The sequence below is a fragment of the Chrysoperla carnea genome, chromosome X, assembly GCF_905475395.1.
Source record: "Chrysoperla carnea chromosome X, inChrCarn1.1, whole genome shotgun sequence".
Classification (NCBI taxonomy): Eukaryota; Metazoa; Arthropoda; class Insecta; order Neuroptera; family Chrysopidae; genus Chrysoperla; species Chrysoperla carnea.
In genome coordinates, this window is record NC_058342.1 from 6,425,831 (window position 1) to 6,497,919 (window position 72,089).

Below are 72,089 nucleotides of genomic sequence, written 5' to 3' on the forward strand. Positions count from 1 at the left end.
TTCGGTTACTGGATCTGTTAAACAACCAGAAAATCCTTTGTATGCCGCAATCACATTCTTGATTGCAAAACTCCAGGTATGATAATTTTCACTCTCATTTAATTTTTGGATACCAAAATCTGTCGACATTTTTCCTTTTTAATATTTATACACAATATATTAAAAAATCCAAAAATAAATTCCAATTTCCAGGGAGAATCCAAAAATTATTTCCAACAAATAATTTAAATACTAAATTATATTTCCAAAAATTGATTCTTCAAATTATTTTTCCACAAATAATAAAAATAATTTTACCGCAAAGAAGAATTCAAATAATTTTTCATAAATTAAGTTTCCACAAATTAATTTTCACAGGAACCCAATAATTGGAGAATCCAAAAAAAAATTATTTCCAACAAATAATTTTACCATAAAAATTATTTTCCAAAAATGATTCTTCAAATTATTTTTTCCACAAAAAAATAAATAAAATTATTTTACCACAAAGAAGAATCAAACAATTTTCTCAAATTAATTTTCCATAATTATTTCCATAGGAATCGAATAATTAATTTTCCAACAATTAATTCTCTTCAAATAATTACCAAAATTATTTCCACTGGAATCGAATAATTAATTATCCACAAATTAATTATCTTCAAATAATTATAAAAATTATTTCCACTGAATTCCAATAATTAATTTTCCACAAATTAATTGTATTCAAATAATTACAAAAATTATTTCTACAGGAAACCAATAATTAATTTTTCACAAATTAATTACATGTAAATAATTCCAAAATTATTTCTGCAGGAATCCACTAATTAATTCTCCATAAATTAATACAAGTAAATAATTATCAAAATTATTTCTGCAGGAATCCACTGATTAATTTTCCATAAATTAACCAAATAAATAATTATCAAAAATTATTCTGCAAGATTCCATAAACTTATTTTGAACACAAAATAATTTATTCAAATTGAAAGTTTTATATCATTTCAAGAAAGACCTCTTATTTTAAATTAACTACAACAATTAGGCTTAAACTACGCTCTGCTACCATGTTGAGGAAATCGAAATAAAGCCCTTGTGGTTAAATATTTAAAAGTAGTTTATTGTCCAAATTGTGAGTCTATATATATTAAATAAAAGCATTATATAAATAATAATTTGACATACATACTTAGCGCGTGTAAGTTCATTGAATTAAGCAATATTATAATTACATATTTTCAACAGTAAAGCTTAATAAAAGATAACAGCTAAGAGAGTCTAATCAAGTTTTTCCAATTTATGTCGAAAAGTGAGCGAGATAAAATATCTTAATACTGGACCTTATTTGTAGCTAATAAAATTGTCTACAAAACATAAAGAATGTAAAATTATTGGATCTCGCTTACTTTTGGGTATATTTTCAAAAATGGAGTAAAAGGTGGGTTTTGATATTTATTTTTTATATCTTGGAAATTAAGGGAGATAAAATGTCTCAGTGCTGCATCTTTTTTGTAGCAAATGAAGTTGCCTACAAAGCAAAATTAATGAAAAACTGTTCGATCTTCCATACTTTTTGAGATTCAAAAAACTATTATCCTGTCATAGATGTGTGCGAGACTCTCAAAAACAAACCGAAAAAGTGTTCTACCGCGTTACACGGTTTTCATTGAGACGGACGGAGCAAGAAATAAATAGTCTACCTCTCGCACCTATGTAAGCTACGACTTTACGCATGCGAGCCATGGTGATCGCAGCCACAACGAGTAAGAGAGAAACACCTCAATTTTCTCTTTTGAATCTCTTTTTCAGCGGCGTAGTACAAATGTATAAATTACCTAAATGTGTAAAGGTGTTTTAATTCGTATTAATTCCAGATTTATATTGATTGTAAGTATCAATCAATATAAATCTAAAGTATCTATATAAATATAAATCTGAATAGTCGGTATCTGAGCTCATCTATCATCCACTGCTGCCGATCATAGGCCATGTGAAAAAGATCAGCAGTATTTTGCGGAGAAAGGGAAGATAAAAAAGTTACTGCCTTTCTGCCTCTTGATTTGTTACCTTATACTTTACCGCTTAGTACTAAATATTCTAAGGGCTGCTGTCTTATCACATGACCCACGAACTGCAGTTGCCTTGTTTTTTAGAGTCTTTATTAGTTCTCTTTTAGTACCAACTCTATCCAGCACCTCTTCGTTTGATCTTTTTTCTTTCCACGAAACATTCAGTATACGTCTCCAAATCCACATTTCAAAGGCAAGTAAGGATGATTCCATTCTTTTAGAGATCGTCCATGCTTCACTGCCATACAACAAAACCGGCCAAATATAGCACTTGAAAAACCGCAATTTTGCTTTTACACTTATATTTTTATTTTGAAATATGCTTTTATATTTAAGGTAACTTTGCTTAGCTAGTACAATATGATTTTTAATTGCACTATCACTTTTTCCGTCACTTGTTACTACTTGCCCTAGATATTTATATTTGGTAACTTATTGTATTGGTAAGCCTCCCAACAATTAATTTAATTTTTAATATTTTTTTGTTTTGTAGCTGCCATACAGACTGTTTTTTTATATTAATTCCCCATTCTTCTAATTGTTGATGTAGCGTATTAAGTTGGATCTGAAGATTTTGTTCGCTATTTGCTAATAGTAATGATTCGTCAGCATATCGTAAATTACTGATGTATTGACCATTAATATTAACTTCCAATTTTGTTTTTCCGAAATATCATCTCTGTATATATGTTAAATAGCATTGCTCACATTACACATCCTTGACGCACTCCTCGCTCTATATCGATGTAATTAATTGATACATTTTCGTTAATTTTTACTGCCGATTGTTGATTCCAATACAGAGCTTGAATGATTCGAATATCTTTACTATCTATATTCATTGCTTGAAGAATTTCAATAATTTTAGTGTGGTAAACTTTATAAAAAGCTTTTTTAAGGTCTAAGAAGCATAATTTTTTGGTACAAATCCAAATTGTTCCGGTCCTATTTCGGTATTCGTTTTGAAATAATTTTTGTGAACATTTTAATTACATGATTGGTCAAGCTTATTGGTCTAAATTGATCACATTTGTTTGCTTTAGCATTCTTTGGGATCATAATGCAAATTGATTGGTTCATAGTGGTTGCTGGTAGATGACAAGTTTCTTATTCCTGTTTCTTCCATTGCTTTGATGAAGTCAATCGATACTTCGTCTGGACCTGTAGCTTCATTACCAATTAAAACTTTGTCATCTGATTTTTGTGGTCTCGTTCGGTCCGAAAACTGACTTCTAATATAGGTTTCCCATTTATTTTTATTATTGCTGTATTTTTTCTTCATCTTCCCATAGTACTTGGTTATAGCCACCTGTCAACAATGAGATACCAAAATTATTTTTCTTACTAGCCGTTTCTTTTATTAATTGATAAACATCAATATTTTTTATTCCCTCTATTCGTTGACATTTAACATTAATTCATTCTTCTTTTGCATGTTACATTTTCTTCGTATTTGTTTGTGCAATTTTTTATATTTATCTTTATCTAAACCTTTTACAGCACGCCTTTGATTTATTAGAATTATGATTTCATCCGTCATACATTCTTGTTTTTTTAATTGTGGGTCTTTTTTTGGCATTTCTTCTGCTGTAGTATGCATTACGGTTTTTAGATGATCCCATGATTTCTCAATATCATCCTTTGTTACTATTTTACTTTTGCCAATTCTTTTTTTATTTCAAGCTGAGTTTTATCCTTAATTATTTCATCATAAGAGCTTTCTTGGCGTTTTTTGGATTGTTCTTTTTTGAGAAACTAATTTTTTTAAATTTATTTTAATTTTACAAACCACTGGAACATGGTCACTGGAAGCATCTGTACCAGGAAATGTGCTAACATCTTTTATGGAGTATCCTTATCTTCTGTTAACGCCGACTGTGTTTCTTGAACCACGTATTCATTTTTACTTGCTGGTTCTGAGCGCACCAGTTAATAAATTTTTCGCCTTTTTCATTTATTTGACCTAAGCTGTATGTTCGAACTATATTTTTATATTGTTGGTTTCCCACTTTTGCATTCATATCACCCATTATTCATCAGATTTCAGTAGATTCGCATTGTGCGGTGATTTTATTTAGGTCACTATCAAATTTAGTAATGCTTTCTTTGGAATATTGTGACGTCGGCGCATATACTTGTATGAGGTTTAATTTAATTGGGGTGTTCTTAATTTTTATCATTATGTTACGATCGGAAAAAGGCACAACACCCAGTATTCTTTTACTCAGCCGATGATCTATAATGAATCCTACTCCAAAATCATGAGTGTCTCCACCTGAATAAAAAACCTTGTACAAAACCATCCGTTGTTAATTCTCCATTTTGCGTCCATCTTGTATGTTGGCTAATTTTTCTGATTGATACATTGTTCGTATATTCCATGTTCCTTTTTTCATTATTTTAGTTTATTTATTTATTTATTTATTTAATTTAATTTTTTTTATTTTATTTATTTATTTTTTTTTTGTTCTGTGCTTTCCTTGATATTTTTTGGTAATCTAGTTCATCTATATGTCACTCATTACACTCGTTTTTAGCGTACAAAAGTTCGCCTACATCTTATATATCAATAGTGCGCAAAGGTTGATCACTTATTATAGTTCTGCACATGAGTTGATCGTGAACATTATAGCTGCACCTACAGGATTCTCATATCTTGCAAGCGCGCAAATTTAAACCTTGTATATGGGTTGTGCGCACAGGTTGATAACAAATTATAGTTCTGCACATGCATTGATCCAAAACATTATAACAGCTCGTACAGGGATCTTAAACATACAGTTCCTCCCTGAACCTTGAAGCGGTCACACAAAATCTCCCAAACCCCAAAAATTCTCTTAAACATTCATCCCCAAATTTCAACCCAAAAATCACCACCAAAATATCCCGCTAATCGAATAACTCCTTAGTTTGAAGAACTTTCCGACCAAATGCACGACACTTCTATTATAAGAGTGCATCTCTCTTAAAGATCAAATTCAGTTAATTTAACCTTAGTTTGGATCTATTGGTGAACATCCGATCTTTGTAGCATTCATTGTATAGTACTTAAAAACCTAATTTTCGAGAGGTTTTCTGATTTTCCGAGGGTTTGCGATCCGGGTAACAAAATTTGACAAAGTATTCTATTAATGGGAAACTATTTTGGATCAATTAGTGAAAATCCCATTTTTGAAGCATGTAAGTACACAACAAAAAAACGGGTGGTAGCGATGTTGATAGTGAAATTTTTCGAAGAATTCGGTTAAGGACACTTTTTTCGGATCGATTGGTGAAAATCCTATCTTTCTAGTATGAATAAACTAAAAATGGCAATTTTGGGGGATGCTATTTCAATATTTCGGGTGGCTGAGATGTTTTCATTGATATTTTTCGATATATTCAGTTAATATGACTTTATTTCGAGTAGATTGGTGAAAATGCCATCTTACTAGAACGTATTGAATAGAAAATCGTTATTTTGGGGCGATTTTTCCATTTGGGGGGGGGGGGGGGTTGCTATGAAAATGTTAAAGATTTCCGATTATTCCTTTCAAATGATTTCGCGTCGAGTGCAAAAAAGGGTATTTTTTCTATCATGCCGAGAAGTGCCTTATAGTTAGTATACTATAATCAATCAGTCAGTCACCTGCGCTTTTAATACAGGGGATGAAAACCCTTAAATTTTAATTTCTCTACGATTGCTGTTTGTAATTTTTTTAATAAATTAAAAAGAAAAAAAAAGTCCAATTTTAATATTTTTTTAATTGAATTTTAGTTCTCTGAGCGTACTAGCAGTAAAAGGGCGGTTTTTAATGGAAAATTTAAAAGCAAAGAAAATCCACCGTTTTCTTTGCTTTTTTCTAATTATTTCGATATAATTTGAGCCGTATCAGAAAAAACTCGATTTCAGAGTCTTCCTTACTAGACTATACACTGTCTAACAAATTTCAGATATTGTTGTGTGAAAACATATTTGTATCTTTTTTTATTGGTTCTACTATTTATAAATATTATAAAAAAATACTGATGTCATTATCACAAACCACATGGTCAGGTTTTTTAGGTTTATTTAAAAAAAATATTCGATTGCTTCGAATCGGGCTTGACCAGCGGCCTATGGATTACTACTGATTATAGTGTCATCAAGTCCGCCGCTGTACCAACTGGGCTCCCGATGGTTGTTATATATCAAAATATGGTATATATAGAAAAATGATGAGTTTATTTCAAACCCTTTATAAGTTGGTAACATCAATCTTCATGTAGTTGAGCCAACCACTTATAGACTAGACATAACAGATATGTGCTCGTAGCAAGCAAATCCTATATTTGAAGCAAAATTAAAGATATGTTCTTTTAAGTCTATTTGCTTCACTTACACGATTATATATTCCAATTAAGTACAATTTTATTTTCCATCAATAAAATGCATGACTTTAAACTAAAATCAATCTCTTTCAAAGAAGTAATGATTTTGTTTATTTAACTTCAGTGATTTTGTATCAATGAATTCATATTTTAAATTCAATCCCATTCTATTGTAAATACAAATATTTAGCTGTACTTTATCAAATCATTAGGAAATTGTTTGAAAGTATTTTTATTTTATTTCAATATGAAACGGCCAACTTCGGGATGAGGTTCATGGTTATTATTTTATTTTATTTTTCAGTGTACAGCAATGAATTAAAAATTTTAATTGTGCAACTTTATCGTTCTCTCAGGAATCAATGCTCAATAGCTAACATAGATAACAGACGAGTTTAAGAAGCAAAACTTTTTAGATGATTACATGACTGATTAAGAACTTAAGCATTATATTTTAATTAAAAAATAAATAATAAAAGAAATAATGATAATTCATTCAATAGATTGTGGATGTTATGTGTGTACATTGAAACATACCTATGTATGTACGTATTTCATATATACTTTTCGCGGATCCGACAGGAGCAAAAAGCATATGAATTCCTCTTTGATAAAACAGAATTTCAAATATTTATTTAATGAATGTAATAATTAAAGTTTTCAACGCAAACTTTAACGTTAATCATATTTCAATTATTATTTCTTTTTTTGTGTTTTTAATCAATAAACAACTTAACATTGACTATTCACTTTTATTCTTGAAAGATTGATTTATGTTCCATTAAAATGATGTTTTCAGAGACTGATGAGGTTTTAAACATTTTTAGATTTTATTTCCACAATATTTTACATATATGACAGATTTTAGAAAAACTTCATATGATTCATTTTCAAAATGGAGTTTTCCAATAGCAAAGTTATTAGTTGAAGATTTAAATTTCAGGTACACTCATCTTTCTCTTCTAATTGGAAAGTCCATATAAAAATGTTCAAAGTATTAATTTTCTTCAAAATATAGTCAAAAAAGTTTTGTGGAGAATCCCTACAAAAAGTTAGGAACACAAATAATAATTCCGTTTATATACATGAAACTTTTTCCCTGAATGAATTTTGATTTCAATAAATCAACTTTTGGCCATGTTGTCTAGCATGAGGCTTCAATTATTGTGCCAAACGTAAGCCTTTGCATGGAACGTGTTTAATATTCACACACATAATTCAATTGCATGTAGTAGATATATGCACATTTTTACTTGTGCATATGAATCCACTAGTGACTTGAGTATGCCGTAAGATGATTTCTAAAATATCTAAGAGTTTTGGATTCTGTTTCACAGGATTCTCAAATTACTGTAATGCGAAATAACACACAATACGTAATTAAATACTCAGATTTATTTAATAGAAAATTAGAATTAAATTTGTACATGAAATAATTACATAAATTAATACATCACAATAGATCACATCCATTCTCCATTGCAGCTTGCATAAAAGTAACTACTACTCTATCGATCGTCTTTTGACTTTTCTTGATCGTCTCTTTCACACTATAGTCTATGCACACTAGTCTATGCACACTACACTATTCCCCGCTTTGAAAAAAATTAACTCTCCTGAGTTACGTAAATCCTGCTTGAAAAAATTGAGTTTGTTGCCTACCCTCTCTTTCCGGGTATCTGCGTTGCTCCGGTACCATAGGGTTGCTTTCCTCAACCTCAATGTCATTTCCTGGATTTTCTGCCTGATCCACTATTTCCGGTGGCCTTACAACTTTTACAACTATAAATGGCTATGCTACCTACCCTTTCCGTTATTTACGACACGATCGGCCCCAATATCCTTGATTTCTCGTCCCCTTGCGTTCATTTCCTCTCTTTGCTCGGTTGCATCCTCGGTTTCTCCACTACGTACAAACGGTTTTAAGCGATTGAAATGGACTATCAGTCGCTTCCTCGTATTTTGACAGTGTTGTATACGAAACGTTACTTCCGACAAAACTTTCTTTATAACGTTAGGTCCGCTCCAAGGTATATAAAATTTCCTACATTACCCCTTTTTTAAAGTCGGATTATACAATCACATTCTATCCTCCTCCGAGTAGGTTTTTCCTGATCATAATAATTTTTATTATTCCTGTGACTGTCTTCAAGATTTTTAGCTGTTCTATTGTACGAGTCTCTTAGCTGAATTTTCATTTCATCTAAAAAACTCCTCGTATCCGTAAATTGTTCCACCTTTGGAAATACCATGTCCTATACTAATTTCGGTTCACGCTCAATCATTAAGTAAAGTAATAAAGTGAAAACTTCGCAGCCTCCTGTACGCTTGCCCTGTACGCAATCATCACATACGGAATTTTCTCGTCCCAATTATCATGTGACTCGTTCACAAATTGACTTAACATCCCCAACAGCGTTATATTAAATCTCGCGACTAATCTGACCGATTGCGGGTGATAAGACGTCGTCCCAGTTTTCTTAATCTTAATCGCGAGTTACTTGCACACATCTTGGAATACTTTAGCTTCGAACTGACGAGTTTGATCACTGTGCAATTCCTTAGGAAGCCCGTACCGACATATAAATTCCTCCACGAGAAGTTTTGCTACCGTCCCTGTTTCTGATCTGGCATGGAGAACGGTCCCAGAATATCTAACGCGATCCTCTCCAATTTAGCACCCACTATATATGTCCCTAATGGTGCTCTCGGATATTTGCTTGGCATTTTTCTACGTGCACAGTCCTCGCACTTCCTACACCAATCCTCAACATTGGCCTTTAGCCCCTGCCAATAACATATTTGGAGTAATTTTTCTATAGTTTTCTCCGTTCCCGGATGCCCCCCGCCAAATATCGAATTATGAGCTTCTTTCAGCATTTCCTCTTTCACCCTCCCCTCCGGTATGATCAACTAGAGTGTATTCCCATACTATCGATAAATCACCGAATAAACTAACTTAAGTTATGGAATTGATGCCAAAACGCTTGCACATCCCTACTTTCGGTCGTCTCCTTAACAGCCACAAACGAGCCTTATTTTCCTTATAACACCGGATTTTCCTTCTGAATGTTTAGCAAATCCTCCATTGAATAATTTTCGATCCCCGACGTGCCCATTATTTCACCTTCATCTTACCCCTTTTGTACTTGACTTAACACGGCTCACAAGCCGGTACTGCTCGCATCTGTGTCTACACTGAATTGGAAATCCTTGAGAGAGTATGCAAAAACAGGTGCAGTTATTAACTCCCCTTTCAGTTCCCTAAACGCGTTTCACAGTATGTGTCCCAGGTGAACTTCTGCCATTTTTTAGTTAAATTATGCAGTGGAGCTGCTGTCGCCGCAAAATTCTTTATAAACCTACGAGAATAGGAAGCCGTTCTTATAAACGCCCACAGTTCGTCTACATTTGATGATGTCGCCCAATTCTTTACAGCTGCAACTTTCTGCGGATCTTTTCTTACCCCCTCCGCAGAAACAATATGGCCCAGAAAATGTACCGATATCCTTAACAACTGACATTTCTCTGGGTTTATTTTTAACTTTACAGTCCGAATTCTCTCGAAAACTTTTAATTATCCAAATGTTGCCCAAAGTCGTTTTCCAGGATAATTACATCGTCCAAATAAATCAGGCTCGTTTTCCATTCCAGACACAGTAGTGTCAAATCCATTAACCTCTGGTACGTGCTCCGAGCATTGCATAACTCGAAGGACATTACATTAAACTCATAAAGGCCATCCTTCGTAACAAAAGGTGTCTTCGGTTGATCTTCTTTCTGTATCTCACATTGCCAGGCCCACTATCCATGTCATTTGTGGAGAAATACTTGGCCCCACTTAGCGTATCCAAAATATCATCAATACGCAGTAGAGGCTATGCATCCTTCACCGTAATGTCGTTGAGACGACGATAATCCATACAAATCCGCCAATTTCCATTCTTCTTCTGAACTACTACCACTGGCGAAATTTTATGCGTTGCCACCTTTGTGCAACCTAAATCATCCGCGTTCTACGATACGATGTCCGAGTATTCATTAATCAGTGTTTTAGCTCATTTATTTCACTACCATTTAACGCACACCGACTAAAATCGAATAACTGTGATGCTTCTCGATCATGTAGCAGCCCTCCCCCTTCCATCGATACCGGTTTGCGCTACCATTTTACTCGCAAGATTATCCAAATGATTCATCACCGTTTCATTTTTGTCTACAATGATTTCTGTACGTCCCGGAATCGTTACCGCATTCATCAGCATTTCCCAGCTAGATGAACACTTCATTTCATTCGTATCGCCACTCATAACTTCCATGGTCCAATGAGACTTTTTCCCCGTTCACAGCGATAGTTCCTTTCGACAACAATATGTCGCACTTATATTTCTTCAGGAATTTCTCTCCCAATAAACACTTATAGTTCAAATCGCGCACAATATAAAAATTGTGATTTATTGTCTGTGTCCCCAATTTCAACTCGCAACTAGCTTGGCCAAGTACGAACATTGGTTTCATTGGCGAACATTGGTCACGTCCTTCAGTTATTTTCATATTCACTTTCCTATAAACTTGTTCCGACACTAATAACACAGCTGCTCCTGTATTCACTGGAATGTTAATTACCAACCCAATATATATAGACTTAAATTAGAGTATATATATACTCTAATTTTTTATATAAATCGTAAAACGCTGTTCATCTAATTCAAAACATTAGTAGTGTAGTGTGTAATGTGTATAGACTAGTGTGCATAGACTATAAATATAGAGATAATGATAAAGAGTTAGTATTTAGTTATATGCAAGCTGCAATGGAGAATGGATGTGATCTATTGTGATGTATTGATTTATGTAATGATTTAATGTACAAATTTAATTCTAATTTTCTATTTAATAAACCTGAGTATTTAATTACGGACAGGATTAAATAGAAAATTTTAAAGAAAAAGGGATTAAAACATTGAAAATAGTGCATAAACAGTCAAGATGGAATCATTTCTTTCTTTTTTGTAGATTAACCATTTATCGCTATCAAATCCTATTCAATAAAAGAACGCTTTGAAGTTACTAAATTCCAATAAAAATGAAGAAAATTAGGTTTTATGAGCCCTGAAACTCAGTCGTCAAATGTTTAATGTTAAATTAGAGTCGATTTATATCATATGGTTTATATAGTTTATAGCACAAATTAGAGTCTCGTATCCCTCCAATTCTCGGCACAAACCGGTAATAGATTCTAATAATTTCTGATTAATTTACAAAATGTTGAAAGTACATGCTTAAAAACTAAAGGCCATTAACATAATTTTGTAGAAAACCGATATTACTATTGGCAAGCTGATTCGATTCTCTATCCAGCGTTGTAGTTGTAGTACAAGCGGTTTTGACCGAGTTATTAACTATCAAAGCGAAAGTAGCACTTTTTACTTTAAACAACTGTATCTCCTAGAATAAGCGTAAGAGTATGAGCTTTATTGAGATATTAACTATCAAAGCGAAACTAACTTTTTATTTTAAACAACTGCCGCTCTTGAAATAATTTTTATAGCATAGAAGTCTAAGGAGCATCATTTGGAACGTGATAGTATCTTTGTGAAGTAAGTATTTTTTAATGAAAACTTTTTTGTGCAATCTAAACTTGTCCAAATATCGTTTAAAAACATTCAAGGTCATTATCGGTACAGGGTTTGTATGAAACATAAATAATTTGATTGTTTGTCTATTGAGTACTGTATTCGTAGCTTAAAAAATGATGAAATAATCGCTCACAGTATCTCCCAAAATTATAGTTTTTCATTAAAGAAAGTGTTCGAAAATGATGTTTGAAATTGAAATTTTGTTATATACAGTGTGTTTCTTTAAGTTGACGCCATATAGAAAACTATTATTATTTTAAGTTTTTCGAAAAAAAGTTCTTATAAAAATGTCTGCTTTAGATAATATGAACATTCAGCTGTTCAGTTTTGAAATCGAATGTACCGAGTGCCTTTTATGATAGCCAATATGTAAATTATCAAATTATTTAAGTTCGGTCCAATAAAAATGTAATAGTTTTTTTTTATTTTGTCTTTATTACTTTCGCTATGAATCAACCTAATCTTAATATTCGGTTAAATCAATGTAATCCAAATATACGGGCGACTGTTTTATGTAACGGTTAAGAATCATTTTTACAGATTTTCAGGCATCTTAAATTTCGTCAGTTTTGTTGGTCATTCTATTTAGACGAAATTCTGTGCTGCCTGTCAAATGGCGCACCCTCTACTATTTATTATAAATTTTCAAAGTGTGTTTGAAATACATTCATATAGAATGTTTGCATTCTAAATATGAGCTATGACGTTCTTAGAATAAACAGCAAAGTGTCTTTAACTAGCGAAAGTCATACTATTGACTTGAAATTTACCTAGGAAGACGATTTTCCAATTAGTAGAGAAGAAATGAAAATTCCAATGAAAATAACAATCTTCATTATTTATCATTCATTTTAGCTATAATTGTTCACTAGTAAATAGTTTTGGGTGGGATGTGAATGGAACTGGTGATTTTAATGGGCTTGTTGGTCGATTACAAAGGAAAGAGATTGATTTTGGTATGAGTGGTCTTTTAATGCGAACCGATCGTATACCAGCATGCGATTATACTGGTGAAACAATCCAAGTAAGGTAAGTACAAGCTTTTATAAATAATATAGTTGCTGTTAGTAAAAATGATTTTTATTGAAAAAGAATTTTATGAAGTGCATACTTTGAAAGACAGTTAAAAAAATTATAATATTGCTCATAACTGGCAAGAGGAATACTCTACTAAATTAGAAAACTATTACTCATGAAAAACCAAACCAAAATCAAATGCGAACAAAATTATTGATGAAATTTAGCATTTTCCGCTTAATCTATTCAGTTTTCGGAAAATATTTAGAACAAAATTTTGTGTGTTTTGTATAAAGATAAACTTTCTAATCAAAACTTTTCACCTATGTCTTATCAATTAAAGCCAGAGTTCACTTCCTAATTACTTTAAAGTTTAAAATCAATTTTAGGGTACTCCAGCCTGCACTCCATGCAATTCTTTTGGCTCAGCTATTTTTCTAAAACTCAATTAAAATTTTTTTAGGTCTCCATTGATATTTCGTAAACCATCTTTGTCCAGTATCAGTAATATATTTGTATTGCCGTTTGATTTTAATGTGTGGATCAGTAGTTTAGTTTTATGTTTGTTTATAACTGTAATGATTTGTTTCCAATTATGGATACAAAATAGAATTAAATCATTACAACATAATGAGAATCGATATACAGATATTTTAACATTTATATTTGGTGCGATGTGTCAACAAGGTAGGTTCTTACATTTAAATGGACATTATCATTCCTTATTTCACGATCCCTAAACTATTATAACTTACGTTCATTGTTATTAGTTAGTTATTTTTAACTCGGTGTAGTCAGTGACGGATTTAGGCTTGCTGCCGCCCTAGGCTCCGTTCGATACGCCGCCCTTTTTGATAGAATGAATTTCATTCATTTTGATCCAGTTTTTTATTTTAAAGTAACTTAATTTATAAAAATATAATTTTTTAAATGTTACTGATAAACAAGACAGATAAATATATATATAAACTTTAGACAGATAAATAATTCATATTTCTTTTAATATTAATCAATTTGAAAATTTCTTTTTTTGCGATTTTGCAAATATGAGGAATATAGAAATAATTTTTTTTTATTTTAGATAAAACTTTCAATTTTTTGCAAGTTATTTTGATAAGTCAAAACATTGAAAATGGAAAAAGACGGGATTTATTTTTCATAAAAAATAATTTTATAATCAAAAAATGTTCTGCCACTTTAATGAAAATTATAACGATATTCAATACCCCTGAATAAAAAAAATATTGAGACAAAGAAAGAAGTATTAGATTGACTAGAAAACCAATACTTTTCAATTCTTTCTTTGTCTCCATACTTTTTTTTTAATCAGGGACATACAAATCTTCTTCGGTATTTTTATTTCACACTAAAAACAAATTGAGAAGTCATTTGAATTAAATAATTTCAAAATGCTTCATACACGTGAGATTAATCTCACTAAAGGAACAGAAAGTAAAGAACATTACTCGATAAAGAATATCATTGATCGATTAAAAAATTAACATCTTACCCACACAGATTGAGAAGTAGATTAATGAATTGGATTATAATATTTTTAACCAATTTTTATAATTGATTGTCTTTACATTTTTGTGACTCTAAAATTTTGGCATTTCATAAATTTTGCCGCCCTTCAAATTGCGGCCCTAGGCCTGGGCCTCACGGGCCTAGGCAAAATCCATCACTGGGTGTAGTACATAAGTATAAATATAAAAATAGTCTTATTACGCTTGAATATCATCTGTTTACACACAGCGATTACCACCAAATTATGTTTGAAGTTTTTCCTATTTTTATACCATGTGATATATATGTGATATATATCAAGTAATATTATGTGATATATATCAAGGAATACTAAGTTTAGTCCCAAATTTGTGACGCATTAAAATATTGATGCAACGAACAAAATTTTTGGTACAGGTGTTTATAAAATCACTTCATTAGCCCATTTCCGGAAGTCCGCCTGTCTGTCTGCCTGTAGCACGTATTTTTACAGTTGTAAATTGTAAACACATTTAAATTGTAGGTGCTACCAACTATCAATCATTTAATTAATGTTCATGGTTGAACGGCCTAAACATAAATCGTCCCCCTAAATTCGTAAGAATTTAAGTTTACTGGAAAAAAAGGGGGGAACGAAAGTTATGATGTAAGATTCATGAGACAGCTTCACGTAGGGGCAATGGTCTTTGCAATGGTGATTGCCCGAGTTATAGCTTACTGATTTGTAAGCTTTAGAATGTCCACGCAAGGCCATCGGAAGAATAAATCGTGAGAGGCTAAAATTAATTTAGCGATGAAGGCAAATCTCTAATAGAGACCTGCGAGATGGTTAGGTAACAAGGGGCCAGCCCTTGTTAACACGAGAAATTTGCAACAACGCAAACCTGAAAAAGGCACAAGACAATTGTGAGCGCGTTAACAAGGAAACTGATGTCCTTGAGAAAACACATCAGAAATAAGAGGCGCTCCTAAGCAATTAAGAGCGTGCTAACAGACATAGTTAGCTTCGAAAACCTTAAAGAAGACTTCAAGGTCATGATACCCATAATAGAGATTGCACAATTGATACGCATATAATTTGGGAAACGAGGGCCACTTTGGGGCCACAGAAATAGGTGATTGGCACCTGAAGAGAGTAGGGAATAGTCCCACTCTAAACGATAGTTAAGAATCCAGAGACGGATTGAATGATGACGTCGTTGTAAGCGTCCAAAATGAAAATCGCGAAATAAATTTGAAAATTTTATTAGATGATTGAAGTTTCCTATTATAGCCATAGGTTTGACGGGTTGGTCATGAATATCGGGTACAGCCGATATAAAATGAGGCGGCCACTGGGCGACAGAAGTGAGAAAATATGACCAACACATTTGTTGAGTAATTTGTTAAATGACTGTAACACGATTGGCTACATAGCCTTTAAGTAAAGTAGTATGTGGAATAGTATTCAACCAATATAATTGGGGGAATTTTAAAAAGATTCGGCAGAACTTGACGGACGGACGAGACGAGTTTACTAAGCAGAAGTGCTCTACAGAGTTCTAAGCGGGGTATAGTCAAGCTTTTTAACGGAGCCACCTTAGTTTTAGCAGCAAATTGGTGTGATATTATTGAATTTCCAGTGTCACAGCAAAGGTAAAGCACAGCTACGGATCCAAGCTGACTCGTGTCTAACGGGCTAACCATAGAGACCTTCTTTCGGAACGGGAGCTGAAACGGGGAATGCACACTTTACCTAGAAGATGCATGTTTTGTTGATGGACGTCCCAAGTCTGACAAATATGAGGAGGTACAGGGTCATCCCAACCTTAATGATCCAACCATAATTTTTGCAGGATGCATTTTAAACTGAAAGTGATGGTTGCTAAAAAGCCTAAAGGATCATACAAGCCACATGAGAAAATAGGGTACGTTTGGTCAAAACTTTTTCAATCGATTTAAATTGAAACAGAAAACTATCTGTGTTTGGGTCCCAAATTAGCCCAAGTTTTTTGAAGATAGTCTCTGTTTCGAACATGAACGGAGTTTCGATGTGGTCTATCGGAAAATTGGCTAACACAGACGGATCGCTGCTAGTCCATTTTCACAATCGAAACCTCCCATACTCATGAGAGTTTGCAGCTGAATCAATAAAGCTTTGGCTTGTTCAAAAGATGAAACGCCAGTTATGATGTCATCAACATAAGTGTTGTGTAAAAGGGCTTGAGACGCCATAGGAAAGGGATCGCCTTCGTCAATAACTAATTATTTTAAGCACCGTTGTGCAAGAAAATCTGAAGGAACCAGACCGTACGTTACGGTATTAAGTTCAGATTCGACGACGTCGGAATGAGTAGATGGTCGGTAAAAAATGTGCTGATATGACCGATCTTCTGGACGTACTAGAATATGTCGATACATTTGGCATATGGCAGAACACAAGGCTACCGCATTGAAACGAAGGGAATAGAGAGATGTCAGAAATGCCGCTCTGTAATTTGGGACCGGGCAATAATAGTGAATTTAATGAAATTTTATTGTCATCAGGGTCCGATGCGTTAAAAATCACATGTAATTTGGTGGAAGTACTAGTGTCCTTGGTGACATAATGATGCCGAATAATGTAGCTTGATGATCTAGTAGCCTCTGACATATGTTGGAGTGAAATGTATTCGTTCATCAACTGAGAGTACGCCTTATATTTCTCAGGACATTTGGTCAATCTTTTTTCCAAATTGATAAAGGAGGCGAGTGAACGCTCTTTGTTGAAAAGGGCAGGGAGGCTGCCCGGGCGAAAGATCAAAGCGACAATGTATCGACCCGTTAAATCACGCGAGTGTGTCTCTTTAAAGTAGCATTCAGCTAGAGTATCTAATGGATTAGATGGGATAGAAACAGAAACTTCTTCAGTTTCCCAAAAATGTTGAAGCTGATTACTGATTTGAACAGCACTCAGAAGTGAAATAGATTGAGTAGTGGGAGTTTCCCTACTCGATAATTAACCACCCAAAAATACTATTAATAGCGAAAAGAAATCCCTGAATTGGGTTGTGAATCCGTACAGGATAATATTGAGGGGAAAAATCAGCCCCTATTAGAAAATCCACGGAAGATGATCTGTAAAATTGGCTATTAGTCAATTTGAGTGAAGTGAAGCGACTGATGACATGACATATGCTGTAGTAGAAACTTTTATGTCGGAATATTTGGACTTCAAAACGCACGAAACCGTACCGTGACAGGAGGTTTCCGTGGCGCTAATACCAGAAATTTGATTTGAAGGGGGTTTAATAGGTAAACTCAGAGCACGACAACATGATAGTGAAATGATTGACACTTTCGAGCCAGGGTCCACAAGTGTGCGAACGGAAAAATAGTTACCACTGGGCGTATGAATTAAAATTTGAGCTGTGCCCAGTAAGACCCCTTGAAGGCTTTGGGCATATGAAGTACAAGATAGCGCCGGAATGTCATTACCGGTTCTGCGAGGGGGTTGAGGAGCCGAATTGGAGGGAGACGTATTCAAGCCCGAAACAGAGGCTTTAGCTGCCGACATGACCGGTATCATACACCGGATATTGATTTGAATCACAATTACGACATACATTTTTTGAAGCGCATTGGCTTCTTAAATGAGAACTCAAACAATTTAAACACCGATTGAGTAAATATCGATATTTATTGGACAATTCCATTTTTAAAAACGATGGATAATTTGCGAGATTATGTTCCCCTCTGCAATGTATGCATTTTGAAATTTGAGTGTTGTTGAAAACGTTGGGTTATTGGTGCGAGTAGTGGGTGATTATAATTAAAATGAATAATTCTAGCGAAATTTTTTCGGGACCTAATCTCGTCTAAATTTTTTCGAGCATGATAATTTAGCAGCGAGTGAAATTTTTAATTTTTGATGCCGAATCAAAAATCGGGTAACGAAAAAGTGGATGTTTTTGGAATGGATTCTTTGCGGTAAATAGTAAAAGTCGTTGAGCTCTGAAACTTCAAAAAATAATAATAGGATCAATAAATACAAACACATGGTTTTGCTATATATTTTTGTAAAATGGGGCGTCCATTTAAGTCAATGCCAAAAAAATAAAACTAGTTTGTTTATTTTGAAGAATGTTTGATTATTTTTACACCTATGTAAATTCATAACAAATACTGGCAAAATATAATTCATAGTGCTTGCTAAAATTTTAATCAGTACTTACTTCATATAATATAAATAGCTAACGATATGGTTAACCAACAGTACAATATTGTAGCGATTAAACCAATTGTATGTATCTTAAAACTTCTATTTGAATAATGAACGCGACTTATGTTATGTATTCTATTATATACCAGCCCGGTAGCCGTCCTGTGTAAGTCACAATGGACTTCGCTTGTTAGACTACTGACTCAGAGATTGCTAGTTCGAATCCAGGCAGCGGCAGTGTGATCAATTATAGTTGTAATTAATGGGACAGTAAATTTATCACACTGTCGTATCTTGGATAAGAACGAAGCAACCGACTCCACCCACATCATAAAGTTAATTTTATATATAGATGTAGTTTTATAATAGTAAAGATTAAAAATAATGGTGTAGGTGGTCTCTGTTACAGATAGATATCTGAAAAACGGAGATTGAGTCCCATTATTATTATTATTATCATCATTAGTTGCTTTCTATTTAACTTCATTCAAATTTATATCAATATAATACGTTACATTATCGTAAATTCGATTTTATTTTCAACAAATGATCAATAATTTTATTTCAAATTCTCTGAAAACTATTAGCAACATTCTCTATGATTTTGTAAAACCACATATTGCATAGGCATGATATCATACGAATACGCTTGCAATATCTGAATACTTTATTTAAAGCAATCGCACAGAAATTTTACGCTTTATTTACACGATTATATATTCCAATTAAGTACAATTTTATTTTGCATCAATCAAATGCATGATTTTAAACTAAAGTCAATCTCTTTCATAGAAATAATGATTTATTTTATTTTACTTCTGTGATTTTGTATCGAAGAATTCATATTTTAAATTCAATCACATTCTATCAGTGGCGAATCCACCCATATGAGCATGCTGGGCATGCCCATCAACTAAATAAACCTCTATCTGATAATTTTTGAGAAATATTTATGTTATTTAAAATTCGTTTCAAAGCATGTAGTTTTCAAAAATCGAAAAAAAATTTACCGAAATGGCAGAAGACTACTTTCAGAAATCAATTTATATACCACTATTAGATACCGTTTTCAATGATTTGAGGCAAAGGTTATCTACGGAGGAACTCAACCAATTTCAGTTGAGAGTTTTACTTCCTGAATGTCGGTATCAAGGCCTTGAATATCGATCCAGAAAGTGAAAAAGTGGTTCAAATAAAGTGGCGATTCATTAATCAACTATTATAAATGAAAATTGACTCAGGATGGTCAAATGGAAAACTGAATAGCCCATCTCATCGAAGCATGCGACCAAGATTTTAACCCTTATATACAAATGTTTTTAGAAATACTGACAACTCCTCCAGGTAGCTTAGCTAGGGCTAGCTCTCCTAAACGCCAGGATATCAATGACAATATTAACGCTTTCGCAAAAAAAAAAAAAAACCAAATTGAATTTGTTATTTAAGTGAGCACCCAAATAAAATCATTTAATGTAAAATGTATACTAGCGTTTAATTTAATTTGAAGTTAAAAAAATTTCATTAAAATTTTTCAGTAGTTTAGAGTCTAAATGTGACGACACTGTGATGTGCAAACAATAACACATTTACTCTTGTAATTTTTTTGAGCGAACAAACTAACATCTTACAAATTTATTAAAATACTAGTGCTCGCAACACGGCTTTGCCCAAGTGGGCAAATACACTGTACAAAATATTGGTAAAACGCGGCATATCTTTTGTAAACATCTCCTTTGTAGGAATGCACTATATCGATCATGAGCGAGTTCATACACCGGCTTGCATTCGCCCGATTTTCGGGTGGCTGTGCCATGCACATCACCTTTGTTGAGGGCTGAATCTGCAAATACAATTATTTAGCAGTACGCATCCCAATCATGAAGAAATTATTTGAAAGAAATTTTACTTTATTTCAATATGAGATTGGCATCTTTTGGATAGGGTTGGAGATACTAGGGTTGGGCATTATTGAAATTTTCTTTCCAGTGCAGCCACGCGTTGTTGTGATTCCATGTCGTTTGGTAGAGAAGTTCAAGTTATTTGTTTATTGTGCCGAATTTAAAGCTAACTCCATATGATAATATTAAAGAGGTGAAAAGAGGGTTAATTAATGTTTTCTTGAGAATCGCATTTTAATACTTTCACCCCTTTAATAATATCAGATATGATTGCTTTAAATTAGCCACTATTAACCAACAGCTCCAAGCTGCATACAATTTTCTATAATTAGCGTATTTTGAAGCTTAATACTTCGAAATTGGAGGGGGTTTAAGAATTTCTTGATTCGATTACAATAAAATTATAATGTAAAATTTGAATAAAGGTATAAATGTTAAAATGTTTATGTTAGTTTAAAGGGTTTAATGCTTCTGAAGGTAATTTCCAAACCGGTGTAGCTAGTTTTGAACAATAATTTTTTTATAAAATAGCCAAATATTCAGAGCTACTTTCTATAAAGAAGTCAGTGTAATCGATTATTTGGTATTGGCTTAGTGATGTGGAGTAGACTAGATCATTTTTATCATTTTATGTGGTCTATATGAATATTGTATATTGAAGAAAGAGATTTTTGCTAAAATTTTATATATAGCATTTATACATTTTATTTCTGAGATTTTTGCTAAAATTTTATATGTAGTTCAATTTTTTATTCATCTCACTTTTTCCTTTAGTTTATTTCCGTTTTCCACATAAACTATGTCTCCCACTTAGCATTGAAAATTTTTCCTATTTTTATCAAATGATTTTATTTTTTTTGTTTTAGTACCTCCGGTAAAGTAACAAAATTTGTATCACATAACAAATATTCTGGTGCAAATTTTGTAATTGGATACTCAGTTTTGTTGTATGTTTTTACACAAACATGTGCTACTGTAATCCAGGATATTTTTAATTTTTGCGTTTTTTTTTTTTTACAAATAGATATTTTTTTATTTTTTTTTTTTTTTACAAATGGATATTTTTTCATTTTTTCATTTTTTTTTTTACAAATGATATTATTTACTAAAAATCTCGTTTGGTCTTTCGTCATCAGTGATATTTATTTGTATCCTAAGAAGGATTTAAACTCTATTGAGTTTATATCTGGATATTAATTTGTGAGCACCATTCCAATGTCATAATTATATGTTACACTTGAGGCAAGTTTTATAAAATCAGGTGAATTTGGTTTTTAGAAGTTTGTATAAATGCGAATCTCGTGAAATGATCAATTAATATATTTAGGTATTTGTTGACCCGCAACCACCAAAAACCTATTTCAAAAGGTTTCGTGGCTTGACTAAGAAGACCATATTTATTCTGACTTTTGACTTATTTTTATGCTTATTTCAGTTTTTGCAAAATGTTTGTTGCAACGTTGTTTGCTGTATAATATGTGCTAATCATTCATAATCATCGGATACTAAAGTTTTAGTTTTAGTCGTATTATTTGGATACTAAAGTTTTCAGATAAAATTATTTCTTCTTCTTTTTTTAAATGTTTTGAATTCTTCTTTTATTAATTTATTATCGTTATAAATATCTTTGTTATTAGTCTCGTTTCATCTGCTTCTGATACAGTATTTCTACTTAAATCATCCGCTTCTATATTAGTCTTTCCTGAGTTATATTTAATTTCGAAGTCATAAATAGTATTTTCATTCTCCCAGTTCGTCGTCAGATATTGATTTGATATTTATATTGTCTAGCGGTTTGTGACCTCAGTAAAATGTAAATGTTTTTCCTATTAACCAGTATTGCTAATATTTTATGGGTTCTCTAATCGCTAAAAATTCTAAATATATAGCTTTTTTTTCTGTCTTGCTTCATTAAGCTTCTTTGAAAAATAGGCAACCTGGCCTTGTTGTCCTGTATTATATGTCCAGAATACTTCACTGTTTCCTCTAAAAATGTAAAATTTGTAAAGTTCAATCTAAAACCTTCTTCTTTATGGCTTCCAATAATATTATTTAATGTCGAATTTGATCTTCAAAAGTTTTAGAGTATACAAATATATCATCAACATAATTCATCGGAAAATCCGTTAGTTTATTTTTCCTTGATTCATTACTTAATATCCTTTGGAATATTGCTGTTTTTAAGCCAAGTGGAATAAAAGCGACCTGGTTGAGTAACAAACCTGGTCTTCTTTCTACTTTATATTTTGAGATGAATGAGAAAAAAATGCTAGTCTTGTCTATAAGGATTTTTACTACAATATTTGTCTACCATTAAGAATGTACGAGCAACAAGGCAATTTTAAATAAAAAGCTTGATTTTCTTTCAGTGTTGTCTTCTATAAGGGCTTTTACTACAATATTTGTCTACCATTAAGAATGTACGAGCACCAAGGCAATTTTAAATAAAAAGCTTGATTTTTTATATGAAATTTGACTAAGTGTTAATCAATTCTGAAAGTTTTAGAGGGGATGCCCGATTATTTAAATAAATAAATGACTACAAAAGTAGCCATTACGCCAGTAAAATCTTACAATAAAAACAGCTAAAATCACAAAACGTGATGTAAAGCTACATTTTTGATATAATTGAGACCCCTTAGGGAAGTGTGAAACCTCATTTTGCAAGCAAAAAAAAGTTGTGCTTCCTGCAAAATATGCGAAAAACTGAAAAATTTGCGGACTTTTTTCAGCTTTTGCAGTTGCATTCAAAAACTGTGAGGTTTTTAACATGAGTTGCCGATATCTTTTTGAAAGTATACTTGTAGGAGCTCTAAGCTCGAGAAAAATTAGAATAGTTAGAAAATTAGCTAGTGAACTGTATGAAATGAAAAATATGAGTACTTATTTGATGGTGAACTGAAGTTGAAAAATGAAGGCCTAGTAGGGAAAATAAGGGACAATAGAAATTTAAGGATCTGTCTTCTGGGTACATTGTACCGCGTTGAAATTTAAGTCGCCAAAATATTCTTTAACACAATAATTAATTTGTACACCTTTACCTCTACTTTAAAACCCATGAAAAAACTGACACCAAGTGAATCACTCGAACAAAGTGATTGATTGTTCGCGAATCACACCGCGAGGTTATTAAAATTTGAAAATATAGAAATCACCAGAAACAAACACTCTTGACACATTTAATTAACATTTAAGAAGCTTGAAATTATTATGAAAATCAATTGATTACGTTGATTACAAACTCAAACCTTTGAACACTCTTTGAAAAACTTAATGTTGGCACCAATGCGCGAAATTTAGTAAAAAAAATAGTAAACAACTGTAAACACGGGTAGACGCGCGCCCATTCATTTTTAAGTAGTTATAGTTTAGCATCCGCTTCGATCGGATACCGGCCTAGTTAGTTTATAACCGTTTTTTAGTAAAAGTTAAACCGTGTTCGATTTAGTTGTGAACGAAAGTTTTAAGAAATAAATAAATGTCAATTTAATTGTAAATTATTGAGTGTGAGTTAATTTGTAAACTGGTTCATCTGTTATCGTCGCGTCGCTTGGTAAACCCACGTGAAACCTCCACACGTCGAAATTGTTAGAGGTTAAAAATGAGCTCATAAACAACCGTACTAGCAAAGACGACATTACAGCAACACCGGGTTAAAACAGGTGAGTCAGTTTTTATCAATTAATTTTGACCGTGATTTTTGCATTTTGGATCGCCTAAAAGTGTAATTCCGTTAAATTCTTAACACTTAAATTCTAAACATGTCGTTGAAATCGCGCGTTTCAAGGCGAAAAAATAACTATTAAATAAATTGAAATTACATTCGATCAGAAAATTAAACTTTCAGATTCATTTTGAATTTACACTTCGAAAGGTATCGAGACCATGTGTCTCAAACCAGAGAAGAACGAAAAAAGTAAGAGAAAGAGTTACATTCTGTGCTGTTATGCAATGAAAGAATAACAGGAATCAATGACCAACTAGTAGCCCATCCTTTTTTACCGTTGTAAAGAGTAAACAAATTTTGAATTGTCTGTGTTACCAACTGTAAATCATTTAACTTAATAGAATTTAGTGAGCGTTCAATGACATTCTTTGAAATAGCTCAAACAATACTATATTTGAAACAATTTAAGATCTACAGTTCCGTATGTCTAATAGCTTTTAAGATATGATACTCTTCATTCAGGAATGCTAAAAAGGTTTAAAAGTAAAAAATGTTCTTTATACCAAAATAAACAACTTGTTTTTGAAAAAGTTTTCGTAAACATTATTGTTTTCTCGTGCAGGGGCAAATTAGGGCAAAACTTTGGTGTCTTTTTCCTCTTAAAATATAAAAGATTGAGAGATGGAAGTTTGTAGGAAGCTTAAAAATGCGAGTCTTATGAAAAAAATCAAAAAAAGTTTTCTCGAAAATTGTTCGAAAATTTTCGACACTAGTATAAATGGCGGTTGGAAGGTGAAATAAAGATGCTTTTGTGGTATGTTATTTGGACTCCTTAGAGGAGTGTAGTTGTATGCAAGCCAAAAAAAGTTGTGCCACCTGCGTACTTAATACAAAAACTATGGGCTTATGTCTACTAGTGTTGTCTCAAAAACATGGTCAACCAGCACCCTCAAAAAAGAGTCAATTTTAATTTTTTGTGACCTAAAAACTATTTTGTGTAAATGAGTGCCTATAAATGTGAACAGACTCAATAAATTTGTATACTTTTTTTCACTTAATGCCTACAATTTCATGTTAGTAGGAGGTGATAGTTTTTGTATTTATCTGCAAAAACTGAAAAAAGTCCCACAGTTTTTCACGTATTTTGCAGGTAGCACAACATTTTAGTACTTGCAAACGTAGTTTCACACTTCCATAAAGTGACCAAATAACATACCAAAAAAGCAGCTTTATATCGCCTTCCGACCGCTATTTGTACTAGTTGTCGAAAATTTTGAAAGTTTTCGAATTTTTTTCTAGAAAACTTTTTTGATTTTTTTTCTTAAATTTTTCCTAAAGGCTGGAATGTTGAATCTACCTATAAATTTTTCATGTCTCTATCTTTTATATTTTTGGAGTAAATAGACACCAAAATTTGCCCTAATTTGCCCCTGCACAAGAAAACAACGATATTTACGAAAAAATACTTTTAAAAAAAAGTTGTTTATTTTGGTATAGAGAGCATTTTTACCTTTAAATTCTTGTTCCATCTATAACGGTTTAGCATAAGCAAAACTCAAAAGTTTAGCATTTCTGAAATTTTCCAAGCATCATATCACAAAAACTTTTAGACATACGGAACTGTATATCGGCTTAAATTGTTTCAAATATGGTATACTTTCAAAATGTCAACGAATGTCAAAAAGCTCACAGTTTTTGAATTTCACTGCAAAAACTGACAAGAGTTCGAAAATTTTTCGGTTATTCACTTATTACGCAGGAAGCACAACTTTTTTTTCTTGCAAAATGTGGTTTCACACTCTCCTAAGGGATCCAAATAACATACTAAAAAAGTAGCTTTACATCGCACTTTGCGATTTTACTGTAGGATTTACCTGGCGTACCATATTTATTTCCTAGAATTGAATCGTAATATAATGTAAGTAGAAGAGTCACAGGGATTTCAGCGCAGTTGGATGGTACACTTTTCAAAAAAGGGCAAACCTAGGTGAATGTTGGAAACCTCGGAAGTTGGAGGGGATAGATGACGTCATTGACCAATAGTAAATCAAGATGGCGTCGGGAGGTGTGGTGTTGGGGAATAATGGCTGCCTAAGCATTGATGACGTCATTGGCTTTGACCAATAGTAGCGCTGTAAAAATCAAGATGGCGTTGGGAGGTGTGGTGGGGTGAGGAATGGCTAAACGGGGGGGTTGGCTTTAACCAATAGTGGCGGAGAGTGAACAGGGGGCGGGACGTAAGGGCAAACCTAGGTGAATGTTGGAAACCTCGGCATTGGCCAATAGTAAATTAAGATGGCGTCGGGAGGTGTGGTGGAGGAGAATAATGGCTGCCTAAGCATTGATGACGTCATTGGCTTTAACCAATAGTGGCGGAGAGTGAACGGGGGCGGGACGTTGACATTAGTCAGCAATTTTCAAGAATATGTTAATTTGACCTTGAAAAATATTGTAATTTGACACTTTATACATGATAAAATTCAAGACACGTGACCGGATGTTAATATTTTTTTTTTTTATTGAATTAGCAATGTAATATGACACTTGAAATTTACATAATAAAAATACATGTTCAAACTTGTTTGAATGGACTTTGATCTTAAAATAATTTTACACGTGTCAGCAATTTTCAAGAATATGTTAATTTGACCTTGAAAAATATGATATCATCATCTTATAACAAGTTCAAACTTGTTTGAAATAATTTTACACGTGACCGGATGTTAATATTTTTTTTTTATGATTAAGCAATGTAATATGACACTTGAAATTTACATAATAAAAATACATGTTCAAACTTGTTTGAATGGACTTTGATCTTAAAATAATTTTACACGTGTCAGCAATTTTCAAGAATATGTTAATTTGACCTTGAAAAATATGATATCATCATCTTATAACAAGTTCAAACTTGTTTGAAATAATTTTACACGTGACCGGATGTTAATATTTTTTTTTTATGATTAAGCAATGTAATATGACACTTGAAATTTACATAATAAAAATACATGTTCAAACTTGTTTGAATGGACTTTGATCTTATAATAATTTTACACGTGTCAGCTATTCTCAAGAATATGTTGAAATAGATATCATCTAACCTTGAAAAATATTGTAATTTGACACTTTAAGTATACATCATAAAATTCAAGATACGTGACCGGATGTTAATATTTTTTTTATTGAATCAGCAATATAATATGACACTTGAAATTTACATAATAAAAATACATGTTCAAACTTGTTTGAATGGACTTTGATCTTAAAATAATTTTACACGTGTCAGCTATTCTCAAGAATATGTTGAAATAGATTTGACCTTGAAAAATATGATATCATCATCCTGCTACAAGTTCAAACTTGTTTGAATAAAAATACATGTTCAAACTTGTTTGAACATGTTTAAACTTGTTTGAATCGCATTAGATCTTAAAATAATTTTACACGTGTTATGAGATTAGATAATAGTAGAAGAGTCACAGGGATTTCAGCGCAGTTGGATGGTACACTTTTCAAAAAAGGGCAAACCTAGGTGAATGTTGGAAACCTCGGAAGTTGGAGGGGATAGATGACGTCATTGACCAATAGTAAATCAAGATGGCGTCGGGAGGTGTGGTGTTGGGGAATAATGGCTGCCTAAGCATTGATGACGTCATTGGCTTTGACCAATAGTAGCGCTGTAAAAATCAAGATGGCGTTGGGAGGTGTGGTGGGGTGAGGAATGGCTAAACGGGGGGGTTGGCTTTAACCAATAGTGGCGGAGAGTGAACAGGGGGCGGGATGTAAGGGCAAACCTAGGTGAATGTTGGAAACCTCGGCATTGGCCAATAGTAAATTAAGATGGCGTCGGGAGGTGTGGTGGAGGAGAATAATGGCTGCCTAAGCATTGATGACGTCATTGGCTTTAACCAATAGTGGCGGAGAGTGAACGGGGGCGGGACGTTGACATTAGTCAGCAATTTTCAAGAATATGTTAATTTGACCTTGAAAAATATTGTAATTTGACACTTTATACATGATAAAATTCAAGACACGTGACCGGATGTTAATATTTTTTTTTTTTATTGAATTAGCAATGTAATATGACACTTGAAATTTACATAATAAAAATACATGTTCAAACTTGTTTGAATGGACTTTGATCTTAAAATAATTTTACACGTGTCAGCAATTTTCAAGAATATGTTAATTTGACCTTGAAAAATATGATATCATCATCTTATAACAAGTTCAAACTTGTTTGAAATAATTTTACACGTGACCGGATGTTAATATTTTTTTTTTATGATTAAGCAATGTAATATGACACTTGAAATTTACATAATAAAAATACATGTTCAAACTTGTTTGAATGGACTTTGATCTTAAAATAATTTTACACGTGTCAGCAATTTTCAAGAATATGTTAATTTGACCTTGAAAAATATGATATCATCATCTTATAACAAGTTCAAACTTGTTTGAAATAATTTTACACGTGACCGGATGTTAATATTTTTTTTTTATGATTAAGCAATGTAATATGACACTTGAAATTTACATAATAAAAATACATGTTCAAACTTGTTTGAATGGACTTTGATCTTATAATAATTTTACACGTGTCAGCTATTCTCAAGAATATGTTGAAATAGATATCATCTAACCTTGAAAAATATTGTAATTTGACACTTTAAGTATACATCATAAAATTCAAGATACGTGACCGGATGTTAATATTTTTTTTATTGAATCAGCAATATAATATGACACTTGAAATTTACATAATAAAAATACATGTTCAAACTTGTTTGAATGGACTTTGATCTTAAAATAATTTTACACGTGTCAGCTATTCTCAAGAATATGTTGAAATAGATTTGACCTTGAAAAATATGATATCATCATCCTGCTACAAGTTCAAACTTGTTTGAATAAAAATACATGTTCAAACTTGTTTGAACATGTTTAAACTTGTTTGAATCGCATTAGATCTTAAAATAATTTTACACGTGTTATGAGATTAGATAATAATTTCTGCTGGTGGGGGGGATTTTTGGAGTGGTGGTAATCATATAAAAAAGGCGCTCGACATTACGGTAATATCAGTTTTCATTAAATATTCATAATATTAATCAAAATGAATAGAGCAGAATTAAAATTATTAGATAGTTGTTTAGTGCGACCATGCATAAAAATGGACTACTTGCCACTAAAAAAAAAATTAAAAATACTAAAAATGGAGCGGATTCTAACGATACATGGACCATCAATAAAAGTTTTACTGGATATAAGCCTAGATGGTACAGAAAACGAGGGGGTTTTTCTACCATCTAGGTTTGCAGTGTTGACGGACAACATGATTAAATTATTTAACACAAAACCGGGGTATTTGATGGTGGAGGAGAAAATTGGAAGAAGTCACCAATTAACGCTGCGCCTATTCGAAGATGATGTTAACGAAGATTGTGTTGACATCGAAGAGGAAAGTCAAGCATTATTTTAAAATCATTCCTATATTGAATTTTGTTACTGCAAGATATATATATTTTATTGTTATACATCAGAAATTTCCGAATAAAAAATCATTTTATAAAATCTATGTATTTTTATTTTTAAATATTTATAATACAACACTGTTTTTTTAAATAAGAAACTTACAATAAAAATAATATTTTTACAATGTGATATTTTTTATTTTTTTTATAAAACACAAATATGTTCACAAAAGGGGTCCACTATGGCATTTTTTTTATTGTTACAAGTATGTTCGCAAAAACACCGTTCATACTGAGTTCTCAATAGGTTATGATGTAATTTTAAAAATAAATATAAAATCTAAACAGGTCTAATAAGAAACAGCTCGGTTTAATACTGGTCTGTATCTAAACAGGTCTGTATCTAAACAGGTCTGTATCTAAACAGGTCTGTATCTTAACAGGTCTGTATCTAAACAGGTCTGTATCTTAACAGGTCTGTATCTAAACAGGTCTGTATCTAAACAGGTTCAACTTAGCTAGCTGTTTCGCTGTCTGAAGCGTGTTATCACATGAATGCTTGCAAATTAAGTGACCCATATAGTTGATAGACAGTGCTTAATAATCTAACAAGCATCATCATTCAACCCATATAATATGCTCTTTATATGGAATAATAATAAATCAACTTTTACTACAGATTAGATAAAAAAATTTACCCTGCTGTATTATCGGAGTAATTTGGAGTAATATTGGAGTAATATCGGAGTAATTTGGAGTAATATCGGAGTAATTTGGGGTAATATCGGAGTAATTTGGGGTAATTTGGAGTAATATCGGAGTAATTTGGAGTAATATCGGAGTAATTTGGGGGTAATTTGGAGTAATATCGGAGTAATTTGGAGTAATATCGGAGTAATTTGGTGCAGTATCGGTTTGATTTGAGTATTTGTATGTTTGCACTTATTCCAGAATCTAATCAAATTATGAACTTGATATTTTTAAGTCATCATTTAAGGTAAATTCATTATTTTGAATTAGAATTCATATTGATTCACAAACATCTTCTACACTTATACCTAGGATTGGGAAATATGATGGATGTATTTTTTAAAATAATAAAAATGTTTTATCTTGATAGACTGTTTTATTTTTAATAGAAAAATTATTCATAGAACGTATTACTAAATGATTTTTAATAAGAAATTACTAATTTTATGTTAAAAGTTAATATCAACTTGTTATTTAATTATATTTTTTTTTCGCAAGTGATGAATTATAGACAGTATTTCTTTTCCAACATCAGTAGAATATAGACTTCTTAATGTATCAATTAATACATTGGGATCAATATTATAATAAGAAATATTTTCATCAACCTCTAGGACACTCTTACTATTCATAGCTGATTCATATTCCAAGCAATGTAATATGATACTTGAACGTGTTAGATAATAATTTGCAAATCTGAATTCCAAGAAAAGAATATTATGAGTCTGCAATTTTCAAGAATATGTTAATTTGACCTTGAAAAATATGATATCATCATCTTGTAACAAGTTCAAACTTGTTTGAAATAATTTTACATGTGTCAAAACACGTGACCGGATATTAATATTTTTTTATGATTAAGCAATGTAATATGACACTTGAAATTTACATAATAAAAATACATGTTCAAACTTGTTTGAATGGACTTTGATCTTAAAATAATTTTACACGTGTCAGCTATTCTCAAGAATATGTTGAAATAGATTTGACCTTGAAAAATATGATATCATCATCCTGTTACAAGTTCAAACTTGTTTGTTGTAAGTTTCTTATTTAAAAAAACAGTGTTGTATTATAAATATTTAAAAATAAAAATACATAGATTTTATAAAATGATTTTTTATTCGGAAATTTCTTTTTTATGATTAAGCAATGTAATATGACACTTGAAATTTACATAATAAAAATACATGTTCAAACTTGTTTGAATGGACTTTGATCTTAAAATAATTTTACACGTGTCAGCAATTTTCAAGAATATGTTGAAATAGATTTGACCTTGAAAAATATGATATCATCATCTTGTTACAAGTTCAAACTTGTTTGAAATAATTTTACATGTGTCAAAACACGTGACCGAATGTTAATATTTTTTTATGATTAAGCAATGTAATATGACACTTGAACGTGTTAGATAATAATTTGCAAATCTGAATTCCAAGAAAAGAATATTATGAGTCTGCAATTTTCAAGAATATGTTGAAATAGATATCATCTAACCTTGAAAAATATTGTAATTTGACACTTTAAGTATACATGATAAAATTCAAGATACGTGACCGGATGTTAATATTTTTTTATTGAATCAGCAATATAATATGACACTTGAAATTTACATAATAAAAATACATGTTTAAACTTGTTTGAACTTGTTTAAACTTGTCTGAATTCCAAGAAAAAATAATTAGTTTGAATTACGATTATAAAAATATCAAATTACAACTTTTTTAGTGGTGGGGATAATGCTATAAAAAGTGATGTACGTAGCTGTTGAAGTATCTCTTTTGAAATTCACCTTTGCTTCAGTTAGTTTTTTCCGCATATATTTTTTACGTTATTTTTATTATTATTATTATTATTATTATTATTATTATTATTATTATTATTATTATTATTATTATTATTATTATCACATGAAAGCTCACAAGTTAAATGACCTATACAGTTGATAAACAGCGCTTAATAACCTAACAAGTATCATCAATCAACCTATATAATATGCTCTTTATAAGGAATAATAAATCAACTTGTACTACAGATAAGATAAAAAAAAATTTTATTTAAAAAAAATTACAATTTTAGAAACAAGATGATGATATCATATTTTTCAAGGTCAAATCTATTTCAACATATTCTTGAGAATAGCTGACACGTGTAAAATTATTTTAAGATCAAAGTCCATTCAAACAAGTTTGAACATGTATTTTTATTATGTAAATTTCAAGTGTCATATTATATTGCTGATTCAATAAAAAAAATATTAACATCCGGTCACGTATCTTGAATTTTATGATGTATACTTAAAGTGTCAAATTACAATATTTTTCAAGGTTAGATGATATCTATTTCAACATATTCTTGAGAATAGCTGACACGTGTAAAATTATTATAAGATCAAAGTCCATTCAAACAAGTTTGAACATGTATTTTTATTATGTAAATTTCAAGTGTCATATTACATTGCTTAATCATAAAAAAAAAATATTAACATCCGGTCACGTGTAAAATTATTTCAAACAAGTTTGAACTTGTTATAAGATGATGATATCATATTTTTCAAGGTCAAATTAACATATTCTTGAAAATTGCTGACACGTGTAAAATTATTTTAAGATCAAAGTCCATTCAAACAAGTTTGAACATGTATTTTTATTATGTAAATTTCAAGTGTCATATTACATTGCTTAATCATAAAAAAAAAATATTAACATCCGGTCACGTGTAAAATTATTTCAAACAAGTTTGAACTTGTTATAAGATGATGATATCATATTTTTCAAGGTCAAATTAACATATTCTTGAAAATTGCTGACACGTGTAAAATTATTTTAAGATCAAAGTCCATTCAAACAAGTTTGAACATGTATTTTTATTATGTAAATTTCAAGTGTCATATTACATTGCTAATTCAATAAAAAAAAAAAATATTAACATCCGGTCACGTGTCTTGAATTTTATCATGTATAAAGTGTCAAATTACAATATTTTTCAAGGTCAAATTAACATATTCTTGAAAATTGCTGACTAATGTCAACGTCCCGCCCCCGTTCACTCTCCGCCACTATTGGTTAAAGCCAATGACGTCATCAATGCTTAGGCAGCCATTATTCTCCTCCACCACACCTCCCGACGCCATCTTAATTTACTATTGGCCAATGCCGAGGTTTCCAACATTCACCTAGGTTTGCCCTTACGTCCCGCCCCCTGTTCACTCTCCGCCACTATTGGTTAAAGCCAACCCCCCCGTTTAGCCATTCCTCACCCCACCACACCTCCCAACGCCATCTTGATTTTTACAGCGCTACTATTGGTCAAAGCCAATGACGTCATCAATGCTTAGGCAGCCATTATTCCCCAACACCACACCTCCCGACGCCATCTTGATTTACTATTGGTCAATGACGTCATCTATCCCCTCCAACTTCCGAGGTTTCCAACATTCACCTAGGTTTGCCCTTTTTTGAAAAGTGTACCATCCAACTGCGCTGAAATCCCTGTGACTCTTCTACTAATGTAGCGTTTAGATTTAAAAAAAAATTACAATTTCAGCTTATTTGAGATGACGTACTTGTAGGTAGGGAATCAATTTTATAAGATAAGCTTATTAAAGGTTCAATTGATCACAAACTTTTAAATCAACAGTTTTGGGGTAATGGAGCTTTAAAAGTTATCCAAAACTTCTAAAAACATCTTAATTTACAATGATTCAGTGTTAATCTTAATTTGCAAAGGTTGACCATTGAACAGAAAAACCGCACCTTTCTAGCGTGCAAAGTAGTAATTATAAACTCTCCTTTTATGGGATCTTCCCCTTTTCCGTGCTTTTTTGAATTTCTCTTCAATTTGTGGAAAATCGCAGCCAAATAAAGAAAACCTTATCTTGATAGCATTTATAAGGATAAAAATGACGACAGTTTCGAGAGTGTGGAAAAGAAAAAATAAAGTTTTTTAATGCTCTTCATAATTTCAGACTATTTGGCGCCGAATGCATCCTGCGCATCCTTCTAGCATGTAAAATATCCTTCTAGCATGTAAAAAAGTTTTTGGGTTTTTTTGGCGATTTCTCACACTTTGAAAAAGTTGTGATGGAAAACTTTTTCCAAATAATCTTGTTAATTTGAACCTATTTCGCATCGAATGAACAACTAATCTTGCTAGCATGAATTGAAGTGAAAAGGTTGGTTTTAGGGGTGTTTTTCTACTTTTCGAGAAGTTTCTTTGGATATTCTAAATTGTTTGTCGTATTCTGTTACATTGACTTCACTTGCGTTGAATGGAAAGAGTTCCATCTTTCTAACATGTATAGTACTGAAAAAGCATAATTGAGAGGGAGATTTGATTTTTTGCGATTTTCGGAAGGCGAGTTTACAATGAAAAAATTGAAATGTACCGTAAATTTCAAGGAATTCAACGTCGAATGCAAAAATAAACTGCATCTTTCTATCATATCTAGTATGTTGAATTTAGAGTAACTTACTTTAGCATCAGTATGCGTTACTAATGTTGAATAATATATTAGATAAGTATCTACATAACAGTGACATAAAGAAAATAGAATTGCGTTTTTAAAAATACCTTTTACATGTAACAAATTATAACTATTCTGGTAGTATGAGACACATAGAAAGGTTTTTTAACCCGTAGATAAGTATACCAGCTCAGTAGCCTAGCGAGTAAAGACGCAATCGTCTTAATGCTTTGACTACTGAAACTGGTCACACTATCGTCGCTTGGATAAGAATGAAGCAACCGACTCCACCCACATCATAAAATTTAAGATTTTCGTATGCAGTTTAAAAAAAATTAAGGTTTAAAATAATGATGTGGGTGGCCGCTGTTATAGATGGATGGCTGAAGAACAGAGATAATACCCCATTATTATTATGATATTAGATAAGTATTTACGTTACATTGACATAAAGAAGATAGTATAACTCTTCTAATACTTGTAACAACATAGAACTCTTCTAATACGAGACACCCAAAAAGCTTACTCAACCCGTTTTAACATATTTTAACTAGCGTTGAGTGCATTATTTATGTGTTTTGGGTTATTTTTAAGGATCATCTTTAAATCCAAACACACCATCATTGCGTATCACAGTATTTTTGGTATTTATGGCTGCCATATTTCTATTCACATCATATTCAGCGAATATAGTTGCTTTGTTACAAACTCCTAGTAATTCGATAAAAACATTAAATGATTTAATTGACAGTCCAATTGTGGTTGGGGCTCATAACAGTACATACAATATTGTATTTTTAACAGTAAGTAATTTAAAATTTAAAATTCAAGATCGAACACATGTTGTAGTTTATTTCTAAAACATGTAAATTTTAATTTTAAAAAAATGCACTAAAATATTAAATGATTTATTTTTGATGTTATCTCAATACTTCATTCATAATTTTTTTCTGTGATCCTATCCTATTTTAGTAGTGTTTGCATTAGCTTCATAATTAATTAAAATAAGTGGCTATTTAAATCACTAATTTACACAACTTACTCAAAATAAGTGAGCTGTAGTGGTTTAGTTATTTAAATGAAATTAAATATAAAGAGAAACATATTCATTCAACTTAATTGATACTTTAACAGCCACATTACTTTTTGCAAAGATTTCGTGATTAAAATTTAATTTAATAAATTGTAGCGAGCTTTACTTTGAAGAAATTTGAAGAAATAAAACTTCTAATTTGCTTTACTTAGTCCACTATATTTTTTAATATTTTAATAATTTAAAATATATTGATATGTTTCATCTAACATAGACATTTTCAAAACTGTAAAGTACATTTCATTGTTTTTGGTTTATATACCAAAATTATCGTGACGTATTTTTAAAGAATGGGTCTTTTATGTAAAAAAATTAGAAATTTATGAAAGTTACACCAAAATATCAAAACCTCTCATCCAACACTTTTGGTAATGTTGATTGTTTTAATTGCTATATGTGAACTTTTTTAATTGTTTAACTTCCATTTAAGAATGCTAAATGGAACTTCACAGACTTTTTTTGAGTCTCGAATAATGTTTTACAAATTCCAGTCGAATTATCTCTAATATTCGACAACTTCTTTTTATTAGATTAGAGGATCTTTTTTATGAAATTTTCGCGAATTTATTTAATATTTTAGCATATTCAAAAAAAGTGTATACAATAAACTAAATAACGGACTAATCTTTGAACCAATTACGAAACTTTATCAACCTTTATCAAAAAAAAAATTTTCAAATACTTTTCACTCAAACTTTAATTAATTTTAAAAACATATAAGATTTTCTATAGTAAACAAGAATTGATCAAGATTCAAACAAACAATTGCGTTGCTCTGAAAATAGCATAGAGATAATTCAGTTGAAAAACTAGGAGTCTGGTAGCCTGCAAGTGGATGATATATATATATATATATAATAGACGTTTGGAGAGTGGGAGTTTCTTAGTTGAATAGATGTACTACAACAGATAAGCCACAATACAAGTCACTTTTGCAATTTCATATAAAACCTATAATACCTCTTACTTGCTTAACGCATGTACTCTGTCATACTAGTGATATTTATATGCCTAGATGTAAATCGAACATTCTGTATATAAGTATATGTATTAGACAAGGACACAGGGGAACTTACTGGCAGTCTTCTCTCTCGCTTCCCATATCCCATCCACTTACAGGCTAGCGTTCTTTTCTGTGATATCTTTATGAAAAATAGAGGTTCTATTTCTATAATGTTATTGAGACAATTTACAATATTTACAATTTATCGTATCTCAAATAGTGAAACGACAATTATAGTTGATTTATTCTAATGTCAATTCCCTATTTTACACAAAATATATTATTCACAGTCAACTTTTTTATTTAATCACTATAAACGCGCGACTTTATTACCAGGTTGCGGACTGAGTGCGAAAAAATTCAAGCAAAAGAAAAATATTTTCCTTAAATATTAAACATTATAGACAAAAATAATAACCAAAATAAATAAATAGCCTAAAATACATTGAAATCAGCTTAGCCATACTTATTATAATAACAAAAATATTTTGTTACAATTTGAATTGTTTAGAGAGATCTATTGAAAAGCTTTTTTATAAAAACTTTCATTATGATTGTGCTGTGCTCATTATACATGAACATTTAAAACTAATTTTTCCAACAAAATTGTCAGCATAGCACCAAACGCGTTTTTATTCAAGATAGTGGACAACAGAAAATTTCAACCAGCAAACTCATTCACAGACGTTCAACTAGGTTGTCCATATGGCATGTTGTCAACTATATTGCCAGCTTTATAAATGTGTTTTACAAAGATGATAAAAGCTATGAATGACGTATTTACCGTTTTATCATTAAAAATACCGTTTCAAATTATGTTTTCACATTTAATTTTTAAGTAAAGATATTATGAACAACGAATTATTTTTTAAATATACTGCATGATGAGAGAAATGAAACTTAAATTTTAATTTTTATACCATGCATATATGTAATATGCAAGTTATACTAAGTTTAGTCACAAGTTTGTAACGCTTAAAAATATTGATGCTACGAACAAAATTTTGGTATAGGTGTTCATAAAATCACCTAATTAGTCCAATTCCGGTTGTCCGTCCGTCCGTCCGTCCATCTGTGGGCACAATAACTCAAAAACGAAAGAAGATATCAAGATGAAATTTTTAAAGCGTACCCAGGACGTAAAAAGTGAGGTCGAGTTCGTAAATGGCCAACATAGGTCAATTGGGTCTTGACCTATGGGTTCGTATGACCCATCTTGTAAACCGTTAGAGATAGAACAAAAGTTTAAATATAAAAAATGTTCCTTATCAAAGAATAAACAACTTTTGTATTCAACATTTTTTCGTAAACATCACTGTCTACCCGTGAGGGCGCAAATTAGGCGTAAATTGTATAGTATGTATTATATAAATTGTATATGTATGTGCAATGTGAGAGTAATCAGCACTATTTATGCATGGTATTTCAACAATTAACTCAGTCAATTGTTTGTTTTCACTTGTTTTCTTTTGCGTTTGTTTTACAAAAACAAAATAAACAAAAAATGAATATGCAAACTTAGTTGCATAGATTGACCACGTAGATGAATTTTTATGTACAGTGTTAATTTCGATTTACAGTTTATTTCGACTTAACGAAATTAAATCATAATTCGATGTTGTAGCTGTTACTACAGACAGATTTACAGACAGATTTGGTCGTAATTGGGATCATTTTGTTCAGAAATAAAATATGAAATAATTTAAAAAAAATTATTTAATAAAAAGATAAAGGTGTGAATATAATTTGTTTTTGGGCTCACTGAAAATATCAACTGCCCGATTTTGGTCGAGGACACCGTTTTTCCAGATATGACTTCGAGCAGGGGTATGAGCTCTCCGAGCTTAAAGGTAAAATTCCATTCGTGCTAAATAAATACCGTTAATGTCATTGTTTATCATCCAAAATCTAAAAACATTTCAGATCAGGAAACATCATTTTTGTAATATAATTAGAGTAAATCTGATTCATGAAATTGGGAATTAATTTAAGTTTTACATTTTTAAGTCTTTTTTTAACTTTTATTGTTTATTATCAAAAATCTAAAAACACTTCGGATCAGAAAACATCATTTTAGCAAATTAATGAAAGCAAATTAAATCCATGAAGTTGGGAGTAAATTTTAGTTTTACATTTTTCAGCCTTTTTTGTGTAAATAGATAAAATTCGAAAACGGGCAACTTATCCAGTATAACGTTCTTTGAAAACACTTATTTTAAGGGAACGAGAGGGAAAACAAAAATTTTTTTGGCAAGAAACCTTTTTCTTTTTTGGCGTACAGAAAATATTATTCAATCTTATCAACGAGTTTTCTAAATCGCCAAGTCTAAATTTGATGAAAAAAATGTAAAAATTAAATTGATGCGCCATTTTAAAAAGTGTGCAATAATATTCGTAAATATAAAATTTTTGCACGCTTTTTTTTTTGCACGGTATTGTTAATAAAATTTAAGAAAAATGCAATATCGAAATTGATTTACCTCCGTTATTCGGTATGCACTTGAAATGAATACTATACATACATAAGGAAGATGCCAATTTTCAACCCAAAACGCCAAGTTTGCATATACATTGTTGTTTTCATAAAGCAAACAAAAGAGAAAATCAAAATTTTAGTAGCTAATTTTTGTGTCCCTGTGAGTTTTTATTTTTGATTATTGAACTAAGTTTATGTTTGTTAGAATGTTATTGCTTTTACTGGTTTATACATTATGCACCATATACAAAATTTTCGAACCAATGGATTTTCTAAGAAAGTAATAATAAAATGATCTGTACAAAACTTCTTTAATTTTAAAAGCCAAATATGATAATGACCTAGACTTTGACCTTGGCTATTATTTTAAAATCAACTTGGAAATTTAGAATGGAAAGGCATATTTTTAACCCAGAATTCTTGCGTTCAAAATTCTATGTTCAGTTGTTTAATTCGAGCAGTAGATTTTTCATGTTTGGAAGTGAGAGTCCCAATTTTACCCCGAATTCTTGAAAAGTACTAAAGGTCAAATCACTACGAGTATGTATAAATTATTTCAATTTTTTTTTTAATTTTCTATGATCTCGTTAAAATGAAGTAACAAATATTATCGATGATAATAAATGAAAACTCTACGATATTTCGAAATAAATTTCTATTTTTGCCCCAATTTCCTAGATCACTTCTTTAGTATTATTAAGATTACCAAGTAGTCATCATCAGTATGAATTAGCTAATCGTAATTACTCTTATTATGTATGTTTCTTGTTGCTAATTTGGTGGTGGACTGCACCGTCGAAATACGTATTTGTAAACTACAAAAAACTGATCAAGGAAATTGGGGCAAAAATCGAAATTTATAACAAAATATGTGTTTCATGACTGTTTCATGAAACACACCATTTACTTGTTTTCTAGAGGATGTTAATCTAGGACATTAATATTCATATTTGAAAGTTAAAATTCTCTCTTTAATTTGGGGTAACAAAGAAACTATTAAAGAGTCTTTTAGAATCCAAAACTTTAGACTCCTGGTCTCTGTTCTGAAAAATTCGTCTAGTCCAGAAAGTTTTCAACACTTAAGTTAGTTGCATTTAAAGCACAAATCACACGAACGTTTATTTTTTGTATATTAAACGTCAGTTTTCAACATAGACGTATCAAACTTTTATCTGTCGTCATTCAGGTGTCTGAGAAAAATAAAAATTATATTTAGTGGAATAAAAATTTTTACTTTGAAAAATATTACTTTTAACAGTTTACCAAACAAATACATTCCAAATGAAACCGTTGAATTCAAGGTCCTTAATTTTTAACGCTCTTAGGACATATATCATTATTACTAAATCGATCGTCTCATCATCCGATATGTTGGAATTGATTTTTAGAATGTTTAGGTGACAGCGTCGACCTACTTGAAGGAAATCATTCCGATGAACAATTTATTATCTGATGTGCAGGACCTTTAGTGTAGAAAACTTCAATATAGTGAGGGTCATAATTATTATTATTTATATTGGCCAGTTTCAGCAATAAAATTAAAAATCAAAAGAAAGAAATAAAAATTTATATAATTATTTTTTATTAAGAAATAAAAGAAACAAAGTAAAAATCAAAAGAATTACAGCTGAATAATTATTTTATTTACGGAAATGTATTTACTACATGCTACATACTTCAGCACTTAATTAAAACCGTAATATAAGGAAGAACCGTATAAATAAGGAATGAGTTCCATGGACGTAAAATGAGTATATCAGCTGACCCTACAAATCAATTTGACATATCGGATGGTTAAGACACCATTCTTCTACTTAGCTTAAACTAAGTAACTATTAATCAATTTATTACCAATCAGGAAAGTCAATCCGAAACAGTGAAACGATTATTTGAAAAGAAAATAGCACCACGTGGAGATAAAGGATTCTTAAAGTCAGATGAAGGATTGGATTTAGTACGTGGTGGGATGTATGCATTTCAAATAGATGCAGGCTATGCATATAATTATATAAGTGGAACGTTTACAGAACAAGAAAAGTGTGGTCTAGATGAGATTGAAGCAATTCAATTACCATTACAAACCATTCCTGTACAAAAACATTTTCCATATCGTGATTTATTTACACAAAGGTAACAGAACACCGCAGTAACGGGATAATACATATAATTAATTAACGGGATAATTAATTAAATGGGTTCAGAAAATAAATTAACATAAAAGCTGGTCAAATAACTTTTTACTAGCTGTGATAAGTGAGGTCTCATTAAATTCACCTCGGTGTTAATAATCACTTAGAATAATAGGATAATACATAAATTTTCCAGGGCAACAAAAATTGGCGACGGATTCTTATAAAACTTGACAAGATAAGGCCAAAATCAAAATACATTTTTTCGAGACGTTGCTTAGATTCCGAGCTATCGTCGATTTTAAATTAAAGATAAAATTTACTCGTCATAATATGACGTATATTCCTCCTATTTCATCGAGTCGTATGAAAATCCGTCGCCAAATCATTATTATTCAGTTTTTTAATTCCAAAAACCGAAATCAAAACTTGTATCCATTCTTTCGAATAAAAACTGGTCAATCAATCGAGGAATCATCAGGATGGTTTTTTAGTCTAAACTTGAATTTTGATGAGAAAAAAAAAAGTTTGCAAAAATCGTATTATATAATTACGTATATGGTATTCTGCTATGCCCTATATTATTTTATATGAATAATTTTTTTTTAAGGATAATATAAACTTTTGACCAGCTTTTTTTTGAAAAATACTCTTATGTTATGCGATCAGTGAAAGAAATGTAAAATATGAACGCCTTAGCTACATAGGCATTCGTTTTTATGCTTACCAAAGTAAAGTCCCGTTAATCTGCCAGCGGGACTCGACCTGTAAATTTAAAACAGTTTAAGAATGTGATGTTAATTAAAATTACAAAGTTTCCTTAATTAAATATAGTTACCTGGAAATTTTTGTCCTTTCATTTCATTAAATGGATTCTACCAGTCAACTATACTAGTAGAAAATAAGGATACCTCATAGGACATGCCCACTATTTAAGTTTGGGTAGAGTAATTACGTATGCGTTAATTAAAAAAAAAGCCAATCATGCACTTAATTAAAACAGAGACTAGTTCTGTCAGCTCATTTAAACTTTTGTTAGTTAGTGAACATGCAAATATAGCAGCAGCCTGCAATTTTGATCTTTTGAGAACATAATTAACTAAAAATCAGAAAGTTATTTTGAATTTGTTTTAACATGTTTTAAAAATGTAAATTGTAAAAAAGAGAAAAAAATCTGATTACTAATACGAATATAAACGCTTGAAAGAAACCACTTACAAGGCAAGTGTCATCATCATCAGTGATTTAAATTAAAATTTTTACATTTACATTGAAATTTTTTTCGAGCGCTTTTATTAAATTTCTTGCCTAAACATTATCGTTTCAGAATTCATACAAAAATTGCGATATGAAGTGATAATTTTTACCTTTCAATTTAAAGCGCGACAGGTGGTTTTTGAATTTTTAAGTGTTGATTTGGACTGGAAGGTTCAACTTTTAGACCTACTATCCAAAAACAATCAATTTTCACAGCAATATAGCTTTTTAAAATTTCGGAAATACTTGTAATTTTATAAGAGCGTCACATTTTTGTCGGTCATTGTTTTAAAAAAAATAGCGAAAAGTCATATCCTACATTTCCAATATTCACTGGCCGGCGTAATTTGAGGTGTTTTTGTTTTTTTTTTGAGAATGATAGATCTTTAAATTAAATTAAATCATTTGAATACTAAATTTGACTCTAAACCTTTGTCGAAAACCAAAAGTTTATTGCTTTTATTTAAAAACTGTCTATCTCAAGTAGAAGCAAGTCTAATTTTTAAAATAACACGAATAATTTTGATGCCCAACGTGTGAATTATTGTTGGTTTAACTCGCCTGAGTAACGCCTGAGTAATTGTCAGCCACATCTTAGAATTCATGAGCGATTATATAAGCACCGCCATAAAATTTTTGCAAATATACCATTGATTTTAGAATTTTCCAAAACAGTTGCGGTGTAATTAATTACAAAAGTAACAAAGCAACTGTTATATAACATCTATTATTCTTAAAAAAAAGATGAACAACTACCTAGTAATAATAGAAAAATTCAGTATTTATATATTTATTTCTTTAATACAGATTACGATGGCAACGTGAATGTGGTTTAATTGATCGTATACGTAAAAGTTTAGTACCACAAAAACCAAAATGTGAATCATCGCATGTTGGATTCGTTTCAGTTGGCTTAATTGAATTTAAACCAGCATTACGTATGATGGGTTATGGGACTCTATGTGCTATTGTAATATTTTTATTTGAATTTATTCATGATAGCATTTTTTTAAAATTACATTTTATGAAACATCTGGGTTATAAAACTAAATCTAAATTGCCAGCTTTTTAATTCATGCTATATTAAGTTGAGTTTAAAGTTTGGAAAAAATATATGTAGTAGAAATAAAATACTAGTAATGGATTATAGCATTAGAATATATTCTTCGAATTTAAGACTCTCACAAAATGTAATATTTTAACTACCCATTATTTTAATTATTCTAAAACTAATTAGTCTTTAATAACCCTGGTCAAGTCGATATTATTGTAGTTAAATTGTCATATTGAAAGTGTGAATTTAACCTCAGATGTTATTTTTAGTATGTAATATTTTTTCATAAATATAATTTTTTAAATAATAATAGCTCGCTGCAAAAGTATAATTAGCATATCCGGTAGGATATTTATTGCCTTTGCAATTATTGCTTACAATCAACGTCCATTGAAATTACCGAGACGTGTAAATTCAACTGATCGAGAATTTTTGGGACGAATTCAACGCGACAAATAAATATTGCTAAAACTCGCTGCTACTGGAAAAAAATTTCTTACTAGTAGACGCAATATCTACAAATGCCCCTGTATTATATTTGGATCACCTACAGAAAAGTGACTAGATTTGAAGTAATTGAGGACACTTATGCATTTTTTCGAGGATGCAGTTTTGGTGACGTTGAAGTCACTATGAACTGTTTATAACGTTTTAGTCTGGTTCACATGTCCGATATATTCTCCGAAAATTACGAAATAGGTGTCATTCGATTCGTAATTTTATGTAGAAAGTTTAAGAAAAATCCGAAATGGCGCTGAAAAAAATTGCAAAAGTTATAAACAATTAAGTGAAAAATTTTGAATAACTCAAAAAACATTTAAAATCTGTAAAAAAAGATCTCAAAAAATGAAGAAATTTCCTTAAAAAAAGTTCCGACTGCCGGAATTCTACCTCTTATATGTATAATTTTTACAGAGCCCTGAAAATAGCGCAAAATACGGCAAGTCTGGCTCTAGCGCGCGTTCTATCCCTGAAACCTACCAACAAAAAAAATTATTTAAACATATAAAATATGAATATTAAAAAATAAACAAATTCATGTAGTTACCATTGTTGTTTAAAAAATTGTTATAAACAAATACTTTGTTTATGAGAGTATGAGGGTTTCCTAAACAAATTTATTTGTTGCTTAAAATGCGTTAGTTAATTCACAATTTAGGCCTAAAGACAATGTTTTAACTCTATTATTTATTTAATTATTGACTATTGTTTATAATTAAAAAAAATTTTTTTTCACTTTTATCTATACAATTTCTCTTATCTAAAATATTTTATAAAATCAGGAAAATAGAAAAAAGTAATGAATGTTTACTCAAAATTTATTAAGATCAATTGTTAAAAGTTTACAATCCTGGTCAATTTTTTACTGCTTTAGTAGAATCAGCAGATGATGAGGCACCAACACGAAAACGGTCCAAATGATTACAGAAAAGCAGTAGAAAATAATTGTCTAAAAAATAATTGACAAGGATTGTACACTTTTAACAATAGATTTTAATTAATTTTAGTCAATAATTAAATAAATAATAGAGTTAAAACATTGTCTTTAGGCTTAAACTGTTAATTAACAAACGCATTTCTAAGCAGCATATAAATTTTTTTAAGAAACCGTTTGAGTAATTATATTATAGTAATCATAATTATATTCTAAAAAAAATTTGATTAAGTTATGATTAAGTTATTGAGCTTGCTTGAAGTTATAAAAGAAAATTATAAAAAAATAACTGTGGGTAATATAAAAAAAATTATTTGTGTAAAAATATTCATTTATTCAGCATTTGTAGGGTGACTTCTCAAAAATTTTTCATAAATAAAAAATGTATATGTAACATAATAAAAAGTTTAAATTTAATATAAAAACCTAACCATATCGTGTATCGACGTATGTAGTCTCCATCTCCATAATCCCACGCACCCAAAGTTTTAAATGACGTCTACACCCGTGCCCGTGGTTCATCGCCGACTTTATAGATGCACTCTTCTTTTTTCAATATCTCGGCTATTCTTCTTGTTATTCTATTTATCGTTCCCTCATTTATATAGTCAGAACCAACTCTAACTATATAAATGAGGGAATGATAAATAGAATAACAAGAAGAATGGCCGAGATATTGGCAAAAAGAAGAGTGCATCTATAAAGAATCTTTTATATGATTCAATTCAATTTATTCATTTTTTTCAACAATACAATATTGTACATAACATGTCATTAAAAGGGATAGGGGAAAGGAAAGGAAGGGGAAGGTATGCAGATATGACTGACTTTGTTAGGAACTATCCCGGCATTAACCTCGTGCGAAAGGATAGCCGGCATCTGATATTAAAAGATCAAATGCCTTCCGAGTGTCACTCATAGTGTGATTCGGTTAATGATTTGGAATACAAATGGTACTTAGATGAATTACATAAAAAATTACACTGTAAATTACATAAGTCAAACTAAAATATATTCTCAGTTGAATAGACATGTTATAATATAAAAAAAAATAATAAAAAAAAAAATCATTTCCCTTGAAATGAAACCAATATAATTTAAATTTCAATGTACTCATTATTATCAATTCAACTGAGAAGTCAAATATTTAAGGAACATAAAGCCTTATAATAAAATACTTATAAATAAAAAAATCTATCCATAATACAATTTTCAAAGCAATTTGTAAATCGTCTAATAACAAAGTGTTTAATATATATCAATAGATTACAAACATAAAAAAAAAATATCGTCTAAGGCTCATAACAACACTTCGTCTAGAGAATACGAACAAATAGTAAATAGTCAATAAGTACTTCTTCACTGCAGTTATAAAAGTCGATCTATCTTTCTCCATTATAGAATTAATTGTCTTATAATTGTGGTTAAAAGATGCTTTGGCATTGAAATGCAATTAATAATTGAATTTATAAAAGTTTAATTTATGTATTTCAACCAAGAATATTCGAATTCATAAAAAGTGTGATTTGCTAATTTATTAAAAAATAAAAGTAATTAAAATCTACAGTCAATGGAGTTATTATTTTGGAGTAGCTTATACAAGTCAAGTAGTTATTATTTTGGAGTAATTTTTACAAGTCAAGGAGTTATTATTTTTGAGTAATCGCTATATACAGCTTCCTTCAACAAGTAGGCATGGAAATTTTCTCCAGCCCACTTGCTCACTATTTTAATAATAGTTTTCATTTCGAAGATTTTTTAAAAAATATTAAAAATGATTTAAAAACTAGTAGTGTAGTTACTGATTCGCACTGAATGTTAATTATTGCCAAAATTCAATTTATACCACATTTTCATTTAAAAACAACTGAAAATAAACGTTTGTTTTTTTACGCCATGTAAGTAAAGAAAGGTAAACAAACAAACACGTACGTAATAAATGTAAGGTATAAATTTAAAATATAAACAGTATACACATGCTATATGATGTTTCTAAGCTAATTTGCGCCCTCACGGGTAAACAGTGATGTTAACGATAAACAGTTTCAAACAGAAGTTGTTTATTTTTTTATAAGGAACATTTTTTACCCTTTTGGTTGTATCTCTAACGGTTTATCTTAGCGGACATTCAAACGGACAACCGGAAATGGGTTGAAGCATCAATATTTTTAAGCGTTACAAACTTGGGACTAAACTTCATTTACCTTGATATATTTCATATTTATATGGTATAAATTTAGTCCGAAAATAATTGAAAATTATAATTTTGATTCTTCAATTGAAATATAAGCTAATTGTAAAATTATTTTTAGTTACTAATCCAATATGCTTTCGGAAAAAACCGTGATAGAAAAATTTATAAAAAATATTTCACTTTTTAAAGGTTTTTAAAGGTCACTTAATTCAATTATATCTTAATAGATATGAATAGTGAAAGGAAAATGTGTGAACATATGAAAACAGTGATCATCTCATGTATTTTCATCAGATTTCATCATATTATAAAATAATTTTTGACAGTGTTAAAAATGTTAGGTTCATCGATTGATGTAGATTTATTCAAAGTTCCCTTGATGAATTTCAAATCCTAAAAAAGAAATTTGGAGAATCTCAACCTGATATAGATTTATTCCATATGATTATTTAGCAGGGTTGGATAAATTATTGGGTTTTCTAAAAATACCAAAACCAAATTTGTTTTTATGACGATAAATAAAAAGGTCTAAAATTGGTAAAGTACCATTCGACTCCAATTCGGTTGTGTTTATACTTTAATGTTCGCCGTTGATGTGTTCCATAAATTCCGATATAGTCAATTTGGAACTGTCATAAACGTTGAAAACGTTGTTAACGTATCGATACTGAACTTTTAGAAAATCAAGTTTTTCCTTTAATTTATAAATGACTCTTGAATAAATTAGCCAAAAAAGGTGATAGCGGAATGATTCTCTCGAAAAACGAATCCATGAATTTGTGATACAAAAATAGAACATAATTTGTACAACTTATGTAACTTTAATTAAATTACAAAATTTGCAAAAGCAAGACTCACACGGGGTATCATAGCGATGAATCTTGTTTTTGCAAACTTAGAATTACTGACGTAATTCATTGAGATATCAGTACTGACATTATTTTGACCATCTCAATGATTATGCTACAGAGCGACCCAACATACTCCACCCATTGAAATTTTTATCATTTCAATCAACAGGAAGAGCACAAACCTTCGTTATTGGACGAACATATGAGTTGCTTTAACCAAAGGCCAGTGTGATGGAGGAACATTGTCGTCCTTAATTAATACCAATGTGTCCTCTTTTATATTTGGGGTCTTCTGGAGCCACTTGGACCTCTGTTGTAGAGTATTCAGGTACTCACTTCTCCAGCTCTTCCAGAATGTTTGCTTTATATGGGTAATCTGATTTTAGAACGTTAATTTATCGATTGTGATATCAGTTAAATCATTTTCTGGGAAAGAGATGGAGGAGTCATTAATTAAAAAGTGTCCCGGGATCACTTGACAACGGACAGAGTGATCTGCAATTTATAACACTTTTAATTTGGCACAGAATCGCATTTAATGCTTCGTAAGTAAGATTTGTAACAATTAATCGTTTTAAGTGAAACTAGACCATCCTGATGACCGATCCCCATAAACCGCCCCAATTTGGATAGAAAGGTGGTATAAAGTCCACTCCCTCCTTTACTCCTTTAACACAACTTCGTGAATCGTTCAGCGCTTGTCTTTTCATTAAACAATATATATAATTCATTGAGCTCGTTATTTTCTCTACGAAAATATTTTGATATCTACCTCTTTGCGCAATAAAACTTTTCAAAGCATTTAATAAACTTTTGGTTGATGTTAGAAACTTATTCTAAATGTAAAGCCTTTGTCACCATGAATACAAACAAACATATGTAAACTTTCGTTATTAACGGTTTCCTAATGCGACTCTGCTTGACCGCTAATTCCCCTGAATCAGCCATAATCTGAGTAGATTAAGATTCTGCAAATCGAAAGCATCGAACATATTTATATACAATTTGCCTGACTACATTACGCCCATTTATTAACCACACTCTATTTCTGCTTGTAACAATTTTTCATGCTCCCTGACTATCAACAGGTTACTAATATGATTATTAGGCGGAACAATCAAAGGGAATTTATGCCCTATGTTAATAATGGAGAAGTAGTTTAATCTACCACCTACCAAAAAATACACTCTTGATTACTTGATTTTAAGTTAGGTACATAATATGGATCGTCTTTTACTTTATTTAACAACATTATTTCATTTGAATAATATTGTTGTTGAACGATTCTAAAAATACTGGTAAAAGATATGGATAATTCCGAAACTTTAAGAAAATCAGATCGCCTACAATATTTATTAACGGGTTTTGCATTAAAACAAAAACGCAAAACATACACAAAACTTGTTTGTAGACGATAGAAACAAGAGAATGTTTCAAACCACATAAAAAAATCATTGCCTTTGCATTAACTGATTGGAGATGAACATGTCCTTTGTTTCACCTCTGGCGGGTTCTGAATATCATTTATATTTCCGCCTGTGTGCCAAAATTTTTTATGTAATGCCAACGACATAGGTCCATTCCACCAAAGTTCGTGGGCACCTAACAATTTAGAATCTATCCCCCTAGAAACAATGTCAGCAGCATTTTTGGATAAAATAACGTGATTCCAATAATCCCTTGGACATAACTCTTGGATTTCAGAGACCCTGTTGGCTACGAACACATTCCAACGAGAAGCCTCTGCAACAAATCCATGCCAAAGCAATCATAGAATCAGTCCAAAAGTGTGCCTGCTCTATTTTAACAGTTATTGCTTGACGAACTATTTTCATGAATCGAACTCAAAGTACACACGCGCATAGCACAAGTCGTGGAAATGAAGCAGGTTAAGTCGGAGATATGCGAGACTTCGCACATATTAATCACACGAGAGAGTACCCGTTACTATCTACATATTTCAAGTAAATGGCAAAGCCGTAAGCTTTGGTCGAGCTATCGCTGAAACCATGCAATTCGAACCTAACTGCATGTGATCCGAATTACACGAGGATGTGAGTTTCCATAATTCGAACAAATAACCCTTAAGAGGGATCCGCATTTCAAAAATATCTTTGCTACACTTGATAGGATTTCACGCTTTGTGACTTTTGATTCCATTAAATCATCCAGTACCAATATTTGAAATATTCAATAACACGTCAATTGGTTCCAAATCAATCCATGAGTTTTAATTGACGAACATCCATCAGAAAATTGGAATTAACACTTTTCACAGTTCTCTTCCGCAATTCTGTTAAGTACATTTTTTTCTAATAATGAAATCAGTTCGTCTAGTATACGAAAGGCTTTATCAACATCCTTAGCACCCGTTAAAATGTCATCAACACATGAATTTATCTCAATAGCTCGAGATACTAGGGGGAAAGAACTTCATCTTGCAACTAATTTCAAAAGATATATTGTAGCTAAGAAACTGGCCGAAGCAGTGCTGTAAGTAACTCTAGTCAATTGTAAACATCGGATGTTTTCTACCGGGGAATCTCGCCATAATGTACTTTGAAGGCTTTGGAATCTCGAATCTAAATCATAGCTATGTCTGAAATAATAGCAACGATAAAATAAAGAAATCGTATAAGAACTGTTAGTAAATTAGGCTAAACTACGGGCGAAACTAGCAATATATCATTTAAGCTTACACCTGTTGATGACGGAGCGGACGCGTTGAAAACTACACGTAGTTTCGTGGTAAATAGTATTCATGTTTGTGAGACAAATATTCCGGAAAACGCTTAATTTCCGTTCTCTAGCCAAGAGACAAAAATTCATTTATAACAGTTTTAAATTTTTCGAAAAATTCAGGGTTCTTGGCAAAGTTTCTCTTTAACGATAGGAAGCAACCATAGGCAAAGATGTAAGAGTCACTCAAAATGTTAATTCTATCCATAAAAATAGGTAAATCTACTTCGTATCTGCCATCTGAATCACGAGATGCAGATTCAAGAAATAATTTTTCACAAATTTTCTCCTCAGCCGAACGAATTGGCTTTGAGGAATATTCTTCCAGCTTCCAAAAACTGGTCATTTTTTCATTCAAATCATTTGAAATAGTCACCAATGTAGTGACGTTACTTTCATATAGGGGATTGAATTCTTTCTGTATAGATTTACATTCCCGCCTAGAATCCAACCAAGCGTAGTTGCTAGTATTTTAAAAGTAGCGCTATTTAGGCCCAAATCTATTTCACATGATGCAATACTTTGTAGCAGTTCAGAACGATTGATCGTTCTGCTAGATGATGCATCCGCAGAAGTAACAACTTGACCCTGAGACTCTTTTCGCTCATTAAGTAGATTAGGTATACCATGAAGTGACCAATGATGGTTTTGAAGACAACGTTTACAGACACTTTGGGGATATTTTCCTGTTTGGTGACTGCTGTTCAAACAGCCGAGACATAACTGCTTGCTTTCAACAAATTTTCGCCGACGCTGCAAGTCAAGCTTTAAATATTTGTAACACTTCATCAAAGAATGTGGTCGTAAGTAATATGGGCAACGGTTTGAATTCGAGTTGCTTTGAGATCCTATGGTAGCACAAGAAACTCTTTTCTTGTTATGTTTAGAGGCATTATATAATTTTGGTGAATAATGCTGTGATAATATTTCCTATGCTTGACAACAATGATTCAAAAATCTAATAAATGAATCAATATTAGGAAATTCATCATGTTTTCTTTTCAATTCAAGTACACAATGAAATCAAAATTCAAGTTTTTGGGACAAATAATATACCAAAAATACGTCAAATAATCTAGGCAACTCAAGTGACATTAACGCATTGTAATGCTGTGTAAAATCATGTACAAAAGCACGCAATCCACTGCCTGAAGTTTTATTAAAGCACTTTAATCCACAAGGCTGACAATAAAACTTTCAACTGAGATAATGGTCCTATAACTGTCTCTGAATTTTAGTCCGAGTGCTCATGACATTTGGGCATTTTGGTGAGCTGCCCTCGATATCTTGACGCAACTTTGTAGCGGTTCAGAACGATTAATCGTATTGCAAAAAAAAAAGTAGCACCTTTGAAAAAAATGACGTTCCACGTTTGGAGCTTACTACAGCAGCTCTGCTTACTCGACTAGCAGGATATGTACAGTCAACCATGGACTGATTCGTCCGTTGCACTCACGTGAATCACGTCCCACGAAAACAGAATCCAGCTAACTGTGGTGGAGAGGTCCTGGATGGCTCTCTCTACCATCCGACTAATGGCCAAATGGTATTTGCTCACCATTATCTGCTCAAACTTCAGAGGTTCGATCTCCAAAGTGAATAATTGCTCAGAAGTTGAATTTCAGCCGAAATTATTGCATAGATACTCTGACTTAAATCGACTCTTGCGTATCACATCTTGGTGCATAAAGTTTGCTTTACTGCACGTTGTGGGATCTGTGCTACATTCTCAAGGGATTCTTGAACTAATCTAGTGGGAAGCTGATGCTAAGCTTAAACGGCTCTTCACGAAATCATACATGCAGCTTAAAACTCTTTGTTCGTTACTTGCAAACGACGGAACTGAATGGCATAAATATAGCTGTGGATATTGAAACAGGAATCAAAGCATTAGATGAAGCAACCAAAAACCAAATTGGAAAAAATTGTACAAAAATAATAAAAAATTCCAAACCACACAACAGTCAAGATACCCATAGTAAAATAATTAAATCGTTAAAAGAAAAGGATGTACACTACCTGAAGGCAGGCAACTAAATCGTCATAATGGACAAAAAAGATTATTCAGCAAAAGTAGAAAAAATGCTCAAAGGTCCGTATAGAGTTAAGAGATCGGATCCATTAACCACATTCGTAAACGATGTAAAAGACACTTTAAAAGCATGTCCAAAGTTGATTAACAACCAACTAAAATTTCAATTGCAGTGTTCGAACCCTGTAACACCTCGTCTATATTGTTTACCAAAAATACAGAAACAAGATGGATCCATGCGACCCATAGTTTCAGGTATAAACTCTCCAACATACAAAATTGCAAAATGGCTAGTAAACAAATTTCAAACATTAAATAACGAATCAGATTCGTCTTCCGTCAAAAATAGTATTGATTTAATTAACAAAATAAAGGATACGGAATTGGCACCAAGTGCAATTATAATGTCATTTGATGTCAAAGCTTTGTATCCCAGTGTGTCAATACCAGAAGCAATGAAGGCGTTGGAAAAATGACTTAAAAATCATGGTTTACACATGGATGAAGTAACAGAATTGGTTAAATTAACACGCCTATACATGAGACAAAATGTGTTTACCTTCGAAGGTAAATACTACAAACAAACATTTGAGACCTCTATAGGCAATCCGTTATCTCCGTTCTTGAGCAACATCTTCATGTCAGACCTCGAAGAACAAGGCAAACAAACATTCAGTTATTTCCCCGCTGGCTGGTACAGGTATGTTGATGATATCTTCACAACTTTTGACACAAAAAAAGAAAATCCACAAGATTTTCTTAATAACCTGAACAACATGTACCCTTCAATTGATTTCACAACTGAAATCGAAAAGGACGGTTCGATTCCGTTCCTTGACATAAGAATTTCCAAAAACACTAATTCTAAAAAACTAGAATTTGACATATACAGGAAACCAACACACACTGAAAGGTACATCACAGCAGATTCAAACAGCCCACCACAACATAAACTCACCATTTTTAACTTCCTAGTATATACAACGGATTTGATCCAAAAATAATCAAGAATATGATCCGGAAAACAAAATTCAGAACACAGAGAAATAATTCAACAACATTGAAACCAAAACAGAACAGCATCGATAAAAAGAAATGGTGCTAACTTACATATTTTCAGCCATACGTCAACAAATAAGCAAAAGAACTTGGAGAACATAACCTAAAAATAGCTCCCATTAGGAGAGCAAAATTAAAACAATTACTTGGAAATCCGAAAGATAAAATCAACATGGAACAACATTCGGGAATATATTGCATTGGATGTCAAAATTGTTCGAAGAAATATGAAATATGTTGGCCAAAGTAGAAGACAAATTATCACAAGATTCAAAGAACATATGGGCCATTTAAAATATGGAAGAGTGGAAATATCATGTGTAGCCGCTCACGTTATCAAAAACGATCACAAAATTGGCAAATCAAACCTTAAGCTCCTGAAATCAGTACCCAATCCTTGCGAATTAGACGCTTATGAAAGCATCTTCATTCAAAAGCTGGGTAGTGAAGCAATGAACTTGGACAAAGGACCTATTCCAAATTCGGATTTAATAAAAATCGCAAAATCAAGGTTGAATTTCTAAAATTGTTAATACGTTGTAAAAATAAAGGATTATTTATTTTCATGATTTAATTATAGTTTTTTAATTTAGGTTTGATTTGTAATTTATTACTTTAAACGTCAAAAAATACTCGAATAGGCTTGCCCACAAGTATCACGCTCATTGGTCAAGCACTAGTCAACTGATGGAAGTTGATTGGCTAGCGCCACTAATACTACAATTTGGCAAATACTGTGAACAGTATAATTTGTAGACACACGAATGTATCATTGTGCAATCCGCCACCAAATTAGTAAAGAGTAAAATTCATAATAAGAGTAATCACTAGCTAATTTTTACTGATGATGACTACTTGGTAGTGGAAAATACGTATTTTAAAAATACAAAAAACTGATCTAGGAAATTGGGGCAAAAATCGAAATTTATTTCGATATATCCCAGAGGTCACATTTATTATCTTCGATAATATTTATGTTCACCTAATATACCCATAATTTTCAATCTTGGTTTAGCTTGATTTTCTACAGACACGTTAAATTTTGATCCCGGTTTCTTTTCAAGCATCTTTTTGGTGCTTACATCATCACCATGAGCACACTTGACTAGGATCCCATTTCTTCTAATATTTATGACTTTTTTAACAGGAGTTATTCTTTCTTGATTTATTATTTATGTTTTTTAGTATATCCACATCTTTAAAAGTATCAACTTTAGAGGATATTTTAATACTTGGTACTTCAATATTATGTTCCTCATTCTTACGTTTAGGAATTTCTGCATATGAGGTGGTTCTCATTAACTCAATAATATTCAGGAGTAGACCATTTTTACTTTTAATTTCTTCATTCAATTGTTTTAACAGGATGTTTTCAGTAATAATAGCCTTTAAATATATATTGTCATCAACATATGTTTCTAGATATTTATTTGGTATGAGAAAGTGTTTCATTGACTTCATCACGCACTTTTTCCTGAACTTTAATGTTTTCATTTAACTACATTTCAGCAATGAGTTGTCTAACACCGTCACTAAGCGTGATCTCACTTTTGTTTGAAATTATATTAAGATGATTGTTTCAAATTGAAAAAAAAATGTCACAAAGAAATTTGAATTCTTTTAACTTAAATTAAAATCACTCAATTGCTAAATTTCTTCTCAGATAAGGCAAATAATTATATTAGACTTTGTTTTTGGGTTTTTGGGTGGCTGTTAAAGCTTTAACCGCGAGTCTTATAAAAATTTCAATGCCTTATGGAAAATTCGAACCCATAAACAATCACTTATCAAGTGATATCTGAAGTCCGACGCTCTAACCACTAATTTTAATTTTTTCACCCACAAACAGTTTTCCAGTGCAAAACCCAGAGCCCTATTCCAACAAAACTAAAGTGTTATATATTCTGTAAATTTTCAAATAATATTATTACAATTTTTGTGTACGTAGTCAGACGACTATATTTATTACAATACACAATCACTATCAATTGAGAGACAATTTCACCTGTGACAATTTCATCTTGTCATCAAGGTAAATAGTAAGTTGTGTAAATGTATAGTGATTTCATAAAATTAACTCTTCGATGATTATGTTTTTAGGTAGTCGGTATAAAAATTATTGAAAAAATTTGTATTCATGATAGCTAAGCGCTCTTATAATTAAGAATTCATAAAACTGTTGACTTTCAACATCAAAACTTTAAAAAAATTTCATTGTTCACGAGTAACTCCATATTCAATAAAAGTTCCAACTGTAAAGATATAAATAGTTAGTCTACACCTAAATTAAAAAGATCGAATTTATTCGAGAATTCATTCCAATGTACAAGTGATTTTAATAAATAAAAAGTCAAACAATAATCAAATACAATTGTCTATTTCACTTTTGCTCTCGTTTTGATTAATCGTCATTATCAAACGTAATTAAGTTAATTACTGATACAGTTGTTCAACAATTTGATAATAATCAATTATTATTTAGAAATAATTTACCTTCATATAGATGCCGAGCAAAACAGATTTTAGCGCAGAGCGCACAGGATTATTTTTTTCTTATAACAAATGCTTGCGCAATCTAGTTAATGATGGGTCTGTATATTTTAATGTTTAAAATATACCCAATCCATCCATGCCCATAAAATTGAAAAACAATGCTATTTTCTGTTTGTCCGTTGAATCTTCCTGGTCACTGGCAATCGTGTATGTTTCAAAATTTTGTTTGAATTTTTCCCAGTTCACCGTCGTATCTCCTATCACATTTAATTTTTCTGGCTTATTTACCTTCACTTTTAAGCTGATTATCGTTTTTCAGTAGCTATTCACCTTTTATAATAACCTTAGGACCACGTGATGTTATTTTTTTGTTTTCTTTACAAATTGTTTCACTAAATTTATTAATAATTTAAATTGGTTTATTTTATTTTATTTACGCAGTGTTCAGATTAATAAAGTTATTAACTTAATATAGATAATTTATTAACATATCATTAAGTACTAAATAATTACAGCCAGGGTGCACATTCTTTAGCTACTTGATGTGCGTGCATGTCTTGTAAGTCCGGCATCCAGCAGTTTGTATTACAAGGTGATACCCTCATGCCTAACTTGTAGAACTATACATACAAAACTACATAAATTATTTCCATGTCGTTTTCCAAATCACAATCATAAATAGCCCTCGGGCCCAGACATTTTTTTTAAAGTTACTAGCTTCAAGTTGGAAGTACAAACACGTTAATTTAACTAATTAAACGTTAAATAATATTTTTCTAATATCTACCTGCACTTAAGTTTCATTTTATTACAAGCTAATGATGTTAAAATAAAGAAGTAATGCTTGTCCGACAAAATGGCCGCCACCATTCCAGCGTCCGAGTAGAACTTTCGTGGATATGTTTTTTTTATACCTACTCGCACATACTTGGTGGATCTTTTCGTTTATTTATTGTAAGTCGTAAGGTAAAAGTGTCTAACAAAACTTATGTATCATATGCCGAGCCCGATATGCTGAACATGTAGATTTTCTGGTTGTTACTATAATTATAACCTCTTGTCGATATTTACACCTGATGTAAGAAAACACATAAACTATGTAATAGAAAAAATTTCTAACAAAAACGTAGCAGCGTATCGCTTATAAATAAAATCATGTTTATTTTTGAAAAAAAAAATCATAAACAGCGAACTTGTTCAAAAATTCTTTTACTTTTCTTCAAAAATTGTAAAAACATTTTTAAAAAAAATGAACAACAATTTTATCAAAAAACTTAACTACCCGATGGACATTCTCCCAAAGTTTTAAGGAAAACTATTTCTAAGTAATTGAGGAATAAAATATGTGTCGAATTTCAGAACAATCGTGTCCATATTGATAGATTATATATTATGGATATGAATCTTCAATTTCTCCAATTTACGTAACTCAATATTGATTGATTTTCTCAAAAACGCCATGGCTATAAATTGTCAAAAAAAATTCAGATAATATTGTGAATTTCATGAAGTACTTAACAAACCTAATAATAGTTTGGAAATACCTTGATGTATACTTTATAATATAATGAGAGTTTGCCTATTCTAGTAAAAAGTTTGTAACGCTTAGAAATAATGATTATCGAAATGCAATTAAATCATTTTCACAAATCTGTCCGTTAATTTTCGCGATAAATCGAAAATGGAAATAATCATGATAAAATTTGATTGGTGTGTGCAGTCCGCCACCAAATTAGCAAAGAGTAACATTCACTAGCTAATTCTTACTGATGATGACTACTTGGTAGTCGAAAATACGTATTTTAAAAATACAAAAAACTGATCTAGGAATTGGGGCAAAAATCGAAATTTATTTCGACATATCCTAGAGTTCTCATTTATTATCTTCGATAATATTTAAATTTATTAATAACAAGTTTATTTATGAAATATTAATAATGGCAGTAGTAATAAAAAATATTGAATATTAAGTTGAATTTAAGTATACTAATATCATATAATCAATAATTGTTTCAATTAAAAAAAAAACATAAATGTGATATATTTTACGATGTATATTTAGAAGCACACAACTGGCCAGTTCAGAAGTCACGAACAGAGTGATAAAATGATAAAATATCCCAGTATTCAGATCATTTGGCGGAAATGGTGAAAAATTAACAGTATTTCTTTGATTAATGAAAATAGAAAAAAAATCTCCTTTTTGTTTTCACTAATTTCACAAACTATTTTCGTTAAATTTTATAAAAAAAATTCAAAAAATATATTTATGATGAATTACAAATGTGGATCCCATAATACAAATAAATATTTTAAGTTTGAGAGCGTTAATTTGTTGAAAAAATTAACATTAATTAAATACATCCACTTTATTTTTAGATTTTTTCAAACAAAAATTAATTTAATTAATTTTTCAATCAATTTTCAAAACATTTAAGTACATTTCGACTTGTTAGTCATCTTCAGAACAATGAAGTTATAAATAACATACCCAACTTATACTAAAAATTAAAATTTTAATTTATATTATTATCAGGTTATAGAAACATGCAGACTTGATGAAAATATAAATAAAAACAATTAAATTAAAACAATTACATAAATAAACTAAATAAACAATTACATAAATAAACTAAAAAGACCTTTATAGTTCAGTTATGTGTATGTAAAAAATTTTCAAAGTGCCCTGAGGGGGTGTTTCTTCCATTGAATTGGAAAATACTTTTTTATTCAGTACATTATATGGAATCATTTTCTGATAAAATCGGTGGACGGCGGTGACTTTTTAGGTTCAGTTATGTATATGTAAAAAATTTTCAAAGTCGCCTGGTTAGGAGAGTGTTTCTTCCATTGAATTGGAAAAATGACCTGATACTTTTTTATTCAGTACATTATAAGGAATCATTTTTTGATAAAATCAGTGGACGGCGGAGACTTTTTAGGTTCAGTTATGTATATGTAAAAAATTTTCAAAGTGAACGTTTCTGTGAACGTTGGTTTTCTATAAATATCAAACGCAAATGGCCACCTAATCTGGTTAATTTCAAATCCAAAAAATTTCGGGACTCATTTCCTCCCTTCTCTAAAAGGAATTTCACTTTGGGATCGAGTGAATTAGCACGGCTCGGAAAACTATTCATTTGTTGATTCGATAGAATTTATTGTGAATTTCAAAATAATTCTGGTCCAATGATAATTAAAGACACGCAAGTAATTCATTTTTAATAGGCTTCTGTCCTCAATTTGAAAAATTGGTTTATATATTACCAATTTATAAACCAAGTATCAAAGGAAATTTTAGATAAAAAGTTTTTCTTTTTTATTTAAAGTTGGACTAAACCTAAACCAATTCTGAAAATTTTAGGGTGAATGTTGGAATTCCCGATTTCAATAACTAAATTAATCAAAAGTACTCATATTTAACATAGTCTTATGATATGTTTTCACAGATTTTTTCGATTTCGATACTAGTCAATGGAAATTACTAAAAAGATATTTAAATTAAAGTTAAAGCTATGATAAATTATTGAAAACAAAAAAAAACCATTGTGCCCGACTAATTAAGGATGTACGAGTACGGTAGGGGAGACAAAAAATTTTACAAAATATATACTATTTTCAATTTTGATGGTGAATTATGTTATTACTTGACAATATAAGACGAAAAGTAAGAATACAATTTTTCGGTACCTAAATAATTTTCAAAATATCGAATATTGAAAATTTTGTTTAATTACTTAGCTTTCGATTTTTCGAAAACCAAGGCAGATCTCGAAAATTTGTATTCTTATTTTTCATGTTCATGAAGCTATGACAAAATTCATCACCAAAGTTGAATATAAGGAACAAATAATTTCAACCTTAATCTAAAATTGCCTTGGTAGTCTAACTACTTTTATATCTAATTTACACTAAAAAAGTATTATTTAAAAAAAAAAAAAAAAAAAAAAAAAAACTATTACCATTATGTATTTTGAATTTTCAAATACCAATTCAAATTTACTTCAAAAATACTCTACACTGTCCATGGCGTGTCGAATGACGTTACGACTTGGCAAAGAATCATTTTTGTTATGACAGTTCGTATCACAAGAACTGTGTAATGCTCCAGTACAATTATTAAAACGTCAAACAAATACGGAAAAAAGAGGCTAAAACTTACAAAGAGGAATGGTTTTAATAGTTTATCAATAAATTCAAGAATACATTTTTGTGAAGATCATCAGCATAATCTATATATTTTATAAGTCTAAAGCAAAACTGATTAAGTTGGTCGAATCAGAATTTTGCAAGTATATTGATGAAGTAATTATGTATGAGTTGAGGTTATTTTGTTTTTGTTTTATGATTTGAAGTTGCATTTTAGTGTTATTATTTATTGTAATAGACACAGTTTTATTTATTTTTCTAGGTGGCAAATGATATGGTTAATGCTATGTTGGTAGTGTGCATGAAACAAGGTTGTACTCCAAGTAAATTTGAATGTCAAGAATACAGGTGAAAAAGGTCATGCAGTAGTAAAGAACAGCCGGATACATTAAAAGAAAAATAATAATGATAACCACAGAATGTCTGAGTAAACCAGAAGAAAGTTGTACACTAAGTTCCTCTCTCAAAAATATTTCTGATAAAAGTTCAGGTACAACACAAATTGTATTTATTTTTGAGATTTTCAAACAGATGGAGCAAATGTGTCAGAAATTTGATGTGAGCAAAAAGCAAATAAATCTGTTCAAGCATTTATAACACACAAATTAAGCTTTCCAGACCAAAGGGAAGTCAATGGACGAGGCATTCCCACCTTTGTAACTGTCACTTATATCTATTTCTTTATTCCCAATGAAAGTTGGCACTATTTTAAAACCAAATCCTTACTGAGTTTGACCTAGAAAAGAAAAATTACAATAAATATATTGATTGAAAAAGAGCACGATGACAGTGATGTTATACCGCCTGTATGCGCCAACAGTCCCACAAAATCAGTGCATTCATTACTTAAATTTTCCTCTGACCGTATTGAATTAATTGCAGAAGATAGAAAAATAGAAGAACACGAGACCATATTAAATACAATTAGACAAATTGAGAAAGAAACCTCGATTGTATGTTGGTGTTCCGCACAGTTGTGACTACTCAATTAATGCAATAAAAGATGAAATAAGTATTCCCAAACATCATTTATTTTTCTACTTAAATAAAATAAGACTGGATAGTAAAGTAACCCAATTAACAAATGAATATGGAATGAATTTTTCATATTTACGCAAAATATTTTTAAAAAATATACCGTTAATAGCAAGTGTTATGTGTACGTTTATTGTGGAGCCCAGATAGTGAAATGATTAATGAAATTTTGCCATTACCTTTGGCATTGAGACATAAATATCACAATGTTAGTTGTATTATCTATAGATTGCGTTGAAATTGAGGTGGAAAATCCATATAAGGCAGTAAACTAAGCTCTGACATGGTCAGATTATAAGAAAGCCAACGCAATAAAATATTTAATATCATCTACACCAAACGGATTGGTAAAACGTGTGTGATGGAATCATGTGATTTTGTAAAAACATTAAAAATGGTATTGTGTTATGGCAGGCAGGGACTTTAAACATTTAAACCAATATCTGAAAAAGTCAATTATCACGCTTGTAAGACCTCCAAGTGTTGAAAAAGAAGTTAAAATAAGAATCTTGGAAAACTGATAAAAATCACACTTGGATAACTGATGAAATTCCAAAACTATCAAAATTAAAATACACACTGTACTTGAAAGTAAAGGACTCCGAAAGGTTGAGCTTAGATACGGAACCGTTAAAACAAGAATATGAAAATCTTTGCAAAACTATCATAAAAAAAGTACAATCCACAAAAAAAAAAACTTATAATAGAGAACTTATATCTAGCTCAGAAAATAAATCTGCATCCATTTGGAGAATAATAAAAAATCACTCCAACACAAACCAAGGTGAAAGCAATGTTCCGGATACTATGCTTATTAATAATATGCTTATTAATAGTATGCTTATTAATAGTATGCTGATTAATAGTATGCTTATTAATAGTATGCTTATTAATAGTATGCTTATTAATAGTATGCTTATTAATAGTATGCTTATTAATAGTATGCTTATTAATAGTATGCTTATTAATAGTATGCTTATTAATAGTATGCTTATTAATAGTATGCTTATTAATAGTATGCTTATTAATAGTATGCTTATTAATAGTATGCTTATTAATAGTATGCTTATTAATAGTATGCTGATTAATAGTATGCTGATTAATAATATGCTTATTAATAGTATGCTTATTAATAGTATGCTTATTAATAGTATGCTTATTAATAGTATGCTTATTAATAGTATGCTTATTAATAGTATGCTTATTAATAGTATGCTTATTAATAGTATGCTTATTAATAGTATGCTTATTAATAGTATGCTTATTAATAGTATGCTTATTAATAATATGCTTATTAATAGTATGCTTATTAATAGTATGCTTATTAATATTAAGCTTATTAATAGTCACAGGTCTACAGATCTTGCCAACGAAATAAATAATTATTTTGTAAACATTACAAGTACCTTAAATGTAAATAGATTAGTCCGAAAACCAAACTACAAGAAAATTCAACAAAATAATAATATCTTTCTCCGCCCATGTATACCACAAGAAATTCAATCGACGATTAATTGTTTAAGAAATAAAAAGTTCGTTGGTTGGAATGATTTTCCACTTGATATTCTCAAAATGTCTTCGGAATATATATCGTATCCTCTAAGTCATATTGTTAATATGTGTTTGGAACATGGAGTTTTTCCAGACCTATTACAGATATCTGTCGTGAAACCACTGAATAGAAAGGGCGATAAAAATAGAATTGAAAATTATAGGCCGATATCCCTTTTGAGTAATATATGCAATCTGCCTCTTTTTAAGATGATAGATAGAATTGTTAATGCTTGGAATAGAAATTTCTTAAATACACTTGCTCTGTTTGGTTTGACAAAAGCTTTTGATTGTGTCAACCATACATTGCTGTGCGATAAGTTAGAATTCTATTTTTTAAGGGGTAATGCTCTAAGCCTGATGATTTCATATTTGTCAAACCGATATCAATGATCGTAAAAATAATAATAACGGAAAATCTTTTAATGTTAGATTAATGTTAGCATTACAAAAGAAATGGATATTTTCTGAAGTCCCACAATGGTCTGTCCTCGATAATTTTCTTTTTATTGTGTAAAAAACGCAATACATACCTACGTTTTCTTCCCTGGATATGGGGAGATGAATTTTATTCAGTAAGATTCTTAGGTCTAACTGTGGACACAGGTTTGGCGTGGCGATTTCATATTGATAATATAATTTTAAAAAACAAATATATCTATCTTTTAAGAACATTGAATAAAATCGTTCCAAAACCGGTTTTACTGAACGTATACCATGCTTTCATAGAATTCAATATCAGATATGGTATTTTTACTTGGTGTTGGGTTTTTCCAGTAACTTCTTAAATTAAATGGACTGTAAATGTACTATCAAAATATATAAAATCAATCGTTTTTGGTACAATTAAAATATTGAAGAATTTAACTAATATGTATCTGGGACCTACTGGATCCCTGAATGGCACGAGTCCTGAACACGAGAAAAATCTTTGGATAACAGGATAGGGAAACGCACATCAAAAACGCTTGTTTTAACGAAATTATATTTATAAAATAGTTTAATTTTTAGTTTATTGCACTGAATTTTGCAAGTAAGGCATTAATGTGAATAAATAAACTTTGTCTTATCAAAACTTGATCCGACACCATAAATAAAATAATTATGAATTGTGAAAACTCACTGGCGGCTAACTGCGGCCTCAACACTTGGAGATCGCCATGTCATGTCATGTCCCTGTTATTAATTCAAAAGCGCGCTGTTAGAGCTATAATGAATGAAGTCTAATATCTTTATGAATTTTGAAAAGTGCATATAATCTTGAAGCACTAGAATTCATTTCCAGTAAATTATATTTTTCAAAGTCAGAGAATAACGTATTAATGCTTTAGAGAATATCATTTAAGGCAGTTTGAAATTTAGTTTTAGGATATTTTTTCAATTGGATAATTTTTTCATCATATATAAAATTGAATATTTTATTCACTTTTTCTTGTTTTTGAAATGAGTTCACCTATTAACTTCTATTATAAGTTTTTTTTTTTTCTTAAAAAGTTTGAAAAGTTTTTAAACTCGAAATAACTTTTAATTTGGCGTAAAAAGTCAGAGGAATTTCAAGATTTCGGTCTTTTAGAGTTATTCAGAGTTTATTGAACTAACTAATAGTGTCATTAATTTGCTTAGGCCAGATTTCGCACTGGCTATGAAGTAATGGATAATGTTTTGGTGTTGAAAACAATCATAGACAAATCATTAGCCTTGAAAAGAACCAAAAACTTATCTGAGAAGGCATTCGATAAAGTAAATAGACATATTTTATGGAATAAACTTGTAAATATCGGACTGCCAATCTACATGATTGAGATACTTAAATCTATATATCAGTCCACTGCGTGTTGTATTCGATCGGATAATGGATATGTAAGCCCAGACTTTAAGACTTTTCAAGGTCTTAGGCAAGGCTGTCACTTATCGGCACTTCATTCTTGGTATATATAAATGATATGTATGAATGGATGAAAAGAATATACACCACATCACCATGTATTAATGGTAAAGAAATAAAAATATTATTTTACGCAGATGATGTGGTGTTTATTTCAAAAACAGTTGGAGGTATGCGAAGGTTTTGATAAAGTTAAAATAACTATTATTGGTACACTTGTAAAAAGCTCACCTATTTTGAAAGATGATAAATTTATATCAAAACAAGTAAAAACAAACAAATGACTGAGTAAATCATTGAAATACTATGTATAGACAGTTTTGATTGCGCAATCGTTTGTTTTTTTACGTCATCTAAGTAAACAAAAGTAAGTAAAGTTTGGAGGAGTTTTGTGAAAGATGGATGTTGAGTGTGAATGTAAAGAAAACAAAAATGATGATATTGACGATTGGACAAAAAAATAGCATGATTGAAGTATGGAAGTATAAAGAAGTGATTGTACAGAATTTTAGTTGTTCTGAATATTTGGGTGTAGTAATGTGTAGACAGTTTTGATTGCGCAATCGTTTGTTTTTTTACGTCATGTAAGTAAACAAAAATAAACAAACAAACGCATACATAATATATGTAATGTATTTTAAAATATATACAACAGGTAAGTGCATATACCGACTATAAATATACCGACTTTTTTTTATAATATAAATATTTGGAAATTTTTGACTGATTTGGTCGTCATAATTTTTTTGTAGAGGTCGCCAAAAAATACGCTTTTATCAATTACTGCCCTCTTTTTTCAATTTCAGATGCTTTAAAAAAAATCGAAAGCAATCTTAAGGTACTTATTATTTTCTGGTATTAACTGAATAAAATTTGTAGAAATAAAAATAAAAAATACTATAAAACAAAAACAAACAAATGACTGAGTTATTTGTTAAAATACCATGTATAAACTTTTTTTAATTACACTGCCACATTACACATACATACATATCACGCATACATATTCCTGATATTCCAATATAATACATACTATATAAGTTGCGCCTAATTTGCGCTCTCACGGGTTAATACTGATGTTACGAAAAAATGTTTCAAACAAAAGTTGTTTATTTTTTATGAGGAACATTTTTTACATTTAAATTTTTGTTCTATCTCTAACGGTTTACAAAATGGGTCCTACCGACTCAAGACCAAATGGACTTATGTTGCTCATTTACGAACGAATCATTTTTCGTTTTTGAGTTATCGTGTTGACAGACAGTTGGAGGGACGGACATCCGAAAATGGACGAATTAGATGATTCTATGAACACCTATACCAAAATTTTTTCGTAGCATCAATATTTTTAAGCGTTAAAAACTTGGAACTAAACTTAATATACTATGTATATTTCATGTATACATAGAATTATAAGCCCTCTTAAACTGAAAATTAAACATTAAATAATGATATTATATATGAGATATCAAATAATCAAATATATAAAGGTGTATTTTGATGAAGTTTGACGCTGAGTTTGAGCGTCTAATTAGGTGATCAGTTTAGATCGCCTAAAAAATGTTTAGCTTTTTACGATTAGACGCTGCTGAAGTTTTTTTTTCACCCAGTTGGCAGCACTGCCTGAACATTATTTTTGACACTGATAAAGGCACAATTGTGGATAATCATATTCACCAGTCCTTATAGTCGCGTCATTTTAGCATTTTAGAGAATTTTTTTGTACTTTGACCAATCGGGACAATATTGTTTTTAAATGTTTAGATAGATGTGTTCATCAAAATCTACATCTAACTTGGTGGCGCTTGAAAATTCGACCATTGCTATGGGCCAAATAGGCCAATTATCAGATTCCAATTCTGAGGTGATTTTTGAAATTTTTAAAACTTTGAAAATATTCAACAAACTAGGCCAGAAACGTTTCGATATACTCCCTCCCTCCTGGGATAATTCACCCGGCTAGCCAAAAATATTAATTTTCTAAAATATTCAACAAAATGGACGAAAAAAGTAATCTCGAGGATTTTTGGGGTCGCTGATCACAATTTCGAAGTCAGAATTCCGATTTACTAACCCCTTCTAGAGTAAGTCTTCCCAACTGGCCCAAAACTGCAATATTAAGTAATTATTCAACAAAATGGATCAAACAGGTTTTCTCGGGCGTTTTTGCGGGCGCTGATCATAGTTCCGAAGTCGAATTCTTAAATACTCTCCCTCTCTTGGGGTAATTTGGTCCCGCTGGTTCAAAACAGCAACTGTAAATATTCGACCAAATTATGAATTATGTCAGAAGGAGAGGGCGTATATAGAAATTCTGACTTTGGAATCGTAATCAGCGACCTAAGAAACTCCCGCTTTTACTATTTTGGCCCATGTTATTGAATATTTTCAGAATATTGCTTTGGGCCAGCAGAGGGTAAACTATTCCAGGAAAGGGAGTAGTACATAGAAATTTTGACCTTAAAATCGTATTCAGTGACCCCAAAAACCCCCGAATATACCTTTTTGGTCCATTTGTCGAATATTTACATATTTGGACAAGCAGGATGCACTCGCCACTGGTTCGGATCAGCAGGGAGTGAACTACTTCTGGAAGTGGTAGTATATTGAATTCCCCATAGCTGAATGCCATAGGTCCACACAAGTTTAAGTATTGTTTTATACACTAACACTTATTGTTCAATGATAGCTTAGATTTTTGACCCAATAGCCAGTATTAGTTAGAAAATTTCAAGTTTAGCTGTTTTTTTTACAACCAGATGTGTTTACGCCAAGTCTTTATCAAGGTGTATACCAGACACTTGACTTCATTTGACTGTGGAAAACTGACACCGTTCATTATAAGAGCTGGACACTCGTTAACTTGAATACGCCACTTTCAAGCAAAGTGAAATTAAAGCATTTTGAAAAATCATCACATATTAATTAATGATAAAATATATGAAAATAATTTTGCGATAAAGCATGCATATATGAAGAAAAAATTTTTGAAATCTTTTACAAAAAATCTTTTACATCATAGATATTATTTAATAGTAATGGATCCAATTTTATTTTTATATAAATATCTATAAATGAAAAACCAAAGTGAAATTCAAGCATTTTTAAATATTCTGACATAGGAATTAACTAATGAGGAAAATGTATTAAAATAATTTTGTTATAAAGCATGCATATCCCAAGAAAAACTTTTGAAATCGTTGTTAAATATCACAAATACTACATTTTACTCAATATTTTTTTAATTATTATTATATTATTTTCAAATTTTATCTCTAATACCTGGTTGCTCCGCCCTGGGCGTCGATTACCTCTTCTTACCTGTGTGGGATAGAATCATATAAATTGGATATTAAATCCAATGTCATGACTCCTCAAGCCTCTTCAATTGCCTCTTCCAGCTCAGGACGATTCCTGGGTCGAATTTCTTGTTCATTAATTATTCTCGCCATGGCTGGCGCAACATTTTCTATGATGTTGAAATCTGGCCTCTGAGTAGGCCAGGTGAGAACTTGAACATTGTCATTGTTGACACATTTTTGAATCAGCCTGGCCTTATGCACTGGGAAATTGCTCTACTAGAAAAAATAAAATATTTAAGAAACTTTGGTTTCATAGAAAAGTTACGAGTGTTGAAATTACTACTTAATTCCTATTATTTAAGCATACTTACATGTTGAAAATAAAGTCATAGTAGCCTGTTAACAGCAACATAGTTTTTGAAACCAATTTTTTTCAGTCGGCGGCTTGCTATTTTACAGGAAACTGTAAATCTCTCTTCAGAAACAGCATCGGAGCTAGGTTCGAAAGGATGTGCCAGTGTATATTGCTGGAGCATTTCATCTTCCTGCTGTGTAGAACAGCCCGAGCGCCCAGAGCGTGGCTCTCTTTCTACCGTAAGCTGTACCTCCCACTTCCGCTTCAATCGTGCGTCAAAAGTTATATGGCTAAAAGGTCAAAAGTAATGATTTTGAAATTTAGCTCGACTATCAAGGTCATAAAAAAGTGAACTATTGCTCAAAACTGATTTTTTCATAATACTTTTTTCGAGAACCGAATGTACCGATATAGAAATTTATTTCGAAATGCTGTCTATTGTTTTTTTCAACAGCCAACTTGGTCATTTAACTTTTCTTCTGTGCTTTTGGGATTTTTAATTTGGGATTTCAATATTGGGATTTTTATGAAGAAAAATTTTCAATTCGAAGTTTTTCTGTCAGATGTAAGGAAGATTTTAATGACCTTGAAAATTAGCTTGAATTTTAGGAGTCATTGCTATATTTTGAGTTATTTACTGACTTAAATTCTTAAATCTAAAACAACCCCTTTTCTCTAAAGTAATTACTTTTCGAGTTATTCCGCTGTTACGATAGGCATACGTTTCTAACAGCCTGTATATTAGTATCCCACCAAAAACATAAATTTGCAAAATGGCGTAGATGTCACAGAATCCCAATAAACTCAATTACGTTAGCCGTTACGTTAGTTAAATAGTTGTAAAATCTCGTAGAGAAAAAATTCTTCGAAAAAAAAAAATAAAAATGACATAAATTTATTGAGTAACCTTTCCGTAAGGAAGCATTAAAGTATTACATAAGGAACTTTTCGGTGACTTCATACCTACACGCATCTGTATAGGAGAACAAAATAAAATCGTTAAAACCCTACTACCTTCCTCCTCCCCTCTAATGTTGTGACGTTATATTTTTTTCACAACTTTTATTAAACATCAAAATTTAAATTTAAACAATCAAAGTATTCTTCAGATAAAAGTCAAGCACCTACTTAACAAAGGCCTAATTTTTTTTTTACTAAAGTACGAAAATTATTGGTTTAAATTTCTTGTGTAAGTTTCTACTTAGTACGTATTTATTTAATATTTTACTTCCTTAATATTTTAAAAATTTAAGCGCAACATTATGGCTAAAGTGGTTTCTGAGATATAAGGGTGTGAAAAAGGGCTATTTTACGTCTTGTATATATAGTCAGCAAAAACACACAGCAAAAACATTCTCATTTCACATACATCATCATACATTACACTTTCAATTTTCCATTTTACTAATATACGCTTACGCACTGCTGTTCTATATGATTTAAAAAGTAAGTATATTTTTGCATATTTTCAAATAAATTTAAATGATTATAAATTATTTACAGATTTAAATTGATTTGTAAACCTGATATTCATTCATATTTTTTACTAAGCGTGCCTTGTTCGGGGTTAAATTTTCTTAAGAAAAAATAATAAGCCTTTATTTACTTTGGAATTCAAGCAATTATTCTAAAAAAAAAAAAATCCCGTTTTTTTCTTCTGTGTCGTTGGACTGCTTTTCAGAAAAAACTGATAGAGGGATGGGGCAGTCCTTAAAAAGTGAGTGGACGTGGACTTGGTAATACGGTCCAATCCATTTTGTACAAAATTCTAAAATGGTAAAAAAAGACTTTGCACCTTTTATATCTTACGAGCTATTGAAATATTTAAATGCCAAGCTGTTATTTAAAAATAAAATGATTTTATTAATCGCAGAGGCAGATTGAAGCGGGTACAGAGGATCAATTCCCTTCTGAGACCTCTTGCAGAAAAATATCGCAGACCGCTCCCCACTCTAAAAAAGAATTACCTCTTTTTTATTATGAAGTTAGATTTGTTTATCATACCCTGGTGGAAATATTTTCTGCCAATAGACTTATTTCGTTTTGCAGTATACTGAAAAACAATTCTAGAAGATTTATAAGTATCAATAAGTATGAGTAAGTCTAAAACAATTTGAAACACTCCGAAAAAGCCTGAAAAGATCCATGTAAAATTTACCAAGCAGTCTGAAGATTCCATTATTATAAGTTTTTGGACTCTAATAGAAGACTTTTTCAGAATTAATCAGACATTTTATGAAAATTTAGCTACAGTAACAGTAAGACTTTTTCAGAATTAATCAGAATAAAATTTGAAACACTTCAGATTTTCGAAAAAGTAATTACTGTAGGTTTTATAATATTTAATACTTCTCGTAAGGAATATAAAAACTTACCATTAGGAGGGTTTTGAGTAAAAAATATTTATATTTATATTTTATACATTATAATATTTTATTAACAGACTTCTTCTGCTCTTAATTGCTCTTTAGTTAATATACGCGGCTGCTTGATCATTTCTGGTTTACATGCTGATGAGATTTATTAAAAGGCACCCGAAAGAATATATAACATAAGATTACATTGAAAAACAATTTATAAGTTAAATACTTTAAATTTTATACATAAATAAATTTCACAAGACAATTTTATCAGACATTCAGATTCAGCCATTAGCTGTACAAGTGTGAACAAGTTACATTTCATTCAACAAACAATAGAATATACGAAAGAGGCTATATAAGATAGAGGCGTAAAAGCATAGGAAACGCAATAAGTGAATTATTGCCCGCTAAAAAAGAGACCGAAAAAAGGGACCGTCTTCCCTTCCTTGTCTAGCATGGTAACAAGCGAATATTTTGAATTATTGCATAAACACGTGCATGTCTGTGAGTTGAGAACCTATTGTGTTTTATATTATTTTATATTTGTGTTATTATCTTAAAAAATGGGCAAACGATGCTGTATTTGTCCTGATAAAAAAGATCACCATCCGAAAAGAAAACACGAGTAAGG

General features: G+C 30.9%; 2 protein-coding genes across 2 annotated transcripts; both read left to right on the top strand.

The window, feature by feature from the left end:
• Positions 1–12,327: 12,327 nt before the first annotated feature.
• Positions 12,328–44,474, top strand: LOC123302825 (glutamate receptor U1-like). Its single transcript, XM_044885916.1, has 7 exons — positions 12,328–12,359; positions 12,896–13,069; positions 13,521–13,744; positions 35,598–35,806; positions 41,434–41,705; positions 43,769–43,899; positions 44,329–44,474. The coding sequence occupies exons 1-7, from the start codon at positions 12,328–12,330 to the stop codon at positions 44,472–44,474; spliced, it is 1,188 nt and encodes a 395-aa protein (XP_044741851.1).
• Positions 44,475–53,280: 8,806 nt separating this feature from the next.
• On the top strand, positions 53,281–53,742 carry LOC123302826. Its single transcript, XM_044885917.1, has one exon. The coding sequence runs from the start codon at positions 53,281–53,283 to the stop codon at positions 53,740–53,742; it is 462 nt and encodes a 153-aa protein (XP_044741852.1).
• Positions 53,743–72,089: the final 18,347 nt, after the last annotated feature.

What these genes read in the sequence shown, in the direction of transcription:
- LOC123302825 (XM_044885916.1), top strand. Translation starts at nt 12,328, where the DNA reads ATGTCTGCTTTAGATAATATGAACATTCAGCT. An exon ending in GGTGAAACAATCCAAGTAAG is followed by an intron (nt 13,070 to 13,520) that starts GTAAGTACAAGC and finishes AAATTTTTTTAG; the next exon opens with GTCTCCATTGATATTTCGTA. An exon ending in CGTGATTTATTTACACAAAG is followed by an intron (nt 41,706 to 43,768) that starts GTAACAGAACAC and finishes TCTTTAATACAG; the next exon opens with ATTACGATGGCAACGTGAAT.
- LOC123302826 (XM_044885917.1), top strand. Translation starts at nt 53,281, where the DNA reads ATGGACAAAAAAGATTATTCAGCAAAAGTAGAAAAAATGCTCAAAGGT.